At 40.1% G+C, this 69,126-nt stretch overlaps 1 protein-coding gene across 1 annotated transcript; it reads right to left on the bottom strand.

The window, feature by feature from the left end:
• Positions 1-16,504: 16,504 nt before the first annotated feature.
• Positions 16,505-56,202, bottom strand: GUCA1C (guanylate cyclase activator 1C). Its single transcript, XM_040056411.1, has 4 exons — positions 56,011-56,202; positions 22,325-22,474; positions 19,618-19,705; positions 16,505-16,635 (listed from the first exon to the last, which is right to left on the bottom strand). Exons 1-4 carry the CDS (start codon positions 56,200-56,202, stop codon positions 16,505-16,507), a joined length of 561 nt encoding a protein of 186 aa, XP_039912345.1.
• Positions 56,203-69,126: the final 12,924 nt, after the last annotated feature.

Raw genomic sequence — 69,126 nt, 5'->3', positions numbered from 1 at the left:
GCGGCTGGTCGCGGGCTCCCATTGGCTGCGGGGACAGCGGCAGCGGCCGGCCACGGGCTCCCATTGGCTGCGTGGCCAGCGGCAGCGGCTGGCCGCGGGCTCCCATTGGTTGCGGCGCACGGCGCTACCTGGGCGCAAGGCCGGTGACGCAGTGGCAGGCCGGGCCGCCCGGGGGAAAGAGGCGCCTCGGGGCTCTCTCCGGCTTGGGCAGCTCCTGGCAGAGTCTTCACGGAGCGTTTTGTCTCTGTGGGATTCGGCACGGACGGCGGAGGAGTCGGGGCTGGGGAATTTGGTGTTCAGTGGCCGGCAGTCACGCCCTCCCCAGTCCCTCCATAGGCTGTGGGCTGGAGGCCTCTGAGGAGGAGGGAGACTGGCAAAGCCAAAGTGTTACCTGCCCACTGTTATTGGTATTTTGGATACCATTCTGTTCCTTCCCGATATTCTTCAAGTAACCATTGGTTTTCTTAAAGGTTTTTTTAAAAAGCAAAATACCCTCAGCACATCAAATTCCCTGGAACCTCACATTACAAAAACATTTGCCGTTTTGGTGATGTAAAGACAGACGCATTTTTCGTAATCCCTTATTGTTTAAAGCTGACCTGTATTTACTTACTATTATTCAGTTGTATTAACTTTTATTTTTTTAAAATGGTAGGACTTCAGAAAAATACATAATTTCATCTACATTTAAGTATTCTTACTAGTATGTGAATGTACTGTACTAAGGCCTTACCCTGTTTCTGGCAGGTCTTACCCTTTTTCTGGTTCTTCATTAAGGCCTTACCATTTTTCAGGGTATGATTTTTCTGCCACCACTGCATGAAATACTGCACTCAGTGGTTAAATCAGGTGTGTGTGCTGAGCAAGCCAGCTAGAAGGGTACTGAAGTGTTGATTTCAGCTTGCAGGAAGATAAAACATGAGCGTGGTAATGCCAAGGTGGTACAACAGGTCCCACTCCTACATTTGTCACTGTATTTCCACCAGGATGACTGAAGGACATCTTAAAAAACCCAGAATCTCACTGAGGAACATCTAATTCTGTAGGCTTTATTTTCTTGATACGCACCTGGGGGTAGATTTCCAGAAGTTCTCAATGCTTTCTCTTTACATTCACTTTGATGGAAGCCATGCTTATATCAAAGCTTATATAGACTTCCTAAGATTTAAAAAAAGAGGAAAAGAAAAACTGTAACTACCCTGAAATAAATTAGAACTTCTGTATCTCCGTTTGACAAAATTGCTGGGCACTCAGTAGTTTGAAGCAAGTCCCTATAATCTTTCTTTTCCCATCAGTAAAATATACTACTAATTTCACTCCCTTGAACAGATGAAATATATTTTCTGTGATACCTTCAGCATGGTCAAATATTGGGATAGTTTGGAATAGTAGTAGGGATTTATTAATAGATTGGTAAATCTATACATAGTCAGGGCAAACTTTACATGAGGTGCAGAGAATAAGACCTGGAACCCCGCATTCAGAGAAGGATAAAAGGACATAACAGGTAGCTAACTGTTCAATACTTCCAATTTTCAAAGTGCTAATTATATGGAAAAAATTGCATCATTAAGTTGCTTGTGGGGGAAACAGAAGCATTAGAATATCTCCGGTCTTTCACCGGTGGATTTAGGGTCATCATGGCCTTCATGGTGGTGTTCCGTGGTCCCCTTGAAGTGCTTTGGTAACTTGAGATTGAAATACAGTGCATGCACAGGATGAGATTAATTACTTTCTTCTGGCATCTCCTAGCTTAGGACTCACAGCCTTAATGTCTTTTACTTCCTTAATATGTAACTCTGTACTAGAAATAATAGAAGTAGCCCCTGACTTATTTTATATTTGAGGTAATCACCAAGCTAGGAAAACAAGGTTATCCTTGTTATTTCAGTTTTATCCAGAAGTTACTTTTGTGTGTTTTTAGTTCATGATAGACCTCAATAGAGTGACAGGAGCACGCAAATGCAAAAAAGTTTCTTCTACCACCCGTACAAGAAAATGAGACTGAAATTCAGCAGCTGTGCATGAAAACTGTCCTAAACCACAGTAACTGGTATATTTGATAAGGTGTAACCAAAAAATTTTAAATTGCATGACCTTAAGAACCACAAAGTCAACAAAGATTAGCTAATGCTTGGGTGAGTTTATGTAGACTGCAAAGCCAGATTGTGGATCAGACTGTTATCAAGCTGTAGAAAATGGCACAATGTTCACTGTTTACTTGGTAGTAAGTAAACAGTGAATGTTGTGCCATTTTTTTGCTAGAAAAGAGAATGTATTAATATGAAACAGAAATGGACATTTCAAGAAGAAAACTTCTTTGGTGCCTGTGTAGCACCAGAAACTCATCCTCTCTTCTGTCCAAGTGCTACTTCTGCCTTTCTGTTGAGTAGGTCTGTACAGAAATGTTTGACAGAAGATTTAACTTCAACTATTCTTTGGTTAGTTTGACTTGTAGAAGAATTTGTGGCTCTGAGTTGAGTGTGTCATTGTTTACCCTATAGTTTACTGCTGTGTGTAATTGTTTTATTCATGGTATTTATTCATATTTGCAGAGGCCTGTGCCCTCCCCAGCTCATCGTTTGGTCCAGCCTCAAGATGTATTTTGTCCCTTTAATCCAATTATAACTTAAAAAAAAAAACAAAAAAACCCCACATCTGCACTAAGTGATTATTTTTACTATGCTCTGAACTCTCTCGAGTCAGTCAGTATCCTTGACTACCTAGGCATCTGGAATAAAAAATAATTTTCTGAAAACAACCTCTGAAGCACCATATAAAAAGGAAATTTGCACATCTATTTTCTGTAAATGTTGATCTTTAGATACAGCCAAAACTTCACTTAACTATTAAAATGACAAACTCCTCTCTCTTCAGTGTATTTCTTCTGCATTGCATGCTGCTCTCTCTCTTTGTACAAGGGAGTATGAAAGCAAAAAAATAACTGCTCTTTTCCAGAAAGCCTTGCACAGCTCAGCTTGTGTCAAGCCAGTGAATATAATTAGAGATTCAGAGACTGTAGAAAACCACTGAGGAGAGTGGAGAGTAGCTGTAGGCATGCAGGAGAGCTGTGGAAAAGGGAAGCATGAGCATCCCAGAAAACACCACAGTAAAAGAGTTAGCACAGGCCAGGTGCTGCAGCAGCCACTTTGTGTCATGCCCTTTGCAAGGAGCCTTGCTTTCCCTGCTCTCTGAGAGGTGGGAGGGAAAGTGCTATTTTACTCCTCCTTACTTAAAACTCCATCCAAAGTAATAAATTAATTTCTTCACATAAGTCAGTCCCTTCATGAGTATCTGTTACACAGACAAATGTTTCCAAACCTTATCAAAATTAAACACATAAGCACTCCATAACTGCTTATATAAAGCATGAAAGAAAAGAAAACAAAGAACCAACCACACTTGGCCATCAGGAAGGCATCAAAATCTTGTGTCAAGTCAAAAATGCAGCTGAGTTTCCAAACACAGTTCTGGGATGAGTAACATTATTTAGGTCCCTATTTCTGAAAATTGTGGGCAGTCCTGCTGGAAGCACATTTGGAGCAGCTCTAAGGGTGTACTTGCTGGATCACTTGTTTTCTGAAGGCTTTCTACTGCCCCCAGTTGTCAAGAGCGTGTGTAATTTTGTTTGGGAGTAATTTTATTAGTTCCAGTCTAATAATTCCTCTACCAGAATGGTACTCCACTATTTTAATTTTTTGGTTATGATCTGGCTGGGATGAAGCTAACTCTTCATAGCAGCCCTTTGGTGCTAAGTTTTGGGTTTGTGGCTGAAGGAAGTAATGCTGGTAAGACAATAATGGTGTGGCTATTGCAGAACACTGATTGCAAACACAAGGCTTTTGCTTTTTTCCCCACTGTGCTGCTCCTCCCCCTCTCCAGTGAGTATGAGTAGGCTGGACCTGTGCAAGAAATTTGGAGGAGATCCACTAAGACATCTGACCTGAATTGAGCTAAGGGGTGTTCCACGTGGTACAATGTTACATGCTCAGCAATAAAACCTGGGGTAGAGGAAGAAGAAAATGATTTGGTTGTTGTTTTGTTTTGTCTTCTTTTGTTTTGTTGGTTTTTTGGGTTTTTTTGTTCTTTCGTGTTGGCCATTACTTTGAGACCTCTCTTGTGGGAAATAGTGAGTCATTGCCTTTTCATCATTTAGTTCTCATAGGGTTGTTTTCTCCCTTCTGTCACTTACTCAAGTGTCTTTATCTTGACTCCTCAGTTTTCTTGCATTATCTTTTCCTGTTCTCTCCCCTGACCTGGAGTGCCTGTGGATGCTTGGCTGCTGGCAGGACTCAACCAGCAGGTTATTTCTGCTGTATAACCTGGTTATTTCTGAAGCCTTCTGATCACTGAAATATGTCTGACTGCCAGCTCGTTTATAAACACAGGCCCCAAGTTCAACCACTCTCTCTGTGGATAGAGGAATAAGCAATTACTAGGACTACAATCAGCATGAAATGATTAATCCTTTTTCCATCACATGTGTAAATGCAAAAGTGAGAACAAAAGTAATTTTTAATCATTTAGGACTCAGGGTACAAAGCTTATGGATCTGATCTAATAGAATTGTATTACCATTGGACCAAAGGATGAGAATTTCCTTGAAAAGGACTGAGCAATTCTTGTCCCTTTCACTACTACCTCTATCCTCAGTTTTCAACATCTGTTGAAACTGTCTGGATTGACTTTTACTCCGAACTCTTCACTCCCTCTGGTGTTTTGTAGAAGTAGCTCTGTAGCTCCTGCTTGGGTTGGCTAAGAACTGAGTGTCACCAACGTGCTGAACAAATGTCTCTCTTGCACAGATATCAAACTGCTTCACAAAACATGGCAAAAATTATTAACCTTGCCTTGATAGACAGAAAACCCAAGGTGCAGAGTTACGTGATTTCCCTGGGGTTGTGCACATGCTGTTGGCACATCGGTGAATTAGGCTGTAACTGCACCCTAAAGTCTGGTCTAGCATCCCCTTGCTTGACAGTATTAACATCTAACTAATCATAGCCAGTTCCCCTGGGGGCTCCCACACACATCAGTATGGAAGGCTCAGGATCTCCCCCCTGAAGCTGCTTGTCGTGTCCCTTTCAATCTGCCTTTGAAGGAGAGGAAGCAACCACTGCATGTGGCCCCATTTGTTCCTGCCAGCTTGCACAAATGGGTAATTGCGGTTGGGTACATTGGAGGTGATAGAAAAGCACATTCATCTGTAACAGCGACCACTAAAAGATGTGCTGTAATCATCACTGCAACATAACCTCTGTCCTGGATGAGCCAATTAAATTGTTTTAAAATGTTTGAACACGGCACTTATTGTGATCAATGTCATTTGATCAGATCAGTGGAAATGAGGAATAAAATCCCATTTACTGAACAACAAATATTGGCTGTGTTTCCAAAACAGGCCAAGGGCTTATTAAAAAGAATATTGATTGAGCCAAGAAAACATTGAGCAGTCATAAAAGTTTAATCATATTCCCATTCAAGCCTGCCTTCAGTGCCAGGAATTAAAATTCTCCCATCTCCTGAGGATGGAAGATATATTTCCATAATGTTCTATAAGCTTCCAATGCTTAGCATCTGTACTGAGTGGTGGAATTATTCATTGCAAATGATTTAGCTGAGATACACGGTGCTTTCCGCACCAAGTGTACAAATTATGCACAAACAAGCTGTGATTTCATGAACATTTCTCATCTGCAATTGTTTAACAAAGACCTGGGCAAGCCAGCGTTAGCCCACAAGGTACTTTTGAAGTGGTCATAATAAATATTTGGTCTTCATGATTGAACAACCTCTGTCTGATCCCTCAAATTAGATTAAATTCTAATCATTCCTCAGCTAGAAAATATTGGTTCCATTTCAAGGATGTGTCTATGTCTTAATTAGAAAACTGCTTGTAAACATTTACAGTTGGCCCAGACAACTACTGTATGCAGGGAGTGAAAGGCCATGTTCAGAATGGCACAAGTACTGTGGCAGTGTCTGGTTATAGAGGCTCTATGGGGTTAAAGAGCAGAAGAAGTGTTCGCCAGGAGAAAACAGGAAATTTTGGGGGGCTCTGGTTGTGAAGACTTACACTTTTCTAAGCTAAGCTAATTTCTGTGGAGAACAAAACCAAAACAGAGCTATATCTGAGCTACTACTTCCTTTCCCCTTTCAATCCTCTGCTTCTCTTACATCTGTGGCAACCTTTATGGAAGTCAAGTGTTGCTGGGTCTGTCCTGCAAAGGGGGCTGTAAATGTAACCAGGGCAGTGGTACCTTGGTGACTTCCAAATAACCAAGACTGCAGCATTAGCAAGGATGGAAGGGTTACACAGGGCATGGGCACCTTCTCTGCACACCAGGAATTCCTCAAACATGCTGCAGTGTTCTCAGGTAATTTTGTATAGCAGGTACCTGGCTAAGTCAGAGTTACGTGGTATGTACATCTGTGTGTTTTAAAATTGACTTATATCCTACCCAAAAAAGGGTGTGCTGTGAATCCTTCCCCTTTGCAAAGCTTGTAGGAATTCATGGCTACAGGGTCAGTGGGTGGCATAGCTTTACAGACATGTCCTGATTGTCTCGGTACTCTGACTCCTGATGACTGTGGAGGAGTTAAACTGAAGCCCAGAGGCTCCAGTTTTCTATGTCTGGCCTGTCACTTCTGAGATGAAAAGGATGATTGCATTGGTACGTGGAGTTCTGAATTTCTGTCCTTCCTCTTTCCTCCCCCACCTATCAGTTGCCTTCTGTGAGATCTCTTCAAGGAAGTGGAAGGAAATTGCATACATAAAGAATACTTTAAAATGAAGACAGTGTCTATGTGAAGGTGGCTGAAAAATTGGGTTGCCAAAAAAAAAAAAAAAATTTTTTTAAATCAATCAATCAATCAATCAAAAGGGATAAAAGACCTGGCAGCAAGTGCTGGGTAGAAAATAAAAACTTGTGATGCATTGGAAGGGGTAGCTTGGGTGCACGTAGGTACATTTAGAAGAAAGATCAAGAAATAGGGAAAGCCTTGAAAATCTCGAATCATCAACAGATGCACACGGTGTGGATGCATGGAGGCTCTTTTCTCAAGGCAAGAGGAAGCATCTTCCTACTTGAGAAAAAACAATAAGCAAGACAAAACCAAGAAGATATAAACTAATTATTCTTATGATTTATCTGGGAAGGAAACGGTCAAAGTAGCAAATCCAGAGCACAGGGCTCTGCAGAGCCGTGGTGTCCTGAGGCACCTTGCCTACATTCACTTATCCAGTCCTGCATCTCACACTCGTGGATTCACAGTACAGTACCCCTAGCTCCAGCTGTACACAAGCCAGTACAGTGCTTCCTAATGGAACCTGTGCTTGGAAATGCCCCATTTGAGGACATGTTCCCAGTCTACGCTGTTATCCCATGGTGTTTGGCATCATACAGCACCCCTAGTGCCTATTGTGTAACTCTGAGCTCTGTGTTTGACAAGATTAATGTTGTGCTCCCTGTAACTTAACTCAATATGCTCAGTTAAAGATTCAGTTTGCTTTTTGGCACAATTAATTCAGAAAGAAAACAGAAGTTTTGCTTTTTCTGCCTTATTCTTATGATGAACAAAGTTAACATTTATTTTCTTAGACATTCCTCTGATTAGAGGATGTCTGGTAAGGTCAACACGGACCTATACTGTGAAGTGGGGGGTAAGGTCATGTCAACAGGGTGATGGGTGTTGGGAGGGAGCAAAGGAGCTGCTAATGAAGAGGTTGTACCTTTTGCTTATGTGTTTTAAAGGATTACATGGATTAGCAGCATGTGAGAAACAACAGCCAATCAGGAATCATTTTCAGACATATAATAGGATTACTTATAGAGGGGGAATTAGAGGTGGATTTATACAGCTCACTGTATCTGGTCCCCATATTACTATGGAGGTTGTAGTAATACTGAGTCTCAACAAAATCTCCTTTAAGAAAAAATTTGCTTATTTGGGCTGCTCCATCTCTGCGCTCTTTTCAATATCACAGAAACATGTGGAGATAGACTTGTAGCCAAATACTAATTTTACAAACTCCACAGAAGTTAACTAACACCATCTGTGGCAGTTTTTACTGCAAATTACCACAACATGTGAAATGCTTGTCAGTGATTAGTAGAGCTTTGTCATGGGAATATTGTCACAAGGCCTCCTTGCACCATGGCTCTCATTTCCAGATGTCTCTGTTTTAGATATATAGGATGCTTGATTATATATCTTCAATGAAAAGGAAGATTCTTCTTCTTAGTGTGCCTTGAATGTTAATGCAAAGCAGAAATGAAAGAAATTAAACCCAGCAGCATGAGTAGCACATATGTAAGTAAGAAGTTTTCTCCATCACAAAGCTACTCCCCAGATGCCAAAAACCCATTTTTATCTGTCCCCTCCTGCTTGTTCTCAGGGTAGAAGAAAGCAGAGAGGATTTGGAGGGGGAAAAGCCCCACTTCAGCAACAAGCAGACCAAAACAGTGAGAACGGGAAAAAGTCACGAACAGTCAGTGAGTCCAGAGGAGAGTCACCAAAATAATTAAAGGGATGGATCCCATCTTCTAGGGGAGAGGCTGAGAGAACTGGGATTGTTCAGCTTAGAGAAGTCTTTGAGATGCCTTAATTGCCACCTTCCACTACCATATGGGTGCCTACAAGAAAGAGGGATAGAGACTTTCTACAAGGGCAGGTAGTGACAGGGCAAGGGGGAGCGGCTTCAAACTGAAAGAGGGCAAGTTTAGATTGGATATTAGGAATTTTTTTTTTTTTTTTTTCTGTGAGTGTGGTGAGACTCTGGAACATGTTGTCCATCCCTGGAAGTATTCAAGGTCAGGTTGGGTAGGGCTATGTGCAGCCTGGTCTGGTGGGAGGTATCCCTGCCCATGGCAGAGGGGCTGTAACTAGATGGTCCCTTCCAATCCAAGCCATTCTGTGATTGTGTGATTCTGTGATTTTTTCAGACTGTTACCTCTAGCTTTTATACCTGCAGGACAGTAATTCCTTACACCTCCATCCTCCTTTTGTCTGTTTTAAGACCATTGATTACCACTTCCCTTTAGTCCTAGCAATTGTTTCTTGCCTATTGTGCACATTTGGCTTCTCTCCAAAGGTGTGGCAGCATTTGGCACTTTTCTAGAGGAGACTCTGAAGGCGACAGCAGAACACAACCTGAATCCGAGTGGGCACAAATGTGCTTTCTGCAGCAATCAAAACCAACAGAAAATAACAAATTAAGATTTATAATTGTGTTCTCCAGAGGCATTTACTAACCCTGGCAGACAGAACACATGTTTCTGGGAGCTTCCATTTTTGGGGAGCAAGGCTATGCATTTATTTTGCTTGGTTTTTTTATAATTAATCTTCTCAAGATGGTGGGTCTCATGTGCTGATCTACCACAAGAACTTCCTCTTTCCACTGATGATTAAGAAAAAGTGGTTCCTAACTTGGGTACTTGGGAATCTCAGCATCTTAGATAATGAAAAAAACCTACTGATCCTTAAAAAGCTTGGAAATGTTTTTTGTGTGTGTGTGTAATTTTGTGTATTTTTTCATGACTTAGAAAATGACCAAAATATTTTATTCCCTAGAAGCTGATTGCTAACTGAGATGGCCATTAGAGGCTGAGCTGGTGAACAGGATATGAAATGGAAGACTGACCTAATTAGAAGATAAACAAGGACAAGGGAAAAAAGATTGTCTTTTGTTATGAGCACCCTTAATATAATAAGAACAGTAAGAACAAGTTTAATTGCAAATGTTCAACTTTTTCTTCTGTTAAGAGCTTTTTAAAAGTGTGCTATATTTTAAATCTGACAGGATTTGAAATCCTCCAGGATAGAAGCAGTTAGTCAAATACTTGTAATTCAAATAAAAAGAGAAAAAGTAAAAATTCTTCCAATGTTGTCCAGAACCATTAAAGCTAAGTGCCAGAGGTATGCTGCAATTGTAAAAAAACCCAGAAAAACAAAAAAACCCCAAACAAACAAAAAACCCAAACCACATAATTTTTATTGCTTTGGGAACAAATATGGAAGAGGCATGTGAATGGATGGTAAGAATGAAAAACTGTCCCTGAAGCCTGATGGGAGTTTAGTCTCTTTTGATACCCTCAAAACTGTGTCAACCCTTTCCATTAATATTTCATTGTTTTCTAAAAGGAAAATTATCATGATTCTAATACATAATTTGTTTTTAAAAAATGTTTTCAAAATACTTCTTTCATTCCCTCCCTACATCCTTCAGCCCACAGAAACACAAAAAAGGTTAATAGAAGTGCTACATAAAAGGTTGATGAGTGCTACACAAAAGGTTAATAAGAGTCTGAATAAATCAGGAATTTGATATATTCTTTAGATGTTAGTGAAAAAATTCTGTTCTGGTATGCAATCAATAGGATCATTGACTTATATGGGACCGCAAATGGATTTCAAGTTCATATTAATTTATCATTCTGAGTTTACTGTGAGTTTTCCAGGAAAGGTGACATTTTAAACATCCGTAATTGCTATGTATATGCAAGTGACAAGATGGCTCATGGGATAGGAGCCTTTGTTTTATTGAGCTGTTGAACATTCTCTGTGTGTTGCATTCTGCTTTGTGTTATTTATTTTCATATTGTATTTTATGTTATTTATTTTCGTTATAATGGTTTGTTCTGTACTCCCCTGTTCTCCTGCTACATTCTGAGGTTTGTCCCTGCCTCCCTTCCCTGTCAATCCTCCCATATTCCTCCCAGTCCCCTCCTAGAGGACCTGCCTATCATTCGATTGTTCCTGCCGGCTTCTAGAGAGTTCAGGTAAGGACATCGAGTGATAGGGCAGGAGCCGAGGAGGTTCCTCCCTTTATGTTCTCATTGGTTTCTTTGAATGTCCCTCCAACCCTGTTCCACTCCCACCTTGTCCCTCATTGGAAGTTGGTTTGTCTCCTCCCTTAGTCCCTCCCCTGTATTTAATCCCGGAGCTCGGCGGGAGAGATTCCCTGAGGTTCAGATGTCCCTGCATGGGACTGAATAAACACCTTGGACTTTGCTCTCTGAGTCCAACTCCTCTGTCCATCTTTGGCGAGGTCTCTCCCATGATAAAGGGGAAAATCCCCTTGGCCGCTCCTCTGGGTCCCAAAATCCAGAGGAGTGTTCCCCGACTGATCGCTGTGTCAGAGCTAGCCTGAGTGGACGGAGCACTGCTCCGAGAAAGGCACGGTGAAATCTGTGAATAAATGGAAGACATCTTGAGTGGTTAGTTCCCTTGGTATTGGAGAAATCAGGTGCAGTACCAGTGCAGAAGAAACTGCTGGGGGCAGATTATCACTATTTCAGATTCTTTGTAACATTGCTAATCTGATGTCTTCTGAATGCTAGAAAATTTCAGAAGACTGTTTTAGTTTGTACCTTTGTGCAGGAGATGATAAAGAGATGACAAGCTAATGTGTCTGATGTCTTTCAAGCTTTACCTTCAGTGCATTGTTGGAAAAGTTTTTTGATTCTATTAGAGCAGCAAGGAAAGCCAAATTTTAGACAGACCCTCAGATTAAGTACCATATACTTTCTTCAGTTTTTGTTGTGCACTTGTTGTCAGGTATTGTCTGAGGTACGGGACATGAACATGTCCCTCCATAGCCTCAGTCTCTTCTTCCTTTTCCTCTTTTCCATACTTTGACATTTAGACTTACCTTCAGAACATGTCCCTTAGGGACAGGGATTGTCATGTCATGCTATTCCTTTGATGAGGACTGATCCTTTCTTTTTAAGGTTTCTTCCCCTGCTTCTTTTCTTTTATGGTTCTGTGACTCCATCCTGTCCTCCCTTCCAGCATCTCCAGTATGCTGCACAGGACGTGTTCTGTAAACAGTGCTGCTTGAAATGAGATGAAAAGTTCAGGCCTTAATTTCAAACTGGAGCCAGATGACTTAGCAACTCAAAAGTTATTGTTTCAATACAGCATTTGTTTTAAGCATGGTAAAAACTGCCTAGCAAGGTGTCTTGAATTTTCTTACAGGTTGTGGACTTCCCATCCTTAGATGAGGCTGGATGAGACTCTGAGTAAACTGGTTTAGTGGAAGGTTCCCTGCCATGGGCAGGGAATTTGGAACTAGGTGATCTCTAATGTCCCTTTCAACCCAAACACTTCTATGATTCTGCTGCAGAGGAGGTGGAGATAAAAATTAAGTTGTGATACAGCAAGACCTTTAGAATAACTAAATTACCTTTGACGGCTGACTCTTCTGTCACATGGCTGCTCTAAGGCAAAAATCAGTGCAGGCCTAAGCAGAAGATGTCACTTCTCATGTTGCCTTAGTTTGAAAAGACAGATATCTGCCAGGGAGAGGCAGGGCCTCTCCAGGAATGGGGAATTCCAATCCCTTCCCTCCAAGTTATTGTAATTTGGAAGATTAAAAAGGCTTTTCAGTCAGAGCTATGGGGAAAGGAATAACAGTCCTTTACTAGTAAATATAACAGGACAAATAAACAACATCAGCAATAATAATAATAATAATAATAATAATAATAATAAACAGAACAAAGAACCCCAAGGGGCTTTGTCTCACAAGCCCAGGGCAGTCTGATCCCAAGAGCACCAAGCCGAAACAGTGGGACACTCCAGGGGCTGGTGGCTGGAAACGGTGGGTTATCCCGGCAGGCAGGGGTGATGTCCCGGCAGGCAAAGTGAGCAGTGCTGAAGAAGCCGCGATGGCTGGACAGGGGCTGGCCCAGCTCCAGCAGGGCAGGCGAGGAGCTCCGAATTCCTGGGCGCTCCAGCCGATGATGGATGGTGGTAGAATTCCCAGGAGTGGATCCTCCGTTAACAGTGGAGTCCTCACGCAGCCAGCAGTCGCCCGACCATCCTCTCCGATGCCGAGACCGAGGGCAGAAGAGGCCACCCTCAGCTCCCGGAGCCCCCGAGCCTTTTCCTTCCCCTCAAACTAAGTGATCTACTACCTTTTGTGTGGGGCAAGTATCCTTTAAGCATCAGTATTTAGTCTCCTAGCAACTTTGGGGGGGGAAAATTTCTATAGGAAACCTTAACCCCCAATGCATGTCAATCCATGTAGCTGAGGTCCAGCTCCTGGCCCTGCACAGCGCCGTCCCCAGGAGTCACACCCTGTGCCTAGGAGCGTTGTCCAAATGCTTCTTGGGCACTGGCAGCCTTGGGGCTGTGGCCACTGCTCTGGGGAGCCTGTTCCAGTGACCAGGCACCCTCTGGGGGAAGAAGCTTTTCTCTCTCATGCAGGGCTTCTAAGCAAAAGCACCCTGTGGGCTCAAGCATCCCTCAAGATCATCAGATCAGCATCGCCCTAAACTACTGAAGTGTTTGCTAAGGTGTGTACATAGCATGCACTAACACTGCACTTTTTTCCCCCCCTTTTTTTGCTGTCCATTTAACTAGCAATAGGCATTCTGATAGTCAGGTCAGCTTACAGTATACCTTTGTGACTTCAAATCGCCCCCAGAATGATGTGTTGCAGCTTCATGTTGTTTCAGAACAAGATTTTGGAAGGAGGGGTCACACTTGACAGGGTTTTCATGTGTCACCTGATTTTACTGATACACTTGATGAGCAGCTGACAAGTTCAGGTAGAACTTAGGGCCATAATGCATTTATCTCAAGCAGCTGTTTATCAAATTGTGTTTAAGTAGTCAAAGGAAATGTATGTTAATCAACTTACAAAAAAATTTAAGTGCAATCTTATGTATAGCCACAAACATGTGGAGTGATGGTAGATAAGTAATTTTTGAAATTGTGTGCCACAGTGTTTACATTAAAATACACAGATACTTGCATCTTAATTACACAGGTTTCTGCTAAATGATTTTAAATTAAGGTAGGAAATGAGCATTTCAGCTACACCTTCCTTCCTTAGTCTAACAAAATATGGCCAATAATATCCTTACATATATTGTTCTATAATGCAACACAGAACTCTCCCAGAATTAGTAATCACTTCATATAGTTACAGTTAAAATTTAAATGGAAATACTCTTTTAAAAATCCACTTATTAAAAGAAGTCAGTGTATATAGGTAGCAGTTATTTTTCCAAGTCTGTCACTTCATTAGTTTAAAACCAAAAATCACAAATACAGCTGTTTCCATACACCCAAGCTGCTTAGATTAGAACATTTTATTTTAAATATTGTAAATCCAGTTCTGAAGGACACCACCCTCATAGACTTTAAATATGAAAGCATCAGACTAAGAACAGTGAATTTCTGAAATCGGGATGTGCAAAAACTGACAGTGACATATTTATGTGTCAAAGATGAGTAAATACAAGAACTTAAAATTCAGAGCACCAGCAATCTCATACATAATTTTATTTTTTTTATATATTTTTTTATTAAGGTATAAAAGATTCAAGTGTCAGAACTATAATGTCAGAACTGTTTATAATGTCAAGTGATGCATGTTGCATATTCTTTCTATATTCCATTGATCAGCCAGAACCTGGGATAATAATTGTAGATGATGGAGTACATTTCAGGTGCAAATGGACATGGATTTGAAGTGAATTTGGAAGAAAAACTCATATTGAAGTCTTAATAACTGTTTTCTTCAACCTGCACCAATCCTTGCACGAATTATTTTGCTTAATTCTGATGTTTCCAACAGTAATTAGTATTAGCGTGATGCCTGTAGGGCATTATCAGCTAAGGAGAGCTTAGTCTTATGATATAATACAGCAATTTCATAAAACTTATTACAGACTTGAGAGAGAATCAGTCCTGATAGAACCAGGAAGAACTACAGTTTTCCCCTTGCACACATTTCATGCCATTCCATTTCAGCTCGTAGAATAGTCCTGTCATTTACAAAGTAAGTTTGTGCTTTGAGCCTGCTTTCAAAAAAAAAAAAAATGAAGAATATGTGATCATGCCATCTGCGAATGCCTTCCCTGCAGTCTTGGCTACCACTCTCAGAGACAATTGCAAGCCAGTTTGACAGGAGGTAGAAATTTCAGAAAGACTCAATTGCTAAAAGTTTTAACTCAGGTATTTGGGCAGGGCAAAGATATCTAAATTAGTTAGGGAAAGGCTGTCTGTTTTGCAGAAGTACAAGTTACCCTATACCTCTTAGCTTTTGTCTTACGTAGCCATGGCAAAGAGCCCGGTAAAAAACATTTTTTTGCAAAGGATGACATACAAGTCAAAGAACACAAATCTCTGGGAGTGCTTACAAAATGGTTTGGGCTTTGCTATTCTTTGAACTTCTAATTTTGCTTTACAAAGACAACAAAATTTAATTCCAACACTTTTATAAAAGGCTAATTTGCAAGAACAGTGGCTGACCCTGGGAAAAAGAATCAAAATATCACATTATTTTAATTAACAAATGTAATAAAATCAAGAGTAATAGAGAGCTTGTTAAGGAGGATACACATCTTGGGAATGTTAAGCTAGCGGAAGTGTTTCCCAGAGAACTTAATCCAATCTTGAGTACCGATTAGAGCAAATGTTAGGTTAATACAAAGCAGATTTTGTTCTTAATTCATCTGGATAGAACACAGTCCTACCTAAAAGTTTGTGCCCACAGTTTCAATAATAGGTTAAAGAACACAATATTAAAAGAAAAAAATAATTAACTTTGTGTCTTCTAAAAAAGTTGCCGTTTGCGTTATTTTCATTATTTTACTGATTAATCTGAACAGAAGAAAACATGCTGACCAAACCAATATCGATAACACAAAGATGTTGTCATTACTGCTGAGAAGCACTTGCGCAGTGACAAGTCCTTTTGTGCCTCTCACCCCACCCCACCACCGAGTGGGCTGGGGCTGCACAGGGAGTGAAGGGACGGAGCCAGGACAGCTGACCCCAGGCGACCACAGGGAAATCCCACACCATGTGGAGTCATGATCTGCATGTAAAGCTGGGTGAGAAGAAGGAAGGGAGGGGATGTTCAAAGTGATGGCATTTGTCTTCTCAAGTCACCCTTATGCTTGATGGATCCATGCTTTCCATGGAGATGGCTGAACATCTGCCTGCCTGTGGGAAATGGTGAATGAATTCCTTGCTTTGCTTTGCTTGCGCACATTTTCTTTCAATATTAAACTGTCTTTATCTCAGCCCACAAATTATCTCACTTTCGCTCTTCCGATTCTCTTCCCCATCCCACTGGAGTGGAGTGAGTGAGCAGCTAGCCAGGGTTTGACCACAACATGTTCACAGAGATCAAGTAAGTTACTTTTACTGCATCAAATACCTTTTCTATTATATGCAGGAAAAATAAGTTGTTCGGGGGGTGTTGTTTTGTTTTGTCTGTCTTTTTTTTTTTTTTTTTTTTTTTTTTTTTTTTTTTTTTTTTTTTTTTCTTTTTTTCTTTTCTTTTCCTGTGGCTGCCACAGTCATTAGCAAGGGAAAAATAAAGAAAATAAAAGGAGATATATGAAGAGTGAAAATTGTTACTCTGGGAGAAGGCTGCTCAGTATTGCCCGGGCAGACTTTGACAACATCAAGCTCTCTGAAAATATCAACTATTATCTTCCTTGAAACGATGACACAGAGACCACCTCCATGACTGGATCCTTCAGACACTGTTTCTCCTGCCGTTCTGTATGACTTTGAGTACATTGGAAAGGTCAAAACTTTTTGCAATCAGTTCCATTAGGTGCTCATCGTTTTCCACACCATTGGTAAACTCTTCTAAAGTCAGTTCCCCTAAAAGAAAGTCAGATACTCTTTAGAAACTGAGAAACCCAGCAATCTCTCTAGTGAACAAAAGACCATTTATGCCAGATTGAATCCCATATGAAGGCTGCTGATAGACAAATGCAGGTAGAGTATTTGCTAATGTTTTCTCACTTTGCATCAGTCAGATCCTAGAACTGAGACTCATTTGTTTTTCTGTTAAAACATGTCAAACACAGCTTTCACTGAAATCTTAGACATTTATAAGTGCTCATGAATGTGTATGAAGGGGTTCTAATGAAGTGTGCACCAGGGCTGAGTTTAGATGTACTGGCCACTTCTCACTGAGCTGGCTGGAATTTATCTTAGAGCTGGTTTTAAAAGAGATTAGGGTGTGATTTGCTAAAGATTAGTGGGCATAGTCCCTGTGTTGACTACTAGGATTATTTAGAGCCATGATCAGTTGTTACAAAAGCAAAACAAAACAAACAAAACAAACAAACAAAACAAAAACAAACAAACAAACAAAAAGTGGTTTGATAGATAAATTCTTCAACGGAACTGAAATGGGTCATTTAGAGTGTGAATTTTGGGCTTATGTCAAAATCATAACATAACTTGGAAGTTTCAAGACAACAATAAAATCTCTTTTATTGTGGAGTAGGAATATTGTTTAATGTTCTTCCTCTTTTCCTGCTCTCTTCCCTGTCAGCAAAGACCAGTTTTAGGTATGTGTCTGTTTGCATAGTACACAGAAATGCACACAGTCCTCTGTCTAGGGGTTATTCCAGTGTTACTGTTTTACCCTGAGAGGAGAAATAAATCTTGGTTGAATAAGAAGAGCCAGATTGTTCCCTCTGAGAATGGTTTAAAAGTTTCCTTTAAATTCACAACAATGAATGTTTTCTCAGTAAAATAAGAAGTGACAAGGGCCAGGCAAAGAGGAAAAAAGCTGGACGAGTTAAGGCCCCAGGGTGCAGGGGGGCAGCAATTCAAGTCTTGGATGTCTGGTGAATGCTGAGCGCGCTTGACTTTGGGCTATTCTCAGGTTTAAGTACTCCCTGTAGGGGTTTTTTTGTGTCTTGGTTTTTGTCCATGGCAGCCTTGGAAACTTCATCTGACATGAAAAAGGAAAATGATCAGCATTTGAAAAATGTGAAAACCTCTTTCTAGCCATAGTCAGTAAAATTTGCTTTCTGTTTAGTCACTTATGTCCTTGCTATGCTGGTGATATTCTCATACAAAGAGGAAAGTCATCATTTGACAGAAGTCCTGGTTCTTAGTCTTCAATGAAAGTCCTAAGACCCTCTCCTGGAGCTGGCATGCAGAGCCCTGAGGGAGTTTGTACTTTTTTCAATAACCACCTATATAATCTTTCCACAAGAAGAATCAGAACAAGCCATCTCTGTACACTTGCATGCGTCATCCTTCTTCGTCACTCATCCACTCACTTCCTCTGAACTCTCCTCCTACCTAGGCACTCCGCTTAGTTCCCCTCTCCTTCCCTCTGTATTGCTTTTGACTCAGGTGTTTGGGTGGATGGGCTCCCAGGACTCATCACACGGACATGCTGCACCATTTTCCTGCTTATTTGGGTCAACTGGTCTTGGATTTCCTCCTCTTGATCCCAAGTTGTACATTTTAAGTACCAATAGCAGGCATACAGACCACACTGCAATTGCCAGGTGAGGTTAGACTGGCAGGCTCAGACTCACTGCTGCTGTGATGGGCCTCAGATTTCTGTGAGATGTTGAAAATAAATTGCAAAACCAAGAGGAGATTTGGTATAAGAATTGTTCTTTACAACCCATGGGAATATTTATTGTATATTAATGTAAAGAAGGACTTTACAATTTATTTGTCTGTTTGCACTTTTCTTTAATAAGCCACAGGGAGTTGAAGCTAAACTTGGTAAAACTTGGACCATTCCTCAGGTCGAGCTAGTCCCGTCGCTTTCCAGCAATTTAAAAACTAAGAAACTATGGAAAACAGTTAGAAATGGAACTACTATGAAGATAATCCTGAATATGTTATAGTCTGTATTTTCCTTGCGAAAATGTATGATACAAGTGATGGTCTAGATCAGATACAATTATTACTTGCCAGTAAATGTATGGTCAAAACAGTGAATAATCATTGAATTTAGGTTAGATTTTGACTGGATTATTTGGACTCCTTTCATATTCATCCGAAGGGTGGGCTAAGGAAATGGGTCAAAAAAATCCTCCACTAAGGCGTCACAAGACCACTGTTTATACCCTGATTATATATTACAAACAACTTTTAAAAAAAGTAATCTCTATACACTAAATAAGACCATAAAAATGCCTCTGCCAAACTGCCCAAAATTCCTGTCTGTGACCTGACTTTGCTCTTTTTTGCTTTCCTGATGTTCCTAATTTATCAATGATCACAGCAATTGCTGAAAAACATAGTTGCCAGTGGAAGGAGTATCTTCATGATTAGAAGCATGAGGAGGGACATTCATCCATAACAGATTTTCCATTAGAAACAACTCTGAAGCAGTGAAATGAAATTATAGTTTACAAATGCAAGACCAATTGGCTTAATCTAGTTTCTTGAGGAAAAAACAGGAGCATGCATCTTAGCATGTGTTGATAGTCAGCCTTCAAGGAACATCCAATATGCTCACCAGTCTTCAGAACATGCCTAGAGCATGTGCAACCATGCATCCTATTTGGTGTTTTTTTAAAGGAATTAAAATAGATTATACCAACACAAATACATTACTCCCCCACCACCAACCACGCTTTTATTTTGCTGTGCAACCTGAGAATTGACATTTTGGGTGAACAGTGCAGGACCTCTGTTTTAGCCCTTACTGCATGTAATTCCTTTGTCAGTTGACTTACACTTTACTGTAAAGCTGAAGTAAAATAAGGGCAAAGAAGAACAGATTCAGTTTTCTAAACCAGTCATCCTTCAGCTGCATGTTCAAATCCCTCCTTGCAGAGGCATCCCTGCCAATGCCAACAACACCTAGATTCTTACCATCATTGTTCACATCTATCTTCTGAAATACCATGTTTGTGAACTCTTCAGCACTCATGTTGGTGTCGCCGTTAATAGCCTGGATAGCCTGAGGGCAGAAACACAGGAAGTTCTTTCAGAGTTTTTCCCACCTAGTTGTGAAAACAGTGCACTGGCAGAAGGAGTATTTGAAGTGCAACTCTTTAGTTCACAAACCCTTTCAAAAATCACTAAATAAATAGCTATTTCAAGTAAAACTTAAGTAATGAGGACTGGAAATTTAATTAACATAACACGACCTGGAGATTACAGAAAATTTGCGTATCTCTCAAGAACCATGTGGCACCTCTGCTCTGTAATACACTTTAGATTCCACATCAGCATTTTTATCTGGCCCCAGAGAGTTCCCTGCCTTCAGAGAGTACCCTTTGGTCTGTATGATTTAAATGCAGTATTGTTTTTCCGAGCTGAAAGCACATGCAGAGAAAGCATAAGTAATTTTTCTATTAAGACATGTTTAATTTAATAATCACAAATAAAGTCAGCAGTCCTGGAAATTGTCAGCGTTTACTTGTCCTCCAGAGAAGTTAAGAAAAACAGAAGAATCCAGAATCCCCTCTACCTTTTTTTTTTTTTTTTTTGTGGCAAAAGGACTCAATATATGGAGTAAAGGTTTAAATGTATGTTTTTGCAAAATTGTGTCCCATTGACTGGCAAAATATGTGCATATATAAATATGCATTTACATTATCTAATGGGCACACTATAGAATTTGTTTCTCTGCACTTGAATTATCTTGAGGCAAACTGTGTTGTGTAAGATTTATACTTCATGTGCCACTTGTTTCTTTTGGTGTCTCTTTCCTAAGATTATATTAGACCTCGTATTTTAAAACAATAAGGTAAATCTATTCAGCACTGATATGGAATTCTTGACCAAATAAAATCATAAAAATGCCCCCTCCAAATGCCCCAAATTCCTGTCTGTTTCAAAAAGCAGCAATAATTTTACAAAAATAGTTACATAAACTTTTTTGTATTACTAATTCCTACTTCAGGTACTTCTGTTGTTTTATTTGTCTGACCCTGCAGACTTCAGTAGAAAGTTGTATCCCTTCCACAGTTAAATTTATTGCAGTGCCAAGAGTAAAGCAGTGGCTACTGAAGTGTTTGAGTCACTGACTACCACCGAAGCCCCTTAAATAGTAAAATACTGGGCACTGAAATGGTGCATGGTTATCTGGAAGGAGTTTTGATGATTGGTAGTCATATGCTGGTCTGTAGTTTGCATAGCTGTAGAGACAGATTTAATTTTAATAGCACTTCTGTGTTTCTAAATTAATGTCTCAGATATGACACATCTTTTTTGGACAAGCCCTTGTTTACTGATGCTTATTATAAACTGAGCACCCCTTAACGGCTGCGAGCTTGTTGGTTCTTTTTTTTCTTTTAGGGCCCACAATTTTTAATATAGTCTAGGTCAATGACTTATGTAGGTTTAAATTAAAGTTCTTATACTCCAAAAGAGATGAAAACACACAGAGAGCTAAACTGGTTTTAAAACCAGGTAAATTAAAAAAGAAATATTCTTTACATTGAAAGGATTTTAATTTTAATTCTCATTTTGGGTACAGCCCCAGACGAAACACTGTTGACTCGTTGGGTCTGGGCAAAAATTAATGGAGAATATTTGCGAAATAAAGATTTCATTAGTCTCAAAGGAGAAATCTGGAAGATTCAGCCTCTCCTTCTACCTTTAGAAAGCTCTTTAGGTGATCAGCTTTATTTGCTTGACCTGGTAGCTTCATCTGGTTGCAGTTCCTTTCAGTTTTGGCAGCAGCTGTTTAAAGTCTCTAAGAGTGACTGGCTTGGCACCAGCACTAATGCAAAATTCAGTAAAAGTACGTTCCTTTTTTGTTATGACATTAAACCACTATTTAGGTTTGATGCTCCCTGCAGCGAAACTTTGATCTGTACTGAGTCCTGTACATTCAGGGAGCAGTATTGAGTCATATATATTTGTAAGGAGCCCTAACATACTTTGTGGATGAAAGCATCTAACGAAGAGCACAATGTTATTTCATTAGAGCCAGTTGAAAATTATGAAGATAATTTTAAAGAAAGAATTGCACCTCTTTGGTTTTATGGGTTTGAAGTAAACCCATTTTCTGCAAAATTTTGAAAATGTTTTTATCCAAATGTCACTGCGTGATTTAATACTAAAATTGTATTTCCATGATTTCGTTTCAAAACAGGGGTAATGGCATTTGTAGTAAACAAATCTAAGAGCCTTTCAAAAAAATAAAATATTGTAATATTTTAATGACATCTGCATTCTTCTTGCTGCAAGATCAGTTTGAGAAGCCAGTTTTCCACAATAGACTGACACATACACTTGTAACCATCTGTTTTATTCATTAAGCTGCTACAGCTCTACCCTGCCTTATAGTACAGTTTATCACAGTAATGTCTTTACTGTTTCTACAGTACTTCGCTTTCAGTAAAGTATTTTATCTGTCGAACTATGGTTCAAAGTAAAATACTACTTAGATGCGTTCAATAAGGAAGAAACTAATGTCAAGAGCGTCACTACTAGCCACTGTTAATTTTGGTTTTCCATAAAACGTTAGTTAAAGTACTGACAATCCATTTACAGCACATGATGAACCATTGTTTCAGGGGCAATGCACTATATCAAATGCTCTTGCTATTGATCATAACTTGCTTACCTTGAATATGCTTATTAGTTCTTTTTTGTCAATGCATCCGTTTCCATCAGCATCGTATAGCTTGAAATACCATTTCAATTTTTGGTCAATTTTCCCTCGTATAACCAAATTTATTGCAGCTATGAACTCCAAGAAGTCTATAAATCCATCCTAAAAGAGAAAGAGAGAGAGAGAAAAAAACACACCTATTTAGCAACATTGGTTTTCTGTTCCTTCTGGCACTTGCACAGAAACAGGTCATCAAATTCCCTACAAATACACATTGATTTATGGAGCACCTTAACATAGAAATCTTCTGTGGTACTAAAAAAGGATAAAAGGCTGGGCTCAACTGGAAGAGCTATAGGAAGGGGTGTTAGGAAGGACAGTTTTGTTCTCCCCCGAAATCTGCGGGTCATGGGGATAAGGGGCAAATCTGTTCTGTGCAATTGTTACTGACAGTTTTTAAGAGGAAAAGAAATACTTTTGTGGCAGACTGCTGTGTGGAAAAGAGGAGCTTGGGATATCTGGTTTGGTACGAATGAGATATCTACAGTGGAGTTGTTTACATCTATGCTGCAGAACTATGTATGATTTCCAGTGCCACAGAGCAGTTTCAGGTGTTATTCATCTGAGAGACCGTGTAATAAAGTGTTTTAAAATTGTAACCAATACTCTGGCATGAACCCTAAGTACCGTGGCTTATCCAAATAAAAATCAAGTCTCTCCGATGAACATTTTGCATGGGATATAAAGCATTCAAGGAATAAACTAGTCTCTAAATATTGAGGATTGGGGATATTCATAGGAAGAGAGAATTTCAAATTTATTTGATTAATTATTTTCTTACTGCTTTGCTCAAGCTACTGATAGAAGCCTGTCAAGGGCAGGCTCCTGTAGTGATGTTCTTATGTTTCTGTGAAAATGTGGTTAGGATGGAAGAAACAGTTGCTGATTTTGGAGCATACTTGCTCCAACTGTTTCTCATGTGCGTACAAAAAGAATTAACAGCTGGTAAATTTAGTCTTGTGATCAGAATCCAATTGGTCAGAATCCAATTGCTCAGAAAATCTTGGAAAGACTTGTCAGTTTCAGATGGCCTTTGACTGAAAAGGAAAGGCTGGATGAGTATCAAGTAGGTTTAGCATGTTACTTAGTTTATTGTCATATATCAACAGACATCTTGCCAGTTGAGGTTTACAATCATCAGGCATTAATCAGTCCTCAACACTGTACTACCGGAAAAGAAGACCTGTAAGGATGCGGTGCGACTCATTGCCAAAATCATTTAGGTTGGAAAAGACCCTTATGGTCATCAGGTCCAACAGTTAACCCAGAACTGCCAAGTCCATCACTAAACTGTGTCCCTAAGTACCACATGTCTTTTGAAGTCCTCCAGGCACCATCAGTATATTTTTGTGACAAGGAACCAAACATGTGAGCATGCGAAGAATGAAGTCAAACAGGAATTTATGAGGGCTAGAATATACTGAAATTGAGAGCTCTGCTGACGAATCTTCCACTGGAAACAACCCAAAATGCCTAAAACCATCCCCACACATATACCTGCCTAGATTCAATCACAATAGATTGTGGAAGTGAGTGTGGGTTCTCCAAGACTGGATATATATATTTTTAAATAGGAGTCCATCTTTTCTTTTCTTTTCTTTTCTTTTCTTTTCTTTTCTTTTCTTTTCTTTTCTTTTCTTTTCTTTTCTTTTCTTTTCTTTTCTTTTCTTTTCTTTTCTTTTCTTTTCTTTTTTCTTTTCTTTTTTTTCTTTTTTTCTTTTCTTTTCTTTTTTTTCCTTTTCTTTTCTTTCTTTTCTTTCCTTTTTTTTCTTTCGTTTTTTTGCTTCTTTTTTCTTTTTTTTTTTTTTTTGTTTTTTTGGAATTTGTTTTTCTTCTCCTTTTCGTTTTTTTTTGGTATTTCCTCGCTTTTTTTTCTTTTTTCTTCTTCCGTTTTGTTTTTTCCCTTTTACTTTCCCTTCCTTTGTTCCCTTTGCTTCCCTTGCTTCCCTTTATAGGGAAGTTGGGTCTTATCGTTATCCCTTCTTCCTTTCCCTCCGATTACCCTTATCCTTTCCCTTTTCCTCCTGTTCTCGGGGGGGGTCCCTTCCCTTCCCTTCCTTTCCCTTTCGTTCCATTTTCTTTCAGATTTTCGCCTTCCCTTCCCTTCCCTTGCTTTTGCCCTTCCCTTCTTTCTTTCCCTTCCCTGTTCTTTTTTCTTTCTTCCTTTTCCTCTTCCCTTTCCCTTCCCTTCCCTTCTTTCTTCCCTTTCTGTTCCCTTTCTTCCCCGTCCCTTCCCGGCAATTCCCTGTCTCCCCTTCTTCCTTCCTGTTCCTATCCCTTGACCTTTGCCTTGTTTCTCGCCCCCTTCCCTTCCCTTTTTTCTTCCTTGTCCCTCCCCACCCTTTGCTTCTTCCCCTTTTCCTTGTCCTTTCCCGTTGTCAGTCTTCCTGCCTTTTCCCTTCTTTGCTCCCTTCCTTTACTATTCCCGTTCCTTTTCCCTTCCTTATCCGTTCCTGTTCCCTTCCAGGTCCGCTTATCCTTCCCTTAGGTTCCTTCCCTTCGTTACCCTTCCGACTGTTCTTCCCTTCCTTTTCCTTCCCTGTTCCTTCCCTTCCCTTTCCCTTCCACTTCCTTCCCTTCCTTTCCTTTCCCGTCCTTCCCTTCCCTTCCTTCCCTTCCCTTCCCTTTCCCTTCCTTCCTTCCTTCCCTTCCTTCCCTCACAAATGTGCCCTCAGATGCTTGTGTGGCTGATCAGCAGAGTGGCACCTAAGAGATAAATCCAATGTATTCAAACACTGGATTCAGCCTTCAAGCAGAAATGGTGTGTGCATGTCATGCAGACCAACCATTGCTTCACAGACCCTCTGCAGGTTCTCTGGTGTTTGTTTTACTCTAACTGCAATCACAAGCAAATGCAGTGAAGACACCATTCAACCACTGTCAAGGATTAAATTTGACAGTAACTACATATAATTTTCAAACAAAATTAGTATACCAGTATTAAAATCAATGCTTAACCAAAAATGACATATCACACAGTGCAAACTTAACCTTCTTTTTGGCACACTGGCTTAAATTTCCATTTTGCAATTATTATTTCAAGAAGGATCTCATAAAGTATTTTACTGGAGGTCAAAATGTATTTTGCTGATTGCATTTCCATCATCTGATTTGATACATATATTAAGAATGTGGTTAAATGCATTTCACATTGCAGCTTTTTTAATGCATTTCATACTGCTTATTGCAACTACAGATTAATTGGATGTCCATAACCAGATCAGTTTTCTTCTTTTTCCCTTACATTTCACTTGGGATTTTGGAAAATATTATGTTTGCTTTCTTTCTGCATCTTGGTGTCACTGTTGTTGCTCTGACAAAACATCAGAAGTCTGGAAAATATAATAACCGGTCTAATGTGTTTGGGTATGTAATTCTGATCTGGTGGATTTTATGGCCTGTCCCAAACACGAGGGGACTGAAGGCCAGGGTCAAAAAAACTCCCACCTCTGGAAAACACCTGGAGAAATTGTAGTTATCAGGAAAGCTCTTGCCACTTTCTGCAGTCGTGCAAAAACTACTGGTGACCTGGTAGCCAGCAGCTGGCTTCTATTTCTCAGGCACTGAAATACTGAGAAGGTAGACATGTTTGTCTACTTGATGTGGAACTAGAAGCATTTCATAAAAGCATTTATGAGAAATGTAATGTTTTCCTTTCTACACCAAGAAAACATACCTTGTAGGTAAAAAAGAAAATATTTATGGGATGCAGAAGGCTACAGTGATCTTGTTGCACATACACAGAACTTTCTGAGATAAATACTGCACTTTTTACAGTAGCATCTCAAAACACTACATTAAACAATGAAAAACATCATAACAGTAACCTATGAAGATCATCCTGGGGTTCTGTGAGTACAACAAATTATGCAATAAATGTGTTATGATGTTATTAAAAGAATACTGCTGTGCTTATTTACCCATCTGCTGCTCTTTAATTATTCTTAATACATGTATCTAGGTAGGTCCTTATGTGTCTCTGGGCTCTGTAAAACACCTCTCTGCAGCATGCACAGCAATGTATCTGTTGCCTGTTAGGAAGTCATTAATTCACAAGCAAAGGGCTACTGTAAGAATAATAAAATAAATGTTTAAATAATGCCCAACAACATAACAAGCAGAACTGATTACCAGTGGTGGAAGATATAAATTATTTACTTTTGGTGTTTAACCCTGTAATTGTCAAATTATTTGTAATATTTTTATTAAATGGAATTAATGCTAGTGAAACCTGCTTATTCATCAGCTTAGGACACAAGACAAATTTGGGGGTGTGAAGGTTTCTTTTCCGTGTCTGTATGGCGCTGGCTCTGCCTTCCTTGTCTGCAGCGTGTTGCCATGGGCGCCTGTAGGGATGGTGAAGTCCTGCACCCTCCCCTGCCCAAATGAACAGAGGCACATGGAGTCAGTTCTGGGTATGGTGTCAAACAGAGGGATAGAACCCTCCTAATGTGGTTCTGAGGAGTGGGCTGGAGACATTCCAGAAAAATGGGTTCAGAATTTCGTTTACATGCCCCAGTCTTCTGTATTTCTATGCATAGTAAGCTTAATAAAAATGTAGATGTATTTTTATTCTTTTAACAGCTTGACTGGATGAACTAGAAAGTTAAGGACACTTTGGGGTCGTGCATGTGTTTGTGTCCTTTGATATTGTGCTTTTGTAACTTGTTCTACTTTCACTGATGAGTGATTTTTTAAGCCATTTGCAACAGATTGATTCACACAACAAAGACAAAAGGAGGCTCCAAAAATGGAAGGAGAACTTACTGATGGTTTGAAATTAGTCCTCAGGGCACTAGCATCCATGACTGCCTAGGGCCCAGAGCCCATTTCAGTTTTTCATTAGCTACTGGATCTCATGAGGGAAAAGAAATTTAATTTTGTCCTTTCATGAGAGGTTTTTGCTTCAGGCTGCCAGTCTACCTTTACGGGAGGCTGCTCACCATTACTTGGTGAGGACGGAGATGTGTGTCTCCTGGGGCAAAGCTGGGCAGTGAGGGACTGCCACATTATACCCTGGCCATTAATATCCCAGCCCTGGAGCTGTAGGAGGGCATTACACTTTGGCTCCCAGAACAGCACTGCTAATCTTCAAAGATCCTGAAAAAACTCTTAGGACTTCAAACTATACAGATTAAAAATAATTGACTTGTCAGGTATAAATACAGAGCTGATCTGAAACAGCACAGTTATGCAATGTTGTACCAGAGTGATCTGAACTTGTTTTGGCTGCCCAGCTCTTCCCTGAGCGTGGTTTCATAGCAGTGACAGGAATCCCCTGCCTACCCCTACTACAGGGGTAGTCAGCCATCTCATGCCACATGCTGTGGCCACACATGTGGAAAGGGACAATTTCTGTCCCTGAAAACCCTGTGGTTTTTGGAGTCCAGGGCATTCCTTTGGTTGCCCTGGAGGGTCAGAAACCTGGACAGGGGGGTCTGGGACCCCAGCCCAGAGCTCAGAGAGACACTGGCTTTGATCTCAGTCCATGGGAAAAACTTCCTTCACTGCGAGAAGGTTTACAGGCCACAAGAGTGTGAAAAATAGTAGTTTAGCTTATCACAGGGTGAAAAAACAGTATATTTAGGTTTCTAGCATTGAAGTGAATGGGGGCAAGATGGAGAATTTGGGGCGTTGTCTCCTTCTTCTTTCTTCTTCCCTCACTCCATTTCAGCAGTGACGTTGGCACAAAGTAATTCAAGAAGATTGGGTCAGAATAGAGATGACCTCTTTAGTATTAGGGATAGACATTGGTAAGAAATGGTAAATAAGAAATACGTAGCAATTAGTATAAAAGATAAGGACAGCCCTGGGACGGGAGGAGTCGTGAGAAGTCCAGGCAGCTGCAAAGATCTAGTTGGACTGAGAAAGTGGTAAGATAAGAAACAATAAACGAAGTATGCAACCTTGAAAAATCTAAACGTGAAGACCCTGTCTCTTTCATCGGTTTGGCACAGAGCTATGCAAGAGGGCAAAAGACTCTAAAACCACCTGCATGCTGAGGAACAAGCATGAGTGAACTCATCATCTTCTTTGGACCACTGTGGGCTCTACCAAAAGTCTATACACAATAAGCAGTGCCTTGTTTCCAAAATTTGCTCCTGGAAAATCTCTAAACTCAATCTGACAGCAGGAGAATAGCTCAAATGGTTTATCAGGATCAATAAGTGTGCAAACATAGATGGTCCAGGTATTTCAAACCTAGGGCTTAGGTCATTAAGCCACCTTCTTTCCCAATAGCCTGTCTTTCAGAATAGTCCTTAAGCCTCTTAAGGCAGAGGGAGGAGGTGTGGATCAAACAGCCCAGAATAACTGTGAAATTTATAGCTAATCTTAGGTGCTGCTTTCTTTCTCTCTGTGTCCAATTTCAAATATAGCACTGCTTTCTCTGCCCTCAGAAACCTAAGGGAGGATTCATTTCACTCCATTTCTTCTTCCTCCATTTAATGGAATCAGAGAACGATAGAATCGTGTAGGTTGGAAAAGGCCTCAAAGAACATTGAGGCCAACCATGCTTGGTTTGGTTTTGCTTCTGAACATTTTCATCTGGTCCTCAAAGGTTGCATATACAGTTATTGAAGAAATAAAGAGCTACTTGTAGCTCTCTTACTTTAATACTTCCCTAGGATCTTGTATTGGAGTTTGGGCTTGGCCAGACTTACAGGTTTCGTAAGTAAACAGAGCTGGCATTTGTCATGGGACAGGGGAGACCTCAGCAAGCAAAGATTATTAAATAAGGATGAGGAACAAAGCAGGGAATTAGGAGCTGCAGATCGTTAAGCGGTTTTTTAATTGTTGCATTCTCACTGTTACATAAAGGGATGAGGCTGTATTGACCAGGCTGTTACGCAACGTTCCGCTTTGCCCATATGAAGAGGACCTGCAAGGTCTGGGGACTTAGAAATTACCATGACATTTGTGTTGGAGGACTTGGAAATGCAGAGACAGCTATGTGTCCTGCCTCTCAGACTTGTAGGCTACCCTGGTAAAACCTGGTGAAATCCAAAATGTAAAGATGGAAATTTTATTACTTTAAAATTAACAACTAGCCCCTAACTCCCTGCCGTCACTGACAATTTTCTTTCAAGATTACTGGAGAAGACAGGGAAGTCAACAGGCTGGGGCCTCTGCCCAGGAAGGCTGTACTGAAAAGAGAGCTCTGCCCTCTGCCATCCTCTCCTGGATGCTGGGGTTTAGCTTTCTGCACTCCTAATTTTGAGCCTTTGCATGTGCTTTTAGGAACATCTTTCCCAACTTAAAGCAGTAGGCAAGAGAGGAAAAACACTAAAAAATGCAGCCATGACAACACACTTTCCAGCAAATTCCTTTTTGATAATCCTAGCAGATTTTTCTTGTTTGACAAATTCAAAAGCGTAGCAGGACAAACCTCCAGGAAAAGCAGGAAACCTCCTCTTGTATTAAAAGAAAGATGTCTGCCAAGGAAGATGGGAAAAATATTACCCCCTTCCCTCTGAATTAGTATAACTTTGAAATTAAGGGGCTTTCAGGCAGAGATATGGGAAAAGGAAGAACAGTTCTTTACTAATATGTATATAACAAGGCAAACAAACAAACAACAACCACAGCATTAACAACAAAGAGAAAACAGAAACACAACCGCAGTCTTCCCTTGGCTTGGAGCCCTTTTCCCGTAGGTGCAATTACAGTCACAGCCAGCAGGGGCACTGGTGGCTGCTGGTGGGCAGGGCAGGTGCAATGATACCCCCTGAGCTGCAGGGGGCGCTGTGGTGTCAGGTCAGTCACCTCTTCCTCACGTGGTCTAAAACTTTTAGCTCAGAACTCAGAACTCATAATATTAAGACCTACAGTCAAGAATTCAACTGTACTTGCATCAAACAAGTGATGTTTTTAATGATAATGTAGGCTTTTAGTTGGTAATGACAAATTATTACAGCATAAGTTTGTACTATCACAGCAGTGTTTGCTTCGGACCCTCTTTAACTTTGGCTCTAGAATCCCAGTGATCCCGAGTCTCCCCAGGCACCTTCTGCCAAAGGCTCCGGGACAGATCATTGTTCCCAGCTGCAGAGTAAAACACATTACTTCTGGTTCTGTCCTGACTGGACAAGGGGCTGCTGCGTGAGCGATCTCCTGCTTGATCTGGGCAAAGGCTTGTTGCTGTTCAGGGCCCCAATGGAAATCGTTCTTCTTGAGGGTGACCAGGTAGAGAGGGCTCACAATCTGGCTGTACTCAGGAATGTGCATCCTCCAGAATCCTACAGTGCCTAGAAAAGCTTGTGTCTCCTTTTTGCTGGTTGGTGGGGACATTGCAGTGATCTTATTGATGACCTCAGTGGGAATCTGCCGCCGTCCATCTTGCCACTTTACCCCCAGAAATGGGATCTCTTGGGCAGGTCCCTTGACTTTGCTCTTCTTGATGGCAAAACTGGCTTCCAGCAGAATTTGGATGATCTTCTCTCCTTTCTCAAACACTTCCATTGCCGTGTTCCCCCACACAATGATGTCAGCGATATACTGTAGGTGCTCCGGAGCCTCACCCTTTTCCAGTGCAGCCTGGATCAGTCCATGGCAGATGGTGGGGCTGTGTTTCCACCCCTGGGGCAGTCGGTTCCAGGTGTACTGCACGCCCCTCCAGGTGAAAGCAAACTGAGGCCTGCATTCTGCTGACAGAGTGTCCTGGTTTAGGGACAAATTTGGGAGAAAACCCCTGAATGGGATCCCTCCAGGGAGCACACCCAAATGGCTCCTCCCTCCAACTAGTCCAGTAAAAAACTTCCTCTGAGAAAAAGTGGAAAAAACTACTTTACTTAACAAACAAAGTGCATACAAGTATAAAGAATGAATAATATGAAACAATAAAACCTCTCCTTCTGGAGTGAGATGGCAAATTGAGAAAGTTCCTGCTGTGGGTGTAGCTCAGCTCTCTCTCAGCCTCTCCTCAGTCCCAGTCTCTCCGGCGCTGCTGGAAAATGCCGAGGTCCAGGCCCCGGTGGGCCGCAGGTGCAGCCCCCAGTGCTCCCCTGGGTTTTCAGTCCAGAGCAGGTTTAAACAGTTCCAAGAAAAAAGGAAAGAAAAAGAATCAGACAGTCCAGGGAACTTCTCTGCCCTAGCTAGCTGAAACTAACTAAAAGCAAAAAGATCTCTGTCCTGCAGTCTCTCCAAGCCTCCGCCGAACACGCTGTCTGCAGCAGAATGTGTAGGAGTCAGGCAGTTTTCTCAAAACAAACGCCGCGCTTCTCCTTGCTCTTAGAACCAGTCTTAAAGGCACAGGACTCAATATACAGCACAAACAGAAGAGACGATTGGGGATACAAGCATCATAAAGTCACCCTAGGACACAGAGGAATGGAGAAAAACACATTAGCAATGTCAATAGTGGCGTACCATTTTGCTGCCTTGGACTCTAGCTTGTACTGGAGTTCCAGCATGTCCGGCACAGCAGCGCTCAATGGTGGAGTCACTTCGTTCAAGGCACAATAGCCCACAGTCAATCTCCATTCTCTGTCAGGCTTGCGCACAGGCCAGATGGGGCTGTTGAAGGGCGAGTGGGTTTTGCTGACCACCCCTTGGGTCTCCAGCTCTCGGATCATCTTGTGGATGGGAATCACGGCATCTTGATTCAGCTGGTACTGCCAGCAGTGCACTGTCAAGGTGGCGAGTGATACTTGTTTTTCCTCCATCTTCAGAAGTCCAACTGCAGAAGGATTCTCTGATAGTCCAGGCGAGGTATGCAATTATTTAATGCCCTCTGCCTCCACAGCTGCTATTCCAAAAGCCCACCTGAATCCCTTAGAGTCTTTGTAATAACCATTCCGGAGGAAGTCTATGCCCAAAATACACAGGGCCTCTGGGCCAGTCACAATTGGATGTTTCTGCCACTCCTTCCTGGTCAGGCTCACCTCGGCTTCTAACAGAGTCAATTCCTGTGATCCCCCCGTCACCCCAGCAATGGAAATAGGTTCTGCCCCCACAGGTCCCGATGGCATCAGCATACACTGCGAACCAGTATCAACCAAAGCTTCATATTTCTGTGGCTCTGATGCGCCAGGCCATCGGATCCACACTCTCCAAAAGACTTGGTTTTCCCATGCCTCTTCCTGGCTAGAGGCAGGGCCTCTCTAACACTGGTTATTGTTCCCTTCATGGGCATACATAGTAGAGGATCTTTCAAAGGGATCTGACGGACCATCCTCCCTTCTGTAATACCTGGCAGCTTGGTCATGGGAGGCTTTAGTGGAACTCCCTTGGTTAGTGTTTTCCTCCTTGAGTTCACGCACCCATGCTGCCAGGGTTTCCCATCCCACCTTCTCATGTCTTCCCCATGGTCACACAGGAAAAGCCACAGGGCAGCTCTTGCAGAGTACCCCCACTTCCTAGCCGGGGGACATCAGGCTCTTGTGTTAGGGTCTGTGACCCACACTTGTGCTGCACTGTTCTTCCTTACCTGCACCCTCACCTCCCTAATCTCCTCTTTAAACTCATCTTTGAAGTCCTAAACCACAGCAGAGACATGAGCCTGCATTGGGCCATTGATCATACTCATCATTTCTGAGCCTGTTGGCGACAGGACCCGCTGTCTCTCGGTTGGTATCGGCATTATTCATTGCAACAAAGGTGGTGTACTGAGATGGCCCCAGCTTTGCCAGGTTCCACAACATCTGCCCTGTGCACCTGGCCTTGTCATGGTCATTGCTGTGCTGTCCATCCCTTCCATTAATTCCTCCACCCTGGCCATTTCTTTTGTCTCTCTTAGGTACCAGTCATTAGTGTCTCTTACCAACAGATGGGACAAATTTCCATGAGTGAAAGAAACAAAAGGAAAAATCCTAACCCCCAACAAAAGTACACACATATTTTCTGGTGGCAAAGTTGTCCTATTTGGCAGATTTGGGGGCTTCTGTATAATACTCTGTGAATCTCAAGGGATATATGAAAGACACCTCCTAAAATTTACGTGCATATACTATCATTGCCTAAACTACTTGTATTATTATAGCAGACCCTTACTTGTATTATTATAGTAGACTGTTACTTTAATAACTGGTTTATTCTTAATTAATATATAAATAAATAGAAAAAAAGAGACAGTTACACCTTAAAAGAAATATTAAAAATTATTTAAATAAAAGAAGCACCTTCCTGAACAGTTTCATATTAAAATTACTTTTCCCTTTTTATCTTCATCGTAATTTAACAAGTAATACTTAAAAATAATTATGATTAATTGTCCAAAGTTAATCTCCATTGCCTGTTCACATAATCTGACAAAATTACAGTGTAAGCTGATAATGGTATGCTCCAAACTCTTCCTCACCTCAGTGAAAGCTGCAGAATGCATGCTAATTTGTTTGCGAACTTTTCGGAGAAACCTTAACCTAATCCGAACTAGCTACATATCAAGGCTGTGTAATGCAAGGAAAATTCAACTGGAGTATTAGTCTGTAACACTTATCTACTTGAATATTTTAAAATTTAGATTTTAAAGAGAAACATTTATTGGAAATTTAGATTACCCTTTTGGAAATGAAAAACCAAAACCAAGAACCAAAACCAAAAACCAAAACCAAACCCACCAAAACCAAAGAAGACCATTGAATCCTGCAATCCTGTAATAGAGATCTGAGACACATTTCTTTAATGTCTCATCTAAAGAATTGACCTTTTATGCTTGCTAGGGCTGTGTCACTACTGGGGAATTACCTCTGGTCTAAAACTTTTAGATCATAACTCAAAACTCATAACATTAAATCCTACAGTCAAGAATTCAACTGTACTTGCATTAAGCAAGTAATGATTTTAATGATAATGTAGGCTTTTAGCTGGCAATGACACACTATTATAGCAGAGGTACTATCACAGCAATGTGTCCTGTGACAAACCACTAGAAAACAAAATTAAAATTATGAAATTGAACCAATAACTGTATGAAGTACTTATAATATTACAGAATCCTTTTTCTTTTTTTTTTTCTTGGGACTCAATAATTAAAATTTAACGTAAAAAATTTGAGAGGCAATTTACAGGGAGAATAAAGGCATTCTTTAGTATAATCTGTAAATAAATAGAGTAGTATTTGCAAACAGGTGAAATATTCACAGAACATGGCCTTTTTTTAATCAGGGCACTGCACCTTTCAAAGGCACTTAAGTGTACTGAGACAAATTAGACAACTATACTGCCTTGAACACAGCAAAGCATAATTTAACCTCCTCATTTACTGTAATCAGGCTAGTTACTTTACATTTGAGATAATTTTGTGCAACATGACTCCAAATTAAGGAGAAGCAAATGATTTGGCTTTGTTGGTTTTGTTGCTTTTGTTGGATTGTGCCTGAAACTGACAGGAAGAGGATTTTTACATGTCACCTTCAAAAAGTCAAAAAATATCAGGGAGCTGTAGATTTTTGTTACTTCCGACAGAAGAATCTGTGGAGTCCTGTTTTGAGGAGGCTAAAATTTGATCTTCCCCCTTTGATCTAAACCTAAGACTCCTCCCCTAAAACACCCGATAAAACCCACAACCCTGCTCCTGCTCACCCTCTTCCTCTTCCCCCCTCTTCGCTCTCACCCCTTCCCCAGCCCAGAGTAGGGGGAATAAATGGACTCTCGTGCTTACAACAAAGACTTGTCTCCTCTGTTTCCCTGCCAGTGGTTGTCACCTCCCTGGACAATGGTCACTGCTGCCTCATGACACAAGAATTCTTTCTGTCTTAGACATATCTAGAGCCTTATTTTCTTCCAGCCCTTGGTTTAGAAGCTGATTAATTTTTTGACATGCAGGCTTTTACTGCTGACTCTGGGCCAATGCAAGAACCATGGAAAAGGAATAATGTAAAACATCCTGCCTTGATGAAAAATCAGTTTATATGGTTCTTGGTCCCATAGTGTAATGCAGATGTTGCTGCTGCAGCCTTGTTGCCCTGGCTAAGCTGGTTGGTTAGAGTAGGCTAAGAAAAGTGTCCAAGGAGTTGTTTCAGGCTGAAGACATCCCTAAAGTTACGTGTGTTGCTGAACTTATGTTTGCTCAATTATTCAGAGACTTATGACACAAAAGAGGAAAGTAGTTCAGTAAAGTTTTGGGAAAATATTTCTCTGATTATCAACCTTACTTTCTATTAGTTACTGCACCCAATTTTATTGTGCAGCTTTGGTAAACATGTAAAAGGGCAGCAGAGGGGCTAAGTGGCTCCTTAGGCAGCCTGGCAATTCATATCACAGCTGCTATCCCCAGTTCTGAGGACACTGCAGATCAAGAGAGTCTGCGAAAGGAAGCCCAACTGAAAATGATATTTTCTACGAAAGGACAGTTAGCAAAGTTATCCTGAGCCATTGTAGTTAATCCCACAAGAAGTGGAAACGCTTAAGATTTAGATTCCAGGTAGTTTTTCAAAGGATTGCTCTCTAGCACCCTTTTTTTTTTTTTCATCCTTTAAGAGCTCTTTATACCTTCTGTGACCATGTGGAAGGTAGCTAACACATCGTGCTAGGTAACAATTGCTCAGTTGGGCCCTGCAGTCTTTAACAAAATAATATCTTCACTAGAATCTCCAGACTAGATGCTTCATAGACATGAAAATTACATTCCTCTCTCTCTCACAATTCTTAAGGTGGAAAAAGTGGAAGGAAAAAAAAACAAACCCTGAAGGTCAAATGAAGAATAAATTACAATAAGGAGCGAAAGACCTCTGAAAAATATGACATCTTTCTGTGGACATTTGCATGCTTTTCATGAAATATGAAATGCAGCCACTGCTTTAATAGAGAATTCCACGGCCAAATGACTCTCATTTCCTTCTACTACAATACCAGAAATGGTGTACTTGGCCAACCACATTCATGTCCCTATAACCAAAAGATAACATCTATTTATATCCAGAACACAAAATCAGATGCTGAAAAGTCTATATGAAAATTTGAATGATAAAGACACAGCAGGACAGTGGGGAGGGAGCTAGGATGAGAAAAAAAGGAAAGCTGGTCTGCCTCCCAACACTTCTTAGCTTTATTCAAAGTACAAGGAGTGAAGGGAAACAGTTATTCTTCATCAAAAACAAAAAAAAACAACAAACCAAAAACAAAACCAAAAAAAACCCAAACAAACAAAAAAAACCCAAAAAACCAACCAACCAACCAAACAAAACCCCAAAAAACAAACAAAAAAAAAAAAATAAAAAAGAAAAAAAGAAAAAGAGAAAAAAAATATTTAACTTGAGGTTTAGTTTACATTGCTATGTAGTCATCTCTACACACAACAATATTCTATTGAAGTAAGATATATTTGCATTTCTTATTATCTGTTCTACATCAAACATCCTTTTAAAACTTTCTTCTTATTATTTTAAATGGATTCATTTTAAAATCTTTTTTTATCATTCTAATCTGCATAATGATGTCAGATGAACGCTATCAAAGATCTACATTACATTTTAAATGAAAAACACAAAGAGAAAAATGATTAAGGATTGACATCAGCTGGTGGCTCCTTATCTAAAGATTTCTAAAACTGCTGTGGAGTGTCAGGTTTTGTGCATCTACCAACTTTATCTCTGCATAAGAAGTAGCAGAAGATAGTGTTCTCTGACGTGGTCTGTCCAAATGCTTTATAAATTTTAACAGGAAATCCTTGAAATTGTGTAATTTTCCTTCAGTGCCAGACACCTATTAATCTTCTTTACTCTTCACAGAAAACCTACCTTTTAAAATCCAATTTTCCTACAAAGCAACAGACACTTATTCCTGTAGCTAGTTTCAATTAATGCCGAAAGCAGTAAGAGAACTACAACAGCAGCATCCCATTTTCAGTCCGTTGCTTCATGTGTTAAATGGCTATGCAAATTTTGTCCTTCAGAGGTCATAAGAACTCAGTCAATCAATCAATCAATCAATCAATCAATCAGTCAAAGTGTTCAATTTTTATTTTTAGTGGTGGCAAGACTTATCTGCAAGCTAACAGGAAATGAATGACAGTGATCTGGGTTTCTGATTTAAAGAAAGAAGATATTTCAGAATAAGTGTTAAATAGTAGCACTGCTGACTGTAGAATTTTTCCTTATTTCTGCCTAAGAGCAAATAACACTTCCAATGTATTATGGATACACCAGACTTTTTTTTTTTTCTAGATACGTTTTTTCCTTTAACATTGGTAAAACCTCATTTTGACATACAATAGCACTGAAATGTGATACAGGTTCTCACTGAAAACCAAATATACATCAGTATACTTGGCAGCTACTGAGATACTATAGGTGAACGTAACTGCTTCCTCTCTAAAATTCACCATTAGGGTGCATGAACTAGGACTGCCAGTTAAGTGTGGACTGAGACGCAGGTGAAGGAAAAAAAAAGTAGGAAGAATTAAATGTGTTTGCTGTATGTGCTTGCAGATTTATCCTTTTTGTATCCTATTACAAATAGCTTAAGGGCAAAGAAGACTGATAACTTTTCCCTAAGAAGGGACTCTTCAAATCTAAGAAAGGGAATCCTTTAAAAAAATCAATTTTGTTGCACTTGAATTTTAATAAACACATTATTCTTGAAAGTTTTCGTTGGAAAGCTGTGGCAAAAGATAAACGTGCCACTTATTATCCTGCCAATGTCATTATATAAATAATGCTTACAAGTATTAATGCATGAGTCATCAATAAAACGTTTGCTGAAATGCTTCCTTCTGCACTCCTTGTGATAATCTCAAGGAAAGTGAACTTTGCAATTACAGTTCTGAATGTTCAGCACCTCTATTTTTCTATGCTATTAAGAATGATGAAGAACAGCTGTCAAACTTCACTAGCATATTTATTTGTTTGCTTGTTTGTATGTTTAATTATTACCAAAGCATCCCACACCACAAAGGGCAAGGAAGGGCTGAAAAACCCTCATGTGATAGTCCCTTCTTTTAAAGAAACTTAAAAAAATTAAAAGGACATCTGTGTTCTTGGTGTAGAGGGTCAATTAGGTTTGTAACCACTGGTGGTCTGCACACGAGACACACTAGGAAGAGTTAGTGCTTATTTAGTATGTTCCTGAGAAGAAAGGGTTTCAGACAGCCTTTGTCACTGACCTTGTACAGCAACAGGCCCTGCCTGGAAAAGGCCTTTGTGCATTGAACAGGTGCACTCTGTTGAGCCAGAGCCACGAATACCTGTATGGTGCTGATAGGTGCACTTGAACCTTCCAGGTGTGCCTGTATCTCACAGATGTGCCTGTACCTCACGGGTGTGCCTGTACCTCACGGCTGTGCCTGTACCTCACAGGTGTGCCTGTACCTCACAGATGTGCCTGTACCTCACGGGTGTGCCTGTACCTCACAGACGTGCCTGTACCTCACAGATGTGCCTGTACCTCACATGTGTGCCTGTATCTCACAGATGTGCCTGTACCTCACAGATGTGCCTGTACATCACAGATGTGCCTGTACCTCACGGGTGTGCCTGTACCTCACGGCTGTGCCTGTACCTCACATGTGTGCCTGTATCTCACAGATGTGCCTGTACCTCACGGGTGTGCCTGTACCTCACGGCTGTGCCTGTACCTCACGGGTGTGCCTGTACCTCACGGCTGTGCCTGTACCTCACGGGTGTGCGTGTACCTCACGGGTGTGCCTGTATCTCACAGATGTGCCTGTACATCACAGGTGTGCCTGTACCTCACAGATGTGCCTGTACATCACAAATGTGCCTGTACGTCACGGCTGTGCCTGTACCTCACAGGTGTGCCTGTACCGCATGGGTGTGCCTGTACCTCACGGGTGTGCCTGTACCTCACGGCTGTGCCTGTACCTCACAGATGTGCCTGTACATCACGGGTGTGCCTGTACCTCACGGGTGTGCCTGTACCTCACGGGTGTGCCTGTACCTCACAGATGTGCCTGTACCTCACGGCTGTGCCTGTACCTCACGGGTGTGCCTGTACCTCACGGGTGTGCCTGTACATCACAGGTGTGCCTGTACATCACGGGTGTGTCTGTACCTCACGGGTGTGTCTGTACCTCACAGGTGTGCCTGTACATCACAGATGTGCCTGTACCTCACGGCTGTGCCTGTACCTCACAGGTGTGCCTGTACATCACAGGTGTGCCTGTACCTCACGGATGTGCCTGTACCTCACAGGTGTGCCTGTACATCACAGGTGTGCCTGTACCTCACGGGTGTGCCTGTACCTCACGGGTGTGCCTGTACCTCACAGGTGTGCCTGTACATCACAAATGTGCCTGTACCTCACGGGTGTGCCTGTACCTCACAGGTGTGCCTGTACCTCACGGGTGTGCCTGTACCTCACAGGTGTGCCTGTACCTCACGGGTGTGCCTGTACCTCACAGGTGTGCCTGTACCTCACGGGTGTGCCTGTACCTCACGGGTGTGCCTGTACCTCACATGTGTGCCTGTATCTCACAGATGTGCCTGTACATCACAGATGTGCCTGTACCTCACAGATGTGCCTGTACCTCACGGGTGTGCCTGTACCTCACGGGTGTGCCTGTACCTCACATGTGTGCCTGTATCTCACAGATGTGCCTGTACATCACAAATGTGCCTGTACCTCACGGCTGTGCCTGTACCTCATGGGTGTACCTGTACATCACAAATGTGCCTGTACCTCACAGGTGTGCCTGTACCTCACAGGTGTGCCTGTACCTCACGGGTGTACCTGTACATCACAGGTGTGCCTGTACCTCACAGATGTGCCTGTACCTCAGAGATGTACCTGTACCTCACGGGTGTACCTGTACATCACAGGTGTGCCTGTACCTCACAGATGTGCCTGTACCTCAGAGATGTACCTGTACCTCACGGGTGTACCTGTACATCACAAATGTGCCTGTACCTCACGGGTGTCCTTGTGCATTAGCACATGAGGTAACTGAGCCCAAGAAACCAATCAGCCACAGCACCATTGCCTCTTTGGCACAAAATGATCTGCCTGCTGCTGAGACCAGAGGAGACCGCAATCCCCACATAGCATCTAATTGCTCTGTGAAGGTGCCCCCTTCCCTGTCATCTGTCCACTGGCCATTCATTTCCTTGAGTGGGGAGCTGAACTTCGTTTTAATCTCCAGCCTAGAGAAAGGCAGGGAATGATAATGTTTGGCTTGCAACTGCATTCCTGTTGGTATTTGTATGGATGACTTGAGTGAAATGAGTTTTGACTGAGTTTTCAATCTATCACAAATTGTGATCAAAAAAATCTTACCATGCTGCTATTATTATTTTAAAACTATTTTCAGTTTACTGGAAGTTTAGGGTTTTTAGTACTGGAAATACTAAGAGGGAGAAGAGGTAACAGGCTTCAGCTGGAAGCAGAAAAACTGATGAGAAGGTGAAATTTACAACTGTAATAACATCCCACGGTCCAACTGGCAGCCTATGAGGTTAATCCACACCTTACACGCTAGGGGTTTTAAACTGGGCACACATGAAATACAGAGGAGAGAATCTATACACCTCTCAGGAGTGTTTTACCATCTTGTTCTATGTTATATACCTCCAAACATGGACGTTCTCAAATTAACTCAAGGCATTAGGCTAATATAATTGGAATTGTAGATTAATCACAGGGCTAACTCCTTAGCAGAGCTTTCCGAGCTGATTCCTATTTTGAGAAAACAGAAGCCTACATGTGAAAAATATATTTTATACTGAGAAGACAGTATTAAGTGACTCAAGTTTTCCATAATGGATTTCTCTAGATTTAGATCAACTGTAAACTAGTCCCTAAACAATATGATTTTAATAAGCTTCACCAATAGAATTCATAACAATTTTTAACTATAAAAGTCCACTATTAAACTATGGCTAGAGCAGGAAAAAAATCAGGGCATATATCTATAAAAAGTCAGCTGGGGGTAGCATGGGAGAAGAGTCGAGTTTGCCAACCATCTAATTATAACAGCATTTATATATAAAAGGCATTTTTAAGAGAAAGGAAGTAGTTTCTATCAAGAAGTTTTGTATACTCCACTAGTCACTGAGATAGTGACCCCCTGATTAGAAAGCAAAAACCAGAAAAGAATGCAGTAGAAAAGGAAACAAAATTTTCATACCTCAGAAGCTGTTAAAGTACTGAAAGAACTGAATATAAAATTACGAAAAATTACGAAATTATTTCTGAATTTGCGCATTATGCAATTACACCCACTAACTTCTGTAGCTTGGAGATGATTCTCATATTTAATGCATGCCTGAATGTTCTACATAATGCTACAGACCCCTTATATGTACAATAATAGCTTCAATTTCAGAGCCCACAGTGTGATACTCCCAGTCAGCCACCCATTGACCCTTCTTCATGCATCTGTACTTAACTAAAAACTTTTCAGGATCAGATCCTACATGTTTTGCCAAAATTCCTGGGGCAGGGAAAAATCTGTAGAAAGGTTCTAGGACAAAAAGTGAGTATATGGAATAAAGAGATCCTCTTATTTTACCTCATAAACATTACTTATTTCCCCTCCCTAAGAAGCTGGCAGTTGCCACTTTATTCTCAACTTAATCACATAGAAAACATCACAACCACGTATTTGAAAAGCATTTGATCTCTGCTTCTTGTTTCTAGAAGCATTCTTTAAACATTGTGGCCATTCTCTTCATAAGGAATAAAAAAAGAAATTAAATTTATGAAAATAGAGTGCTTTAAACAATGCTAGAAAAAGAAAAGGAATACAATCACTATACTGAATAGAGATTAAAATACAGCAAATCTATAAAGCTCTGTAAAAAGTTGCCATGGGCACAGGATATAAATCTTTCATCCTGCATCTTAAATTGCTCCTTTCTGGTTTTTTTTTTCTGAATAAAAATATCTGTTGGTCTCAAATAGCCAGTTTTAGTTTCTTTTGCCTGACATCCTTCCCTTCTCGATATCTAAACATACCTTTACAAATGCTCACAGTCTATTGATCAGCACAGTTTTCTGAGCTTTTCTGCACTCTAGCTTGATTCCCAGCTGCTCTATTGTTTAATACCTATTTCTCTGCTCTGTTTTCTGGGGGTTTATTTCCTCTTTTTTGTTTGAGCTTGGAAACGGATCTACAAGTTGGGATGTCCTTGCTTTAACCACAGCTCAACTCCACATTATGTGGAAAGCTGAATTTTTTAGTAAAACTTGCTATGAAACACCTGGAAAAAAGGGATATCTGTAGGGGCTGGTAGAGGTGCTACTCAAAGCCACAATCTGGACACACACAACCTTCTCTGATGAAGGGACTGCATTCCAACCCACACTGTTAGTTTAATCAAACAGGCCACCCCTCCCTGGTCTGGCATCTGGGACCCCAAGAATGACAAAATACAGACGAGGGAGAAGACAGCAGGGGGAAATGCTTTCTCCTGTGCTGACTATACAGCCGTACCCTGCAGTCCCCCAAGGATGTGCTACTGCTCCTGAAAGTTGGGATGGTCAGCAATAGGATGGCTGATGAACCAATTTTCCCACAAGACTGAATTCCTGGTCATTGCCCCATTCTTTAGCCTGTATTGATCTTAGCTCATAGGAGGAAGATGACAAAAGTCCAGAAAGATGCAGCGAGAAAGTTCCCGGTAAAAGGAGGGAGTTCAGTCACACAGATGTGGCAGCTGAGACCTTTCAGGACAGCGATCCTGAAAGCCCTGCTGAAAAGGCAGCGAATTCTCCGGCTGACAGTCCTGGTGCGGCTCTTCATGCCTCTTTGTTTTTGACGCCATACGTACCTCCCATCTACATTTAAAATGTGTAATAAGTCCCCACAAGCGTCTGTCCTCTACTTCTCATAAAAGCAGTTGTTTTAGTATCTGGCAGCTTAACCACTTCGTGTACAAGTGATGACAGCCTGCAGAGCAGAGTGACACAACTCTGTAACACCAGATAGAGTAGCAACAGTTAGCAGATGACTCCTATTTTGTTTTCAGCGTCTTTGGCCGCTGCCACAGCAAAGGGTGAGCAAATGCTCTTTCTCTAACCTGCTTTGATTCCACTCTCCTCACTTTCATATTGATCCAGAATCTGAATTTCTCAACAAATCTGAAGGTTTCACAGCACTGCAGAGCATGTGCCCCAGGCCACTCAGCATCCTAGTGAGTGGAGGACTCAAGGTGGCCAGCTTGAGGCAGTGCTCAAGACAGACCTAGAAAAGGGTGCTACACAGATGACCGTGTCTTCAGCCTTGTCTATACTACTAAGGAAAATATATCTTGTCTGTCTGGGAGCCAGTTACATTACAGAGAGATGGTTGCAATCATGAGCAGTTATTGCAGTATAAAGGAGGGTAAATTAGAAGTACAGCCTGGAGAAAATGCTTGACCTCTTCATTCAGTAGTATTTGGTCTTGTGACTTGTACACTGAGTGAAAGCTCCTCATCTGAGTTGTTTTCCCCTCTGCCACATGTTCAATATAGTACTCCAAGAAAATCCATTTAAATCCATTTAAATCCATTGCACTTCATCTTCAGTTAAGTGCAGACCATATTTCCCCTTTGTCTAACATGGTTGTAAGAACTTACTAACTTTGAGCACACCAGTGTTTTCATGTGCTTATATACAACCACAGGATAAGCAATGAATAGAAGAATAACCAGTGAACAGGAAATTATATATCTTTTTAAAGATTGTTTCCTGACACTTTTTTAAGCATCCCCAGAAAGTACTAACAAAAGTCCTAATCCAAAACCTCAAAACACAGTCTCACTTCTTCACCTCTACTGCACCTTAATGGCAAACCTGTCCACAAGAACAGTTTTGGGAGAATAGCACAAAGATGAGCCTGAAAGCTGCAAGTCACAAACAAAGCAATAGTATAAGATTTTTTTTTAAAAAAATAATAAGAATTAAAAAAAAATATATATATATTTACCTGGTTCAGATCAAAGATATCAAACACTCGTTTAATGTATATGTCTCCCTGTGGATCCACCCCTTGAAGATCCAAAAGTTTCTTGAATTCATGCAGACTAAGCAGCCCAGATGGACATTCTCTCATAAATTTGCTGTAGTAATGGTGCATCTGTGCAGGGGGATCTGGTAATGATTCTTGGGAGCCCATGTTGTTACACAGAAAGCGTCCCTTTTTTTCTGTTTACATTTGTATTTCCCCAGTTCAAAGCATTGCTCATGACCACAACCCGGCTTTTAAATGGCTACGTTAAACATCTTAGAGCGTAACTTTCTATTTTTATGTAGGGACTATCTGTACTCATGAGATTACTTTTAATGCCCAGGTCTAAAATAGATGGGATTTCAAATTGTGGCTAAAGTAGAAGCAAAGAGCGCCAGGATCAAATTATAATTCATCACTCTTCCCATTGACAAAAAACATACCTGTTATTAAAAAAAATAAAGATATTCTAAAAGTGACTGATTTTGAATTATATACAAGCCATTAGCTACACACAAGAGTGTAATTCTGGAATAGCTGTCAGGAATAGCTATATTTTTTGCTGCAAATAAGGATGGAAAAGTTGAGAGTGCAAACAGCAATGCCTGTTATTACATCCTCTTTACTGTAAGTGGATTAAGCCTCTCTAAAAATTGAGCCTTTTGGACTCCTCCTTTTTATCATAAACATGCTGTGTGGGATCTTGTATTTGTGTGCAAATCACATCCTATTTCTTCCCTCTCAGCATGGTTTTCCAGATATAAGACACAGTTTTGGTCACTAGTCTTGTTGCAGAGTTTGAGTGAAAGAGGAGTCTTTTACAGTAACTTCCTTAACAGGAATCAGCTTAGTCTCGTGAGTAAATTAAAACCAGATTTGTTCTTGGTCAGTGCTGTAGTCCTGCTTTTTATTTTACAGCTTCCAGGGGCTGAATTCCTTCTTCCTCCATAATCTCAGGGAAGGGGTTAGGTATCAGTAATACTTCTGTCCTGATTAGCTTTTATACAAGGAGATGAGCGGCTCAGGAGCGTTAGTATAGGACAAAGAAATGAGGAGCTGTAAATCCCAGTGTGAACATATAGGATGTTAGTGACGGAGAAACAAGACACTGCCACTCACCCTTTTCATTTATAATCACACAGCGGAGTTAAAGAGCACAGCCCATGAAAAATGGCAACCATCCTCCAGCTTGAGAGCAATCCTCAGCCTGAGAGCAATCAATATTATGGGATCAGGTCAGTTTTTGAGAAGGACTCCCAAACTCCTAATGGCCTGTACTTCAGCTCTCTCCACAAGAACAGCAACAAGTTTATTGTCATATACTTCAAAACACGGCAATATGGTAAGAAAGCTTGAACACTTCTCAGGTGCCCATGAACGTCTGAAGGGCGAAGAGAAAGATCCAGACATTGCCATCAGTTTAGCCAAAACTGGTTCAGTAGGCAAAGAACGCAGGGCCAAGTGGATAAGTTGGTTTGTTGCCTTTCCTCCAGAGACCACGTCCCACACCCTAGACCAGCTGTGTGATCCCAGTGACTGAGAAAGGATGGGAACACACCCTGTGCAGGCATTTCATCTGCAGGTGTGTGCTAGCTAGAACACTGAGGGCAAATGAAGGTGATCCAAGGACAAGGGAGGTGAAAGGAAAGCAGACAGACCTCTTGGGAATCCACAGTCTGATGACAATTCTGAACATTCTTCTTCAGCCATCATGCCCTGCTCTTAAAGGAACGACCAGTGATTGTGTCAAACAGCAAAGACAGGTGTTGTGTTTCTACCCCAAGTGGCAACTGAGTACCGTAGACAGCTGTGCTCTCACTCTCACCCCATCCTGCCCCTGGTGGGATGGAGAGGAGAACAGGAAAAAATTGGTAGAACTAGTGAGTTTAGATAAGAATAGTTTAATAATTGAAACAAAATAGATCTAGTAACTTATAATAATAATGCAGGAGAGGAATAAAACCCAAGAAAAAACAGTGTTGTACAACACAATTACTCGCCACCCTCTGAGCTATGCTCGGCCTGTTCCAGGACAAAAATTGGCCCCTTCCAGCCAGCTCCCCTTAGTTTATATATAGAGCATTCTGTGATATGGAGTATCCCTTTGACCAGTTGGGTCAGCTGTCCTGGCTGTGATCCCTCCCAACTTCTTGTGCACCTCCTCAGGGGCAGAGCGTGAGACACTGAAACGTCCTTGGCTTAGGATAAACACTACACAGCAACAACCAGAGCATCAGTGCATTATTAATATTACTCCAACTAAATCCAAGACACGGCATTGTACCAGATGCAAGGAAGAAAATGAACTCTATACCAGCTGAAACCACAACAATCAGGAACAAGACTTAAGTGGGCAGAAAATTTGACGTGACATGGTTAGGTTAAGAACTGTCCATCAATACCTCACTCAGTGCTAGCTATCCTTTCTCTTTCCCTTGGGCAGTAACAGCTCCCTCACATCTCTTGACATGACCTTGTACAGACACTGGTCACTGGGTTTCATTCTAGGCACAGGGAACTTGGGAGTTGCTCACGTACACTGATCCCTCTCTCCTCCCTCCTCTTTTCTCCCCTCAAAAGCCCCATACATTACTTCTGCTTGTTCCTTCCAAGTAGCAAGTCTTGGGGAAGTGTGCCCACAGTGGTTGAGGCACAGGAGAGACTGCTGCATTGCCTTAAAGAAGGGCCTTAAAAGTCTGACTTTTTGTCACATTTTGTACATTCTGGCAAAAAACTTACAAGAGAATGCTAAGTTAAAGTTGGAATGCTTTTAAAGTAATACCTGTTTTCAAAATTCCATTAGCTTAATAACTAAAACATCTGTAAAGATAGCAAAAACGCCTGGGTAAAAAAATGTTCTGATTTATAGTTCAGTCTCACAGCATCCCTCACCCCTAGTAGGGAACTAGAACGGTATAATTTGGTTGATATAACGCCTGACATAAAATGAAAGGTGAGTTTTATGGGACACAAAATGACTAAAATTTATAACCCTCTGCATAGTCTGATGGTGCTTAATGAGCTGCAAACAAAGCATGTGCTGAGATAGTAGAAATTCTATAGAAATCACTTGTTCCAGAAGCCAAAGGCATTGGAACATTTCTATTCATAAATAAAAATAGAAAAATTGATAACAACGTGGAGACAAACTGAATAAATTAATATAGCAAAGATAATTCAAAAAATGCTGAAACAATGGGTGTAGAGACTAATTTGTGTATAGAAAACCCAGTGAAACAATTCCTAATGGGCTATCTGTGCCAAACAAAGCTGATTCTAAAAGGTGAAGATAAAATTACAGTATGTATTGAGATGACAAGAAGCTTTCTGGAATCTGTACAATATTCTGGGAATCAAAAAAACCAAACAAAAAGACAACAGTGGGGCTATGCGCTTACACCAAAAATTATAGTCACATAATAAAGATTTCTGGTTCAAGGACAATCAATGCTACAACATGGGAACACAGAAAATGCACATTGCAGGTAAAGCAAAACTGTCTCTTTAGGGAAACGAGTAAAAAAGATCAGATTCCTTAGTTCTACTCTGAAAATGGTATAAAAGCTCTTAGTTTTAGAAGGGATTATGTAATTTAGATTTCTTTACAAGTGAAAAAAGGTAGTTTTTTGAAAGAGGTTGAAAATAGAGGTTGAGCCTTTTAAAAAAACCAAAGCACATCACAACAAAACAAAACATCACAGCAGGGTGATCAGGAACTAACTTGAAAAACTATAAAAACTATAAAAAAGTGGAAAACTAAAATAATAAAGATGAGTTTCTCTTTCTCTTGGGTATTGTGAAAACAGTGGTGCCTTGGCAGTAGGCAGCCCATACTACATCCCTGTGTTGTGAAACAAGGGCAGACATCTTTCCCTTCTGATAGATGAAGCTAAATGCTACCTTTTGAAGTGTAATTAAAAAAAAAAATTAAAAAAAAGAAAGAGAACTGCAATTGCATGAAGTGGAAAATGCCAAGTTTTACACATATTTGAATAAAAAGCTTATGTACAGATTTTTGTCTAAATTCATGTCATCTTTGCCAATCAACTTTTTGCATCTACTCCAGCTCAATCCAGCTCCACTTTCTGTTTCCTTCCTCAGCAATTTCTGTATGGTGCCTTCTCTGAAAAAAGCCCATCTCTAACTTGTGTGACTCAGCTCACTCTTCTATACTTTGCTCCATTTCTCTTTCTCCATCCCTTTCTTTCCAGAACTCTCTTGCTATCAGATGCCAGATCCTACCAGTGCTTGGGGCATATGGAGATCTGCCACGGCTCATTTCAGTGGCAGAGGGGAGCTGTGTGGGCAGGACCAGAGGTCCTGGGTGGGCAGGACCACCATTGCAGGCATTCCCACTTCCCGGACTTTTGAGCATGGTTTCCTTCCCCCTCTCCTGCCATCTCCCTCTGGTGCCTTCCAGCTCCCCATAGGCATGTGGGCACTCATCATCAGAGTCCATTTATGTCTCTTAAGGGAGATGCAACCTCCCTCCCAGGTCAAGCAGATCTGGGTGAGGTGTTTTCAGAGAGACTACCTAGACAGCCCCAATGAGAGATAGTCATCTGGACAACACACAACATTTTGGAAAGAGAAGGCTATCCTCCCAGAAGAGCTGGAACAGCCTATCCTAGTCAGAAAATTTACCTATGAAGGCTTTCCGTGTTAGGGGCTTTTGCTTTTTTGTTGTTTGCTTTTTTTGATTTTTAAGACCCAAATTATTAGGTCCCAACCATCACCATCTTCTCCCTATGGACCACTCTACAGTTTTCTAACTATTTGAATGAGTGTTTAGCTTCTCAATTCTGCATTTTTTAATGCATTATACAAGGAAGAAGACCAAACTGACCTTTCTTTCTTTTATCTTCATCAGAATGAAGCTTGCTTTTAAGGGTGTACTTTATAAACCAGAAAGATTTTGCCGCAGTGAGACAAATTTCTAGTAGGACACAACACCCTAATCTGAGGCAAGAGGACTCACAAATTCTTGCAAACTCAAGCATGGGGAGGGGGTAAAGAGAGATTTTTGCTGCTTTCTGTGGTGTTTAAACCCTGGCACCATTGTGGGACACATAATTGCTGATTTATTCTCTCACTGAGAACATTGATCAAGCACTGGTCCACCTTTGCTAGTTCACAGCACATTCCTTGTGTGCCTGCTACTATAGTTGTACAAACAATTAACTCCTTAAGGTTTTGTACAGCTTTAAAACTGAAAAAGAAGAGAGTGACCATTAAAACAATACACCTGTAAGAGCCTGTTTTGTCTGATTTCTTTTTGCAGTACTGCTTCATTTTTGACATGGAGATTATGAGTATAGCTCAATGGTACACATCTTGGTGATGAGAAAGTAAACTGTGCTTATCTTAGTTGTGCAGAGGCCAGTCTAGGAGGGGGTTTTTTTTGCCATTAAACCAGTTACAGACGTAATTTTGTGGGTGTTGTTAGCCACGCATGCTGCAGTGCGCCCATATCTATAAATAACCAGCAAACCATGCATAATGAAATAACAAGTCTTATCCTTCTCACAGAACCATTTGTAGTGTTGTTCCTTTAATTTTAATGGTTATGGAAAGCGCTCTGAGATACCAATTTTACATTTTCCACTTGGAGTTCATGACTTACAGTGAGGACCCACTGCTGAAGCTGTTATTTTCATCAAGGTTTGTAGCTGGCGAAAAGGTCCATCCTCCTTTGTCAGGAGGATAAGTCAGGAATACTTTCTTTTAGTAGCTATTGTGAATTCACCGTGATTTTCCTAAACTCACAGTGGGCAAGATCTTGGGCTGCACCTTGTCTGGTGGGCATCTGGGAACTGCAAGTGAGACTAACAATCCCTGCTCCTGCTAACTTGCTGCTTTTCAGTGGTCTTATTAGAAATGAAGGGAAAGAGTCTCCTCATCCAGGGAATACCTGAGAGGACAGTGAAATATCCTGGCTCCAGCCGGGAGAACTAAGAAGAAAAAAAAAAATCACTGAACTTTTTCGTGCTGATGAACTAGATGGGAGGATCTCCAGAAATCTTCATGCTAATGGTAATAGATCTAAATTAACGCTCACTCCAACAATGTTTTGATGCCACAGGCTGTTTTCATGAAGCATTTCAGCTTAGACAAACTGGGTTTTTGCAGTTAATAATGCTACATATAGATCCTTAAAGAACTCTAAATCCTGCCTTCCTGTTTTTATCTGCCCACAGCACAGCTATTTGAAAGAAATTTGAAATTCTTTTTCTTTTTTTTTTTTTTTTTTTTTTCCCCTACTAGCAACAGAATCCCCTGGGTTAAGCACTTTGGAAAAAGGAAAGCCAAGCCAACAGAGTCATCAGCAAATATTTAATTAAAAGAGGAGGCTGCTTCCCTAATTAGGTGCCGTTGTTTTGATTGGAGACGTTTTCCTTCCCGGTGCCTGCAGTCTTTCCCAAGGTGAGCAGACACTGAGCCACTGGCATCTCCTAGTGGCCTGGGCTCGCAAGACAGGGGCTCATGCTCTTGCTAGGGAGCACGGTGGTATTTCTGTCCAGCAATTCAATTCCAGTGCTTTTCTGGGTCACTGGAGAGGCTTTGTGGAGAGACACCACCAGGGGTTGGATCTTGTGGCGGCCACTGCCAGTCCCCTCTCTCTCACTGCAGTGAGCAAACAACCACATGCATTCCCGCATGTTGTTTCTGTCCAACTATTGTCTCTGTTTCTGATGGAGAATGAACCTCTTGTTAAGATTTTAACCCTCTTTTCAACACTGTTTCTCCATAGCTGGCATTTCAGTTCCACAAGGGTTTCAATTAATGCACAAAGAAGGGGGTGAGACACTATTTGCTCCTTCCACTCCTTGAACACTTATTCCCATCTCTTTATACTTGTGCCTCGATTTTGTAATTTTTGCATTTTGATTTGCATTTCACCTGTTTCACATTTCACTTGTTTCTTCCCTCTCCTGCAAAGCTGTTATCTGCTTATTCCTGTCTATTCCTGGTTTTTGAATGCACTTTTTCCACTCCATTTATCAATTCTTTCCATTTATCTTCTTGAAGTAACAAAATCTTCTTTCTGATCTATGCAAAATTGAAGTCTGCCTTCCTTCCACTGCCTAGATTTAAAAGTGTTTTGTTTTGTTTTTTTATAGGAGGTGAATAGGGATGTAAAACAGCTGTATTACTCTTTTACAACCTTTCCAAATAAGAATAAAAATGGCAATGATAAAATAAAGAAGAAAACCAGAAGAGATTCATTGTAACTGTCTGAAAATGCATCCCTGAACAGAATTTACTTTAGAAATTGTGGGGAAAGTAATTTTTAAAAAGAAGAGTGAAGACAAAAATATTCACACAACCTACCAGCAGTGAAAGGGGGAAAGCTGAGGGGTTTAAGAGGCTCATCCAGCCCCACCTACAAGGAAACAAACTCGTTTAGGAGATTTTTGATGAGCTTGTCAATAGGTGGGTCCTTGTCTTTGTCCGGAGTGACTTTGACATGTTCTCAGTTGCTTCTGCAGGGACTCCCTTGAAGGCACAACATGACATTTATGCTCATGTTGTGTAAGAGTTTGTGTCGAGTTTGCAGCCTTGGTACTCCTGCTAAACTTCAAATAGACCATAGAACATCATTAGCACTCGGAAAAAAAAGTGTTCAGCTCGCACAGAAATCCCTCACACACAAATCTCTCACAGAAAATATCAGGTTATTTAAATACAAACACGGGTGAAATTCACATGTCAGCCCCTGAAGAAAGGGTATAAATCGAAGCTAGTGAAATTTGGGAAGGGGACTTCTTACTGGAAACAGACTCTTCATGACTCTTCAATTAAAAGTACATACTTTGATTTAACATCCCGTCTAAACCAAGCATGGTATAAGTACTTTTCCTAATATAATCCTGAGGTTAAAAAGAACTAGTAACATGTCTTTATGCATATAATTCTGAAACAGCAAGAGTATGGGGAGACACTAAAAAGTGATCATTTTACTTCATTTGCATAATCCACTTAATGCACATGTTCTGCTCACAGGCTCAGTGATGGGTTTTCAGATAATACAGTGTTAGAAATTTGAATATTTAAACCACAGCACTTTTGTTATCATAGAAACTGGAAGCTGACAGAGTCACCTTTAGCAGCTTCAGGTTCCGGGAGAAGCTTGCAGACACCTAAGTTTGTTGTTTGCTTGGAATCTCAGTTCCTAAAATCTAAACACATGCCTGCGAAATAAAGAAATTTCATCTCGAATTCTTTTCTTCATCCATTAATGTCATAGATCTCGCGGTGATTTTTACCACTATGGCAGCAGAGAAAATCTGATCCTCTGACAGAGAAAATTCACATGCAGAATTTGGGGCGGAGTGTGTTTGGAGGGGACAGGGGGAAGAAAACAAAAGAAAACTAATGCTGCAATTTTCAACATCAAAATAAAATGGCATTATGGCTATTTGCATCTGTATGTATTATGCCACTTCAGAACCTTTATTTACATGTAGGATTTTTCCAGAAACTGATAAAAGAAAATATCTTCTGTTAAGAATGAGTTAGTTTCCACTGACTCAATGAAGTTTTTTTCCCCCTTGAGGTATAAGGCGGGGCAGAGAGACTTGGTTCATCTAATTTGGAAAGAGCTGAGTCATCTTGAAGTAAGATCCTTTGTCTCTGCTAAACATGGAAAGGAGTCTTGAGCTGGATTTCTGCATTAAGACCAGAATCCAGAAGCTAAATGCTTTTCCATTGTTCTCTGCCCAAGCCGTGCTCTTGCTAGAAGTGTTGATGCAGTCGGAAGGACCAAGAATGCTGAGGATACTGTTACTGAGAAAGCCGTGCCAAGCCATAAACCTCCCAAACGCATTTCTCTTGGCGAGCTGGTATGGCCGCAGTTCATTCTTCTTGTTACGTAAATCAGTCCCCCAAGCCAGCCTGAAGCCCCACAGAATGACTTCACGGGAGACATAAATTACAACAGATAAATACACACATCATGTCTAACTAAACATTTGGTGAATGCCAAAGAGGAAACTTATGAAATCCTGGCACGTTGTTTGAGAGGTCCTGGTTCTTGTTTGCCACAGGGTTTTCAATGAGGCTTTCACAAGACTTTATTCAAGACAAGCGGAGAATAAAAGTGAGCTACAGCTTATCTAGATGCTATGGGTTGTATCTCAATAATGTAGCTATATTGCTGCCATTTAATCAAAAATAGATTTTTTAATTGGTATTTAAAGGGAAAAAGTAAAACATTCAGATAAAATATTCTGGTTCCCTTGATTCATTTCCCTAAGTGTTTAAGCCTTTCCGACTACTAAATTATAGCAGATAGATTAGGTAGGGATTAAAACTTGCCAGCCATTTTTCTGGGAATGGAAGCCCATTCTTCATCTTCTTTCCATCTCTAAATGGATATAGACTATACAATCTTATGTAATTGACAATTCTAAATGTGCCATTCCCGTTTTGCCTTCTAAATAACTGCCTGGTCCTATTGCCGCAGCTGAACAACAGCTCAATTAAGAAACCACACAATAAAATCTATGCCTCAAATTAGTAGTAGCTAGTGGAGGATTGTTACAGCATCTTGCAGAACAGGAAATGAATATCAGATATTTAGTGGGAGCACATTATTAAATAATGAGATTTTAAGCCTAGCATGAACAGTTTTACAGTGGATTTTATGAAGCCCTGAAGGCCAAATCATTGTTAAATTTCATTAAAATGGGGGAAGACTTCCAAACTGATAAAAAACTGAAGCATCTTTCTCTATCTAACATGGAACATTAATTAAACAAGCCTTTCTGGGAATAGCAAAACAAAAGCCTAGAGCCATACAAACTATGTCTTTTGTTCCCTAAAGTCCCAAACACTCCAGGTCCAGCCTATATTTTCTCTAGGCAAAAGGAAACAAGTGCCTGATCATTTTGTCAGCCAAATATTTCCTTAAACAATGAGTAAAAGCTTAAGTCTGCATGAATGGTGCATTCATTCTGGGTGTGTCCCTGCTACCCAGCTGCCAAATTTTATGAAAACATTAGGAACTGATTAACTGAAATGCCTGCTCTTTGAAATTTTGTGGAAATATTGATTAAAAAGTTCTGGGGATATGAGAGAAGGAGATGAAGGATTGATTGGTAGTAAGAGTCAAACCAATATATAGTGTATATAAACTGGCAAGTTTAAGGCATACATCTTGATATTCCTCAGATAACTTGAGCAAACTACTCCACAGGTGATAAGCTACTTGTAGTGGGAGAAAGGCAATTAGGAATTTTTAAAATACCAACAAACCAAAAGACATCCCCCCATAAAATAAAAAGGCAAAATCCCAACACCCAAAGCTCCCCGCACTTTTCAGGAGCACTGAAGTGTCAAGGGCTTGTTGCAGTACACATTAGCACTAAACTGGAAAAGCTCTTGGGTGAGCTCAGACACTGTCTGTGTGTGCTGTGCAGGAGGGTTAGCATCCATAAAGCTTTCCTGGGGAACTTAAGGCATCAAATTTTTAATTGAAAAGAACACAGCAAATTAACAAATTCTGCCAGTCAGGTTTCATGTTCGTAGACTGGAAGTTTGCTCATCTTCTGTAATTAGCACATTTATTGAGTTAGGTGATACTACTTAATCAAATTTCAGTGTGTTTAACCATCTGATAATTGGCCGTGGGAAGAAAAGAGCATGCAAGAAGACTGATTTTATAGGAAGAGCCCTTGAGGATTATGGAAGAACGAATTGCATAATTCAAAAAAGCAAGCTGAATTGTGAGTGGAGATATATAAGGAAACACAAGAAAACAGTGTAATAGAGGTACTGTTGCATGTAAAAACAAGGTACCTTATTCTCAGCATCTTCTGAAACAAGTATAATTCCATAATGAAGAATAGAAAGGCAATTTCTTGAGCAGGATAAATGTCTGGAGCAGTTATGGCTACTATTTGGACCAGTTTTATCTTGCTGTTAAAGTAATTTGTGTAATGTAATAACAAAATTTTTATATATCTCTGAACTTACTGAGATAAATAATGTGTGTAGAGAACACTAATGCTTTATTGTTTTTTTAAAATACTTTTTTATACCAAGGTGGGCCCATCTGTTCTATTAGCTGAAGGGTGAGTTTGTATTATTGACGATTCAACCTAAGCCTAATGTCTGTGTCTTTTTTAGGGCTTACAGAAGACTCTTCACTCCTTTTGCCTCATTTGGTAGAAAGTCCTACCTTGGCATAAGGGGAAAATGACTCTGGATGAGTCTCGTGGCTAGAAAGACCCTGTATGAACACTGCATTGGAATAACATAAGACAGCTGCTGGACGTATCTTTAGGAGGACCTGGGATACTAAGCAGTAAAACGGGGATGATGGATCAAACTCAAACAGATGTGCCTTTGGAAAAGGGGAATTGACTGATACCAAATTAGGCCACAGAAGGTGTTCAGAATGAATCCCGTGAGAGAAGGAATCTTATTGTGCCTACATTGCATAATCTGAAAGCATTAATACCTATGGATCCAGCTGAACACTCACTGCCTTCGAAAGATTTTTCAAGCAGCTATATAAATAAAAATTTCAATCATTAATGCACGCTGAAAATAATAATAAAAATCTGGTTTTCAAAGATGAGAAACCATCAGCATGTATTAGAATGACTGTATGTAACTTTCAAATTGGCAAAATATACTGGGAACAGAGCATTCAACATTGTTTGCCAGCCACTCTTAGGTGCTCCAAGTTATCTATTGAATCACTTCCATTACCTCTGCGTAGGGAGCTTGCAGCTCTCTGAGACATTTCTCGGAGTACATCAAATGATACAGCCATAAGAAAGCCGGGAAATCGAGAGTGAATTCTTACCTTATTCATGTCAAATGTGTGAAATACTTGTTCAACATAGTTGTTAGCTTCAGGAGTAAGTCCGTGTAGATCCAGGACGTGTTTAAATTCATGCAGGCAAAGCTGTCCGGATGGGCACTCCTTCATAAACTTTGTGTACCAGTGGTGAATTTCCATAGCATTAATGTCATCTGCTGATCCAGCATTACCCATTGCATCAAACATACCAGGTAACCTTTTTCAGTATTTATTCATCCAAATGCTGATTCTTGCTTCCTGACAGTGACCATTCAAACACCAACTCTGCCTCTGAGAGCTACTTTAAACCTCTTAGAGATCACAACCAAGATAGACTATGTAAATATAGCACCCTAGCAAGATTACTGGCACCCAGTTTTAGTACCCCGCGGTTTTAGCAGCTAATTACAGTCTTTGTGCACAGTCAGTCTGCAGAGCCTCAGATGAACTGATTATACCACTGCTTATCCTGAACTGGCATCTGTGGTGCTAAAGGTGTTTAAACCGGATGAATATTGAAAAAGCAACATGCAAGAACTTTGAGGGTAGTTTCTAAACCTTCATTTTAATAATTTATAAAGTTTTAACTAAAACTTAGATACATTTTGTGCAGCTGCCTTGGAGTAAGTGACTTTTCACTTTTATTATTTCTGTATATATGGTTATCCAAATCTTATCTTACAGGTCAAGACTGCGACACAATTTGACTTGGATAACCTGAAAAAACTGAAAGCACCCGTACACTAAGCACAAAAACTCGTTGTCTTGGCTTGCAGCAGTTCTACAAGCATCTGAGTCTGCTGTAAGCCAATGTTGTCCTGAAAATTGCTTCCCTGCTGCCATAGCTCTTTCCCTTCCCTTAGGCCAGCAGAAGTGTTTGCAGTTGCACTTGGGAACAAGTGTTAGAGCAGATCCAGGCAAAAGCTTGCAATAAGATTGAATACCAATAAATGTAGTTAGCTTTAGAAAATACTGCTTACATTTTTGCATTGCCTGGTGTTGCACGTACCGGGTTCTACAAGAGAATAGATGAAGTGAGGGTGGGAAAAGGGAGGCCAGCAGTAGAAGGGCGCAGGACTGCTGCTTCTGCTGCTTCAAATTGTTTGTGGAAATTGTAGTGTCATAATGTCTGTGCTGTATTGCAGTACATAGCTGTGTCATTTCAGCCCTACAGCAGATACTATGGCATGCAGTAGCTGGAGACTAAACTGGCAGAATGTAAAAATACAGCTGTTACATATAAAGCTACCGCAAAGGTGGTGTCCCACCAGTGGCACTGCAGTGATGTCTCACCAGGGGAAGGTGAGGACCACTTGAGCAGCTTTGCTCTGCAGAGCAGGGTGCAGTCCCACTGCTCTCGAGTGCTGTGCAGCTGCATGAGATGGATCTTCCTCTGGGCCAAGGCTCCTACTTGCTCAGTTGCAAAAGCAGTGTCAACAGTCAGGAGAGACAAATTTGGTCTCAATATGGCGAAGGAACTGAATGCTGCTGTTGGACATGTCATGAGACCTATTTTTCAGGTGCCAGGAGCAGTGAGCATCATGGTGGTACATCCATGGGGCATGCACTGGTGGCAGAACCAGCTGGGCAAGCTGCCCCTGATACATAAGGTTTAGGGCCACGGCATGCAGGCTCACACGGTCCTCCAGTATTTTTAGGCAAACAAAAAGCGGTGACGTGCTAATCATGTAAGATCAGAATTGCAAGATATTTTTCAGAAACGGGTACAAGCCTTCAGTGTAAAAGGGCAACAAGCTGGAACACACTTTCAGCACGTATTTGCTCCTGTGTTGCATAAACCAGAGTCTGCAGCCAGTCAGGGCAGTGCTGCTGAGGAGGGAGAGAAGGGGGAAAAAGTGCACACGGATGCCTGGAGGACTTCAACAGAGACATATACTGTATTATCATTAAAAGGTGATTTTTTCCTAATCTCTACTCATTCCTTGGATCACTTTTAACAGCCTCCCCAGAGCAAAAATAGCTGCCCAGTAACATCCTGTCAGTTATAAGATCAAGACCTTCAATACTGAGAAGCAGCAGGAATTTTCTTTGTGAAATACTGAGTAAAACCAGAATCTGAAACATGTGAAGTGGTATTTGGAAATATGTCACATCAAAATATCCCTAGCAGGCAAAGAATGCCATATTTTTAATAACAAAGAACAGCAAGCAAAAGAAAGGTAGCTTAAAATGGCAATCTTTAGTTTTTTATTGTTTTTCATCTAATCTAAATTTTCAGTAGTTACACATTGGAAATGCCAACACAGATTTTCCCAAGTGTATATCTACCAAATTTCTTGATCAGTGAAAAAAGGAAGTTTTAAAGAACTCAAATGTTACTCAGAATTCCTCCCCACCACTTCCTTGCCCTCCCAAAATAACAGCACTGTTCAAAGGAAAAAAAAAAAATCAAAGATTTGAACAATTCAGAAACTGTAGACAAAGTTTTTTTAGTAAATAAAGTGGTCTGCAATTGGGTTTTTACATTTTCATTTTCAAACCTTCTTCTGAAAAAAGCAAGAGCATAAATGGGAATATTAAAAAATAAGCCATCTCTGTCCTTGAAAATGTCCATATTTCTTTCATGTAGCATAGAAGACTCTCAGAACTCTGTTGTTATTGTCATTCTGGAAGACAAGGTAAAAATGTCAGAAAAATCTACATTTTATTTAAATAACTCTTCAAGATAATCATCTAGCTATTCTTAATTATCTATTTGATGAATCTTAAAAAAAATATCAAATTTTAAGGTGGAGAATTTAAAAAAAAAAAAAGCATATGAACAAGCATGACATGCTCATCAGCAAAGGTCATTATTTAAAAAGAATTAAGAGAAAGCATGAGAAGACTTGAAGAAGCAGTGCAGTAAACCAGACTAAAATGGAAACATGGAAGATAGAATTAGGTGCAAGAAGGAGAAGATGCTGCTTTTCAAGGAGTTCTTGGCCATGTTCCTGCTAGAATAGCTTTACTGAGGGATTATAGTGATGAAGTGCACACAGATTAGAAGGGCTATGCTGGCAACACTGCTCTTTTTAGGCACTTAATATCCTCACTTTCACTCTGAGGAAAAGTTACTTCTCTAATTAAAGCACAATTGTCTCAGAATTATTTCATGTCCACATCCACGTTAGCTGAGGAGTACATTTTTTCATGTGTATTACCTTCCAGAAAAGTGCAGAAGTAGGATGAGGGAGAGTGTAGAAGCAGAGAAGTCTCATTGTAGGTCTGCAAGCAATGTAACACAAAAGGGAGGAAAGGCAAATGGAAAAGAAAAACAACATCTATCTGAGGGACTGACAGGACTTTGAGAATGCGAGGCACTTCAAGAAAGGATGAAGAAAAAAATCTATATTAAATTCTGCCATAAATGTGAGGCCTGAAAAGAAAAAATTTGACTTATGCATTACAGTTGAAAACAAAATTTAATTCCAAAGACTTAAATCCAGCATCAACAGTTACACACACACACACAAAGCTATTGCCTGAGCAGTGTCTCTGCCAAAGAGGCATGTGCTTATTTGCCTCTGAAAGATTGTGAAGAACCACCCAGGTCACCTCCTAGCTCTGTGCCTAGAGGGCTAGGATGGCACTTAGACCTTTATATGGCATGGTGGGGACTCAAAGCTACTAACATTGGTTATGAAATAAAACCCCTTAAGGGTGTGATAGACCATACCTAGGAATTTTCAAGTTTTCTATGGATGATGCTATAAAATATAGGGGAAAATTTAACGAAGCATTTGAAGCTTAAGAATTGCAGACAATGAGGACAACAATATCAGGACAGAGAAATCCTCATTTATTATAGGGAGAAGCTTCAAAAGACTAAACTCTGAGTCCAGCTTTTCCCCGAAGCAAAATTCACACTAAGTCTCCTTGTTATCTATTAGCACCATCAGTCTCTGCAAGCCACAGGAATAAAATAATTGGACTTGAAGATATAGGAAGACAGCACTATTTAAAAGTTTTATACAAGGAGGTATGCAGGCTAAAAGTAAATATGAGTTTAAAAAAGCCAGATCATTTCAGTGAGGAGAAGCCCATTTAACCCATTTGTTGAACCTCTCTGAAGGAGAGGCCATCGGCAGCTGGAAGCAGAGAGGGTAACAGAGGTCCTGTTCCCTAGGCACATGCTTCTGGCTTTTGCCAGAGACAGGAGAGTGGACCTGAGTATCTTAGACCTGCCTAGTGAAATGTTGATATTTTTATTGCATATTTATCATAAAAGCATTCACATAAATTATATTTTCTCTACAGTTTCTATTTGCATCTTCCTATTTTTTTTTCACACAGGTTTAATGCTTCTTTATTAGGACATTTTCTCATTTAATTTGCTTGTAAGCTTCTCAGTGTGCTTGTATGTGAAAATACACAACTCTGAATACACAATAATAAATGTGTAAATTAGTGCCTCATTATCGCTTTAGGTTCTGTATCTGTTTTCTTACATGACAAAAATACTTATGCAGAAATCTGTCTGCTACCAAAGTCATGAAGCATAAAGAGACAACAAGGTTCTGCTGATATCACCTAATAAGAGAACAAATTGTTGTGATAGCCTACACTGAGGAGATGACTAGATGGCAATTAAACTTTAATTCTTCCTCTTCTCCTTTTATAACGAATAATAATTTCTTGTGGTTCTCAAACTTCATTAGATGCCTTTTAAAATTAGTTTTGTAAGTGGGGTCTGAATTGTTGTTAAGGTTACTTAAGTAATATTTTAATGCTACTAAAGCCCTTTATAAAGTATTAAGGTGACACCATAATCTTTCTGAGACTCTTACACAACACACACTATTATGTATTAAAAAAAAAAAAAAGCAATCATCCCCTTTCCTCTATCTAAATAGAAAAAAGAGATAGTATAAATAAAATTTAGTTCTTCTTTGGAAGGTTAGTAAATATCATAAAATTCACTAAAAGGAATTAATGAAACAATTTAACAAATAATATTTGGTAAGTGATTATATAAACTCAACTTGAAGAACATATATAAAATGCTTCTACTACCTTGAAAAGAATTCTGACATTTTATAAGTCACATTTTGATTTGATTTGATTTGATAGCAGTAATTGCATGTAGTCAGTCCCTCCCTGGGATAGAGCCAGGGATTATCTAAGTGGAAAGATTAGTGCAATGTGAACAGGCAGAGGAATTCATGGCACACAAAGCATCAGATTCTTTCACGAACCAGAGGGACTCAGTGGGAAACACAAGCGTGTTCAAGTTCAGTGCAGCAGGGGATGTCTTCTGGATGAAAAATGCAAAGACGGAAATCTGTGCTATCTGCGTGCATCTCTCCTTATAGCTGTACTAACCCTGGAAGCCCAGAACCGGCCATATTTTGTTTCTCTTGTTAAATAACAAGAAAAAACTTGAAAATTAGATGTAATTTAATATAATTTACCCTGTGAAGGGACTTCAGTAATTCTGCCGTCTTTCCTCTCGGACTACTAAGTTTTCCTTGAAAAGCTACGTTTGCCCTTCACACCTTTGCTGCAGTTTGCAAGCACTGTCTGCTTCGTGGATATGGTGACGGATAGAATTTTTCTCTTTCATTTTTAAACAGTACAAGATCTTTTAAATCTAAACAGACTGTTTCATTTTATATCTTGAATATATGCAACCTGAAAGTTCCTTTAAAATATATTTCCAGTGAGAACTAAGAACTCCTACAAATATTCACCAGCATGTAGAGAATTACAAGCTAGCAAGTCACCATGGTTAATAATCCCTAACAGAGGACATGCAAAGGGTGGCCTGTAAGGTCCATCCATGCTTCATGCCTGGTCAACAGCAACCCATGCAGCATGGACTTGTGTGATTCCAGGAACTTACTTTTTACCATATGCAAAACCTTTGGCCAGCCCCATTGCCAATTTTTTATGTTAGAGTGTTCAGACTGAAAAAAACTGGTAACTTTTGTTACTCCTGTATTTTTTTGTCAGAAAGACCCTGAAGAGTTGAGAGAAAGGTATAATGGGATAGGACAAAGAAAACAAAAAGGGAAAATAATATCTATTTATCTTTTTTTCAGCATATGATATTACATCCTGAGAGGCAATGCACAAAAATAAAACCAGCATGGAATTTAATTTAAAAGAAAGATTCATGAAGTTCTTTCAACCTTTTATAGCTTATATTCCTCAAGAGGAATTTCATCACCACTGTGCTATGCAGCTCTGGCTGTGCTCTAAAGTTGTCTGAGGCTGCCACAGCAGTCTCAAGGTAGTTCCTAGCTGCTGTAATTCTTGACAAACTTTAAGATATGAAAAAATACCAGCAGGCACAACATTTATTCGAATACTTTTTAAACTCAGTATTGACAAAGAGCAACGCTTTGCGTTTTAGTCTGAAAAACTGATAAAAATACACATTAGAGAACTTACACTGAGAAGCTGCGCTCTTTGGGTAAGGCACAACTCCAGTGTATTTAGAGGAGGAATGCACATGCTTAATCAGCACATGCAATTAAAATAGAGGCAAGGAAATCTGTTAGAGTTTAGAATGCAAAGATCATTGAGATCATTGTTTCCAGACTTTTTTGCTGATCTATTGCAGACTTTTTTTTTTTTTTTTTTTTTTTTTTTTTTTTTTTTTTTTTTTTCATTTTTAAAGTGTTTTCATCATCATGGAACAGGTCATAATATCAGTATTCACTATTGAGAGTAAATCACTCGAACTCTAGGCTCTGAAAAATTTGACTCAGACTTGCAATCACAATTTGAAAAGAAGCTTAGGGAAAAAAACAAAAACAAATTGGGCTTCCAAAGCTGTCGGAAGGTTTAATTTCAGGAGAAGAAATGTGCTCTTTAGCTTAAGAAGTGGGAGTTTCATATTCTGTTTGTGAAACCAGGTAGGCTCCCCTCAGCTGTTAGACTAAGACCCTTTAATAGACTAGTTTTTCTTCTATCACAATTCTTAAAAACTACCATGTTGATATGATTTGTCTAAAACATAAGATACATCTCTTAGAGCAATTCCTCTTAGTCTGAAGTGTTACTCAGAATTAATCCTTGCTTTTGCATTAATGTGTTAGAGACCAATTTTCCAGGCTGTGAGCAAAGAAATTAATGTACTCGTCCCCACCCCCCCCCCCAAAAAAAAAAAATCACAAAAACAAGTTAAGTAAAATAAATTCTGTTTTCATTAATCTTTTGCTAGTTTTAACTGCCAAAATATTTTGCAGCAATAACTGAAAGCTAAAGCCATTGCTCAGATTTTCTGAATTGTCTTGACCTGTTTTCCTACTTCACATAATTTAAGAAACCTCTTTGAAATATTAAACATACTTTTGTTAATAAGTTCAAGAATATAAATAAAATCATGCTCTTTTTCTTGGAAAGATCATCCACAAAGCATTGTAACACCTATTCAATAGCACATCTTTACAGAATTTTTTTTTATCCTCAACATAACATGATTTCAGTTGTTTAGGAGGAATCTTATTTAGAAAGAGAACTAATTAGTATTTACATTCACAAGGTATTGTGTGTGTAAAAAAGGGGTAAAAAAAAAATTAAAGAAGAAACAACTGAACAAAAGCTAATAGAGAAAGGAGAGAGCAGTAATTCAGTTCAGGAGGATATAGAAGCCATAGCAGAGCAAATTAACTCTTTATCATCAGCAGGTGAATGAAGATGATTGATTTGTCCTCTTATACCTTAAAGATGAGTATTCAAAAAGTATTTGGAGTATTCAAAAAGAGTAAGTCTGCAGTACTGGAGTAAAAGACCAGGACAATGGATAAATCTGCCCTCTAGTGCTGTTACAAGTTTCATATTCTTACTAAGAGCCTTGTAAGGCAGCTATCTCCTCATACAGGGGAAGGAAAAACCCTGTGTGCAACAAAAGAGACCAATGCTTTTAAATGCCACAAGGCTTGACCTTCTTATAACTTGGTCAGGGAGAAAGATTAAAATCATACATACAAAGTGTGCTTACAAGACTTCAGAGCACACAAATCCATGAGAAGTAGCAGAAAATGTCCTTAATGGGCAGTTTTTAATTTAGTACGCTTTTAAGTAGCTGAAAACGTCTCAATTTTATGATAATTAATTCTGGGGTTTTTTTTCCAACCAGCTGTATAAAGTGAAACCAAACCATCTGGCCACCATAATGTATAATTTGCTGTGATTAAAAGTAAAGAAGTGGACTGTAGGCCAACTCTTTTTGCTATCCCATGTGTCTTCACACTGTATCTGTACTATCTGACACCACCAATGTGTCTTCCCCACAGTGCCAGTAGTAGTACAGAATGCTTTTTTATTTTAATTTTACTCCAATGATGGAAAGAGTCCATGTTTTAAAAACCAATTCATTTATTTCAGACCAGAAGCTATAGCACAGGACGATATTTGTCTTAGAGCTGCAGTAAAACCATGCTGGTGCCAGAGTGTGTGCAGATCTGACGCCTGACTAGGTCACTTGACATCTTGGGGATGAGCTCCCCTCCCAAGACTCTGTCTCCATCTGTGGAAGGGGTGATGAGGAGCTGCCTTCTGCTGCAGGGCTGCAGCAGCTCCCACTGGACATTTTAGGGTATATTTACTCAAGGCTCTGCTTGCTTAGTGGTTGTGAGTTCAGCAAGGAGAGTAGCAGAGACAAGGGGTGAAGGAGGAACTGCCTTCAGACAGAACGTTCATGTGGCCTAATCTGCATTGCTTCATAACTCCACTTGAATTACTGAATGTCTTAAGATGGATGGAAAGCAATCAAGGTTGTCATTTCAATAAATGAAGTGCAACCAAAATCACAAATAGAGTTAAACACACCCAGAAACTGTACTGCAAGCTTGTGTGAGACCTTGCCTTACACACTGAATTATTATGCCACTTCACTCAGAGAGTGAGGGAGGGAAATCAGCTTTGTGCAAGCTTAGTGTTACCTGCAACAAGTCTGACACTGGTAGCTCTTCAGATGACAGTGCTTCTGGCCTTAAGGTTGTTGTCTTTTCCCACAGAGCTGTGTTGAAAGGCTGGATTTAGTGCACTTCTTCCTATTGGCAGAAAAAGTCACCTTAGGGAACCACAGAATTTCTGGCGATTTTATTGGACATTTGCTCAGTTTCAGGTATATAATAATGATAAGGCTGCTATATCATGCTTATAACACACATTTGAACAGACTGTTTAATGCGTGAACTAAAATCTGACAGTTCAATTGCAGCATGCTCTTGCTCTTCTACAAACTGCATTTACTGAATAAAAGAATAATAAAACAAAACAGCAGTTTTTCCTCTGTCAAAATGACTAAAATGTTTTTGAGTGACTTCAACATTTTTTTCTAATTAAGAAACTATTTTTCTCTCTCAGCAAATAACTTAGAGTCATTATATTAAGAATATTAATTGGCCACAGCAGCTATATTCACTGGAACAGAAATGTCACCATTTTGCTAATAATTACCATCAAAACTTCTTCATATCTCCACTCTTTTTATTTCACACATTGATAATCCTTAAGTAAGAAGCTTGGTTAAGTTTTGACATTTTAATCTTAGTTCCTGACTATATTTTTTTCTTTACTTGAAGAAAAATCTACTAAACTGTATTAGTGGTTCGATGTAAAAGACTCCTGGAGAGCAGAAACCTACGGTGAGTCCAGGTGCTCTTTAGACCTGACTTACAGCCTCTTAGTTTTAATGGTCAGTGTTAGCAGGAGTGCGGAACATGCCCCTAATTCTGTCATTTGGTTGGTATACCACTCCCTTTATTTCAGGGGGTAAATGGGCTGAATATATCTAAAACGCTTACTGCTTCTGTCTTCAGAACCTGACTTAACACTTTGCTTTTTACTACAGATCAGATAGTCTTATGAGACAAATCTGCCAACTGAGTAAATTTGTTATTTTATCCCTTTGTAAAACATGTAGTGCATCACAAGCCAAATTAAAAATGCAGTAAAAAGTGAGAATTACAAAGACAATTTAGATAGCACTGCTGCCACAATGCATTCATTTTAAATTCCAAGTCAATGTTTCAAAGCTATACTGTCAAATCCTCATTCCTTCTCCAAATCTGGTAGAAATGCAACGTCCGCCAAAAATGTACATATTCAACTTACACAATTTCCTGAGCGCTGAGTTCAGCACTAAACCAAGATATCCTCCCTCATCCAAGGACAAACTATTTGCAGCTTAGTCAACTCACTCTCCAGAAAAAGGAGCAGTCTTTTGGCCCCGAAACACCAGTCCTGAACACCCACAGGAGGCATGACTATTACTGGCTTCAGAGACAGTCATAAGAGGTAGTAAGAGATGAAAATCCTCACTTCACCTGCTAAATCCACCGTTGCGCTATGGTGATGTGACAGGAAAAGAGCCAAATGCCCGCCACTTTCATCCTGCTGAAGTGCTGAAACGGGGATTAGAGTTATATAATGTCGTAAAATAGGAATTCAGCGTGCGAAGAGAGGAATCTCTCAGTTCCCTTCCTATTAAAATCACTGCTCACACGGATGAGCAGCGCTGCCCCTATAGAAACAAACAACAGCCAAGCCCTCAAAACTAACTCTCACCCGAGCACAGTGTTACAAAATCGCATTCCAGAGGGATCAGTGAGTGCCTGAGCATTTCTGCTTAGTATAAAACTGTAGGGCGCATGTCCTCGACTGGTGGAAACTTGGTCAGAGGTTTATTATGCTGTGGGTATTTTTCACAGTGCTCAATTTTTGTTTTTATTTGCCCATAAGGCTCTGAAACAGAGTGAAAAATGATTGAAAAACAATCTGTATGCAAGGTGAGCACAGCAGGAGTTCTAAAACATTTGCATAGGAAAGCTTTTCTTGGATGAGAGGTTGGCATTTCCAGTGGGGTCCTACAGATGCACAAGAAAGACCCCAAGATCCCGTGAGTGCTGTGACTGCACCAGCTTCCGTGTGATGGTACAGACCTCTTCAATACACTGAACAAGCAGAGAACAGAAGAAGAACTTGAAGAAATTTAGAAGCCCTCTTCCTCAGCAGTTCTTATGGCTTCTTAGCTGTTCATATTCTAAAGATACCACAGTTGGTGTCAAACTAAAACTTGAAATCAGGGAGACCATGCTGTCCTCATTTTTGAGTCGGGGCTCTGGAATCAGGTGAAACCTCCACTGGGCTGAGAACACTGTTCCCAGGGCTCTGGAGTGGGGAACCCTGGTTTTCTCCAACCTTGCAGCACAAACCTAAATCCCACTTGGTCCAGAAAGCAGGGAGCAAGGGATGACTATCCCAACCACTTCAGCCAGGCAGAGCAAAATTAGGTATAACAGCGAAGTGAAAGCAAAGAGCTGACAGAAAACTTGCTAAGTTCAAGTAGGTTTGAGCCTTTTCAAATGATGGTGGTACTAATACTTCTCCAGGAGAGAAAGGGTTATAAGAGTTTGGAAGAAGTGGAGTGAAAACAGCTCAGGTATTGAAAGTCTGCTTGTGCTTTGGGAACAAGAGCATATGTTTCTTGGAAAAGCACGGAATGCTTGACAGCCTGGCTGTGCAGGGTAAAGTGCAAGCCGGATAAATGTTGATTAAATAGTTTGTTTTGCCCACTGGAGTTCAATAGTATCTGTTGGGGATGAACAGAAGTCATCCTTCAACATACTCTTTCAGCAGAAGACAGGTGCTTTTGTAGCAGGGAGAGAAGTGAATTAGAGTTGTAAATTTTTCTAAAGAGCTAATAAGAAGTGGTTGGTGGAATGAAACCTTAGAAATGAATGAACTTAAAAATGCAAAATAAAACAATTAAAAGATGAATAGGCACTTTTGCACAAAAATAAAGTTAAACAGACTGAAACTTTTAAGAAACATCTAGTGTTCAGTATTTTGGATTTTGAAAAAGTGTTGGATATTTTACTCTACAATATCTAGTGCACCAATATTCTGACTGTTGCCATCTTCAGAAATATTACATTATTTGAGAAATGTGCTAAAATAAAAACTATATTTGGCAGGCTTCCTTTTATTGACCTTTAAGAGAGGCGCATGAAAAAATTCAAAGCAACAATACCCAGTTTTGATACGTGCTGTAAAGTGCAGAAATTGATGCTGCACACGGCAGCAAGTCAAGATACCACATAAAGACAAATGATTGAGGTACTGCAGGAAAATTATTTGTCTATATACTACCTCATTCTGATATAATATTATTTTAGTATCTGCATTAGTGTTTCTGAAGTGCCTTTTCCATTTATCTTACCTCTGCACAGGCACAGTCTACATGTCTTTACACTCATCCATCCAAAAAAGAACAAGATAGTTGGCTGAATGCTACATTGCATTTAACCACCATGACAAGAGTAGGGTCAGATATCCAACACTCCGGCCTGGGGAGTCTTATTATAGCAAATTTATGAGAGCAGATGTTGCTCCAAGCCTTGCAAGACTACATATTGTGTTCAGTGCACTGAAGTTAAGCAGCTACATTTTCTTGCAGCTGCATAAAGCAGCAATTATATTGTTCTAACTACATGCTAAAAATATGCCACTGAAACTAAGGTAGCATGATTAAGAGATCTGAAGCCTTGGACAAGCCCTAGACTTTAATACACTGGGTGAATACCAGGGACTTAGAAAACCTTTTTTTTTTTTTTTTTTCTTCTGTTTAGAGAATAGGTGTTTATCACTACTTTTAAAGTCTACTTTCTGAAAATGGTTGAGGCTGTTTTCCATCAACAATGTCAGATTTATTGCCTTAACCCTCTATTTATAGAATAAATTACCAGTAAATGAAGAAGAATAAGAATAAACAAAAATTCTATACATATAATTTACATCAAGAGGCATTTATTTACAGAAAAATGTGGCTTGTAAAATTATTATTACATTATTACATTAAATTGACTGCACTTGTGATTTAAATATTTAAAATAATAAAATAATCATTTCAGTGGGTATGGAAGGCAAAATCCCACACATAAGACTCATGATCACACTCAAATCTAGGAAAAGCTTCATTCCAAACCAAATCTTCAGACTCCTCTTAAAGAAAAGTTTATAAAATGCCATGTACAAAAAATTCAGGTTTTCTATGTGTTAACCTACCATACTTTTGATTGAAAACAAGGCTGTAGCTAACAAGAGTCAGATGCTATTTGTTCATCAGGTGCAACTGCATCCTACTACACCTTTGCTTCTATT

This window comes from Hirundo rustica, chromosome 2 (assembly GCF_015227805.2).
Source record: "Hirundo rustica isolate bHirRus1 chromosome 2, bHirRus1.pri.v3, whole genome shotgun sequence".
NCBI classification, from domain to species: Eukaryota; Metazoa; Chordata; class Aves; order Passeriformes; family Hirundinidae; genus Hirundo; species Hirundo rustica.
The sequence above is the reverse complement of the archived record's forward strand: the minus strand, read 5'-3'. Positions and strand labels throughout refer to the sequence as shown.

Bases quoted from the DNA above. Each gene is read 5' to 3' on its own strand.
- GUCA1C (XM_040056411.1), bottom strand. From the start codon at position 56,202: ATGGGTAATGCTGGATCAGCAGATGACATTAATGCTATGGAAATTCAC. The intron at 22,475-56,010 runs GTAAGAATTCAC...TTTCTCTTTTAG, and splicing joins ACACATTTGACATGAATAAG to GATGGATTTATAGACTTCTT. The intron at 16,636-19,617 runs GTAAGAATCTAG...ACTTTCTTTTAG, and splicing joins GATAGATGTGAACAATGATG to GGGAACTGACTTTAGAAGAG.